The sequence below is a fragment of the Hibiscus syriacus genome, unplaced genomic scaffold (genome assembly GCF_006381635.1).
Source record: "Hibiscus syriacus cultivar Baekdansim isolate YM2019G1 unplaced genomic scaffold, ASM638163v2 tig00112215_pilon, whole genome shotgun sequence".
Taxonomy (NCBI): Eukaryota; Viridiplantae; Streptophyta; class Magnoliopsida; order Malvales; family Malvaceae; genus Hibiscus; species Hibiscus syriacus.
Window position 1 is genome coordinate 1,913,915 of NW_024063268.1, and position 72,089 is coordinate 1,986,003.

The 72,089-nt window shown below is 35.3% G+C and overlaps 2 protein-coding genes across 2 annotated transcripts; both read right to left on the bottom strand.

Annotated features, from left to right (window-relative positions):
• Window positions 1-5,206: 5,206 nt before the first annotated feature.
• LOC120175739 (vacuolar protein-sorting-associated protein 33 homolog) lies at window positions 5,207-32,833 on the bottom strand. The gene is made up of 22 exons (XM_039182304.1): window positions 32,744-32,833; window positions 32,618-32,657; window positions 32,358-32,438; window positions 25,262-25,456; window positions 25,066-25,176; window positions 24,906-24,971; window positions 24,619-24,726; window positions 24,472-24,516; window positions 24,133-24,189; window positions 21,868-21,962; window positions 21,411-21,462; window positions 21,252-21,308; window positions 20,866-20,928; window positions 20,661-20,767; window positions 20,284-20,406; window positions 20,057-20,138; window positions 19,884-19,954; window positions 8,916-8,996; window positions 7,436-7,493; window positions 7,170-7,231; window positions 6,661-6,754; window positions 5,207-5,606 (listed from the first exon to the last, which is right to left on the bottom strand). The coding sequence occupies exons 1-22, from the start codon at window positions 32,794-32,796 to the stop codon at window positions 5,517-5,519; spliced, it is 1,791 nt and encodes a 596-aa protein (XP_039038235.1). The 5' UTR covers window positions 32,797-32,833; the 3' UTR covers window positions 5,207-5,516.
• A 33,285-nt stretch (window positions 32,834-66,118) lies between these two features.
• LOC120175717 lies at window positions 66,119-67,834 on the bottom strand. Its single transcript, XM_039182286.1, has 3 exons — window positions 67,759-67,834; window positions 66,863-67,069; window positions 66,119-66,500 (listed from the first exon to the last, which is right to left on the bottom strand). The coding sequence occupies exons 1-3, from the start codon at window positions 67,832-67,834 to the stop codon at window positions 66,148-66,150; spliced, it is 636 nt and encodes a 211-aa protein (XP_039038217.1). The 3' UTR covers window positions 66,119-66,147.
• Window positions 67,835-72,089: the final 4,255 nt, after the last annotated feature.

A 72,089-nucleotide genomic window follows, 5' to 3' on the forward strand; every position in this document is an offset into this window, starting at 1 on the left:
TCGTGGTATGAATTAGCACAAAGGTTTTTTTATGAGAACTTATTTAAGCATTTTCACATGCATCATTGATGTAAACATGGAATTAATTCGTGGAATATTCCATGGAAGTGGTCGACCGAATCGTAACAAAATTGGTAAAGTTCAATCAAGAAAAAGCACTGACTTCTACAACCGTGGGAACCACTGATTGCAGGATGACAAATGTTGTTCCACAACTAATCATTTCACCAAATAAGCTTCCTAACGACCAATCAAGCTTCTCCGCCGCTAAGAGTCAAGCAGCCATGACAAATCCTTAAGGTAGCCCCACTGATTATAGTATTTTAATTATGATCAAATGAAGAGAGTTAATAATGAAATCTTTGAGAACTTAATAGACTAGTGCAAAAACTAATTCAAAACAATGAGAGGACAAAGCTCCCAATGTGAAATAGATATAAGTGAGTTAGTCTTGGTTGCTGACCTAGTACTCTCTCCCAAATTCAAGATGCCCGAATTTGAAAAATATAGAACCAGCTACCCTACTGCTCATCTCACGATGTTTATTCGAATGATGAATGGATACACTAACAATTATCAAATGTTGATTCATTTATTTTAAGACAACCTAATCTGACCCGCTTCTAAGTGGTATAATCAACTAATTCGCGCTCAAATCCGCTCATGGAAGGATTTGGCTCATGCCATTTTGGGTCAATACAAGCACATGATTTACATTACCCCTGATCGAACAACATTGCCAAATATGAAGGTGAAGCGTAATGACATGTTCCGACAATATGAACAATAATAGAAGGATGTTGAATACCAAGTGACCCACTAATGATTGAGAGGGAGTTCATCACAATGTTTATCAATACACTAAAGCCTCTATATATCAACCATATACTGGGAGTTACCACCAAGAATATCTCCGACATCGTCATGTGTGGAGAAATGGTTGAAAGGGTTGTTAAGAGCAATAAGATGAGGGCACCAATAGTAATGACTTTGAGAATGCAACTGAAATCAATATGGTGGGATTCTATTCAGTTGAACATGGGACTGAATCTCTAAAGGTGGCCCGATGAAAGACTCCTATTGATCTGATTCCAATGACCTATGATGAATTGCTCCCAACGCTTGTTGAGAAGAATCTTGTGACTCCAGTTCATTCCAAGTCAAAAGAGCCCCCATATCCTGAGGACTACGATGTTAACACCATATGCAACTACCATATAAAAAGCTCCAAGTATACTACTGAGAAACATGGGGTATTTAAGGGCAAGGTCTAGAATCTAATTGATTCAAGGTCATGGACATTTGACGATTAATGGGGGAATCCTTAGGAGAACCAAGAATAAGCCATTGCATCCACCATGAAGCTTTGTCGCACTTTCAAGAAAATTCATTTCATCTTGTTTGAACTTGTTTTTGTCTTTTCTTTCTCTATTTACTTAAATATCTTTTAAAAATGTTTGATGATTGAACTTAAGTCACCTTATAAGGTTATGAGCAATGAAAGAAGTTTTAATCTTGTTGTTCTTTGAGTATTAAATGAGTTAAAGATCCTTTTAATTATTCAATAATTATATATCTTTGGCATGTGACAAGATTAGACCTTTTGTATCCTGTCCAAAACCAAAATACAATCATTCAATTAATTATCCAAAATAATTCATGGTCACTACCAAAGGGCCAAACCATGACATTACCTCTCTTTAAGACACCAATATTCATACCCCTACCTCCCTCTAAGGCACCAAAGTAATACTCTTAGCTTCTCAAGGGGAGTCAATCTTATCATCGCATAACATTCCCTCAAAGATATAACTTCAAAGTCACACCATCATCTTCTTAGACATAAAACCCACATTTTTCTACCACAATGAAATCCAACGACATTAAGTACTAGATGTTCATCCGTGCGTGAATATTCTTGCAAGGAAATTAAGATGTGGCATCCTGGATCAAGTTTTTGAAGATAAGCCTAAATAATTAGGGCATGCTAGAAGTAAGAAGAAGTCAAAATAAGGGGAAATTATTTGAAATAATTCTATCATGAACTAATTACATTGTTTTCATGTAAATAAAAGTTAATCTAAAATATATATCCCCTTAGGGATACCTTTTTCGCAAGGACTTTCGTGTATGAAATGATGAATGACTTCTTCCATTATCCCTTCACAAAATGAGAAAATATATCCATTTTGTCCCCATTTGATCCTAAAGCATTTTTCTTCAGATTCAACCCTAACTAAGGATCACCCTCTACACTAGGGGAAAGGTGAATGAAATACAAAGTGCTCGAAGTTCAAATCAAGTTGAGAACAACATAAGATTTTTCAAATACAAGAAATAAATTATGTTCAAATAGAAATATTGAATTCTCCAAATAAAGAGAACAAATAATATGTTCAAAACGAAGATAAGTTCAAAATTCATTAATGAAGAAGACAAGAAGCACATGCAAAGAGTCTCTTAAAATAAAATGACTCATCACTCATAAACCACGAGGTTAATTAAGTACAACTGGTTCAAAGATCCAAATTCAACTAGAAGAATGAGAAATACAAGGTGCCCGAAGTTCAAATCAAGTTGAAAACAACATAAGATGTTTCAAATATAAAAAAATTATGTTCAAATATAAATGTCGATTTCTTCAAATAAAGTGAACAAATAATGTGATCAAGTCAAAGTAAAGTTAAAAATTCATCAATGAAGAGGATAAAAAGCACATGCAAATAGTCCCTTAAAATAAAATGACTAATCACTCCTAAAACAGAAGGTTGATCAAGTACAACTGGTTCAGATCCAGATTTAACCAGAAGATTGAGAAATACCAATGGTATAGAAAAATGGAGATGAACTCTAGGGTGAAACCCCATAAATGGGCAGTCTAGAGGGATTCAAAAAAAAAAAAAAAGGCATATTGTAAGAAGATTCAAATCAAGCAAGTCATGATAAGGGCATCGAAACAAATTGATCCTTGGTTCAATCACCCTTAAACATTTGCTTGAACCTATTTATCCCTTTCTTTCATAACCATGAGCTCTGGCATATATTACATGCTTGAAAAGTTTATTATGATCATACATGGATTTTTAAGTGGAATAGATAATCTTCATATTTCATTTCGCCTCTTAGAGTTGATCTTTTTATTTGCAAAAAAGGTTTTTAAAATCTTTAATGCATGATAAAGAAAATTTCAAAAGGCATATTGAAACCAAAGAATGATTCAAGTTGAAAACCTGAAATGGCGACTCGAATATGAAGATCGTATAATTGTTCTATAGTAAACGGTCTTATACATCTCTCGATAAAGCACTGTACCACCTAAAAATACTCACAAAAGTTAGGAACCGATGAACATCGCTAGAAGATGAAATACAGTGACTACTTCATCAAATCAATGAACACCAGAAAATCGAAAGTGCTAAATCTTGACCAAACAAGCCAACTTGAAACATTCTACCTTCCCAAATCAGCCTAAGCATAAAAAATTTCATTACTCTTGAAACTTTTCAAAGGGATGTGATTTTTGAAGGATGTAAAGAGTAGTTGACTTATTTGATATTCAATGAAATTTTGTTTTATAATTTGTTTCAATTGTGAGCCCAAAGTAATGGGCATTGTTTTTGAAAACTTTCTCATCAAACTTTCACATTTTAAAAAAATGAGGAAGAAAAATATTTTCAAATAAGATAATCTCTCTGAGGAATAAATATTGAAAATTGGCAAATGTCACTAAGATTCAAAGGCTCAAAATCAAAACTAGGGAAAGAAATGACAAAGGTTTAGGGAACGAAGAACAAGTTGACACAAGTCAATAATTACAAGAGTACACACATGTGTAGGCAAGAATGAAGACTGCCCGTGCACTCATTTTAGACCATTGATCATGAAAATATGCATCAACGTTGACATATATACTGCATAAGTTTGCATCTTTGCATCAAACATTCACCATCACATGCAATATTAGAAACTTAAAATAACCTCTCATAAGGATGATTTTAAAAAATCTTGAAAATGTCTTATGCAAGATTATTTTTTCATCTCATGATGATAACTCCAAAAACTCATTTTTTTTCCCCTTAAAAGCATCTAAAAATTGAAGAAATCATATAAACTTTACCTTGCCATTTATTCAAGATAATTGCATTCATGGATACACAATTTTTACAGATTTTTCCAAAAGAAAGAAAAGATCGATAACAACTAAACCTCCTCAACAAGAAAAAGAAATGTCATCTTCAATAGTAAATCCTTTAATGACCACTTGACCTCCTCAACATGAAGGAGCAATGTTGTCTTCAAAAGTGAATCGTCTAAAGATAACCAAATCTCCTCAGCGCGAAGGAGTAGTGTTATCTTTAAATTTGACTTCCACAAGAGAAAAAAATCATCCAAATATGAGACATCCTCAACACGAAGGAACAATGTCGTCCACAAACTAGACCTCTTCAATGCAAAAGAGCAATGCCATCATTAGATTTGACTCTAAGCAAATCACCCATAAGCAACCAAATCTCCTCAACCCGAAGGAGCAATGTCTTTTTCAAAATTAAATTATCTACATGCGATAAGACTTCTTCAATGCAAAGGAACGATTTTTTCTTAAGATGTACAATCATTTTAATACGACTAGACGTCCACAACATGAAGGTGCAATGTCTTCCACAAACTAGACCTCTTCGACACTAAGGAGTAATGTCATTATCATTATCATATTTTAAAGTTAAAAATAAAATAAAAAAACTAAAAATCTTATTATAGTCTATTTTAAACTACCGTTTTCAAAAAAAAAAATACCCATTAACATTAATTTTATATTCAAAATAAACTTTTTAACTATGAATGCTTAGACAACATCATCAAATGCACCCTTAATATTTTTAAAATAATATAATTTTATACTTTCATACTTTTATATAACATTCATATAAAATAACATAAAAAGAAACACTTTAAAATTTGATCATATGAATAATAAATTTACTTATAAATTTAAAATATTTTTCAGTGTGACAATTTAATAATATACTAAACTCATCAAAATTAAATAAACCTATATTTCACTACCGGTGTATTGAAAGGGATCTGCTTAGGTAACAAATATAAAGTTAATTCAATGTGATTTAGTTTTATTATGGACAAGAAGTCCCAAGGCTCAACACTCGGGAACCTTTTCTCCACGGAATCATCCTTCATACATGAAGCATAGTTTAAGTTTATTCAAAGTGCATACTTACCTTGCTGACAAATCCGAAAACCGCCTGAATGTTCATCTTCATCATATTACAGCCGTAATATCCCGGTGTCGCTAACATGAAAGGAAGAAGGAAAAGAAGAAGCGGCCACAAAATAAAAAAAAATACAATATAAGTAACCCGGCTCTGCACAACAAGATTCACCAGCTTTCGTCCCTACCAAGCACTTCACATTTACAGCCTCAAAGCCCGGTAAGCCATACTTGTGTTCGAGAGAAACATTGGAAAAGCAAAGCCTCGTAAATGAACAAACATTCGCACAAGTTAACCAAAAGTCTCGAAGAATGTTTCAACCAATGAATGACCATTGACGATTTTTGTCGTCCCAATAATCAGATCAGATGCCATTCCTTCCTGCACGAGAGAGGAAGATATCAAGGGAACTAACTTACAATAAGGTCACGAAATTGCTCGGATCAATAAACCTACTACTTTTAACAAGATTGAACACTGAAAGATGAATAGTTTGAAATGATTAATCTCAGGAAACAAGATTAAACCCTCTAGCTGAGGAGTTCAAGTGTACTGTCAACCTAAAATCACCATTATTGCATGAAATTGAGATTGCTATTTTTTTTTAAAATGTATACTACTTGACATTAGGAACTTGGAAGTTGACATTCAATAATGAACTTTAAGTCGATAGAAATGATGTATAATGATAAAATAAAGATAATTTAAATTACATAATACGCTACACAGCTTCAGTCCAAGCTCAAATAAGATGTAAAAATGGAAAATGGTTTACCAAACGGTGAAAGTTGACTTTTCTGGATCACGCACTCACTCAAAGAAACTACATTTTTTCATCACCTTATAAATTAAGATTACCTTAGGAGACCTATTAAGAGAGAGCATGGAACCATTGACTATTTCTATGATCACATACAGAAATTAAGGTTCATAAGAACCCATTGAAGTACAAGCAATGCAATTAAGCCGACAAATCCAAGCATAGAAAAAACCTGAGACTATAACTGCCTTCAGAAACATTTTACAGTAGTCGTTTCCTAAGAGAAAATGAGAACAATCAATCAATATTCTTTTTAATAATTTCCTTAAAAATGCTATCTCAAAATCCTATGCAACAGGAGAGAAAAGAATAACATTCCATGTCACAAATCCAAAAATTACACTCAACTGCTTCCCGATGTACGGAAATATTATGCATTTCAATGAAGAAAGGACCTATGTTTCTCCGACTCTTCAGTTTTTTTTTAACACTCGTGTTTAACAAAATTCAGGGCATGAGTATGGCGATATGACCAAAAGATGTCAAATCCATGAAAAAGAATATGCATACCAGTGGCCGACACACACTAGACCCAGTAATGACTGTTTAATGGCAAGATATACTAACAAAACCTGTACAAGAGTGAACATACCATATACACAATAATCAACATACCTGAGCACTCAGAAATCTAAGAGCCGCAATTTCTGCAAATGTTATCCCTCCAATGAAGACAACAAGTACCAGGGAGCGCCTACCATCTGCTATTCTGCAATAACTCAAGCAGCCAACTAAAAAAACATTAGCTATTCTGCAAATGAATGAAATAACAGAGATTGCATTCCCAAATTATAGAGGTCAACAAAGAAATACAGAACAAAACTTAAAACTGAGAAGTCCATATAGTGGAGTTCTCGTTAACTACAGGAAATACCATCACTGGCTATAATTATAGCGACTCACTGAAATAAAAAGGAAAGATAATTTTACTGCCCTATATCCATTGTTATGGCCATCTAGCATCAATCATTTTTACCTGGTTATTCTGGTTATTTGGGCAATTAAATGAGGAAGAAGTTTCATTACCAGAATAAATTCCAACAACTACATCTGAATGAAATTATTTAATGGGCCCTACAGCAATGGAATTATGAGACATACGAAAAGGGGGAAATATTACTTACTTGTCTAAGCCATTTGAAGCACCCTGCAATATGCCAAATGAAGGACTGCTAGTGAAGCCAGCCTATAAAAATAAGCATGCTATCAAAGTAACATATAACCGAAGAACAAACATTCTTGGGGAGTGAAGTTTTGGTGCATAAGCCAATGGTGATCATTAAAAGAATTCCAGAGAAATGCCGTTCCATATTTGAAACAGAAAAACATCAGACAAAAATAGAACAAAAAATTAGAAAGTAAAATAAACTAATCGAAGAGGTCTACTGACCCTTTTTGTTTCAGTATGCGGCCCAGGCAACAGCTTCAAAATTTCTTCCATAGGACGCCTGTAAGGAAATTTTATACGTATATTCAGAAATTTAAGGCATGGAAGGGCTTGGATTAACATTCCTGACTAGTTAAAGCACTTAGCTGGTAAACAGAAACAACAAAAAAAGTTCAGGCAATAAACAACAAAAACCTTCTTTCCCTTGTTGACTCAACAGTCCACCCCAAACCCAACCCCCACTCCTGTTCGCCTTTCTTTCTCTATTTTCTTCTCTCTTATCATATTTTCTTGGTATCTCTCTCCATTTGGTAGTACTTGTGTTCTTCAATAAATTCGTCTTCTTCAACTCTTTCAAGATGCCATTTTCTAATTTCCTTTTCCATCTATGCTCATCCCTAAATATTCAACCTCATCTCTTTTTTTTCTGATGTCCACATTGCCAGCAACCTGATTTACTCTAAAGTTAGTCTGCTATCGCTTAGGAATCCTTTTCTATAAATTTGGGGCATATTTAGTCTGCTATTGATTTATGGCCTACTTTATATGAAATTTTCATCTTATCTTATATTAATTTAAGGCCTAATATCTATGAACTTGCTTTGCATTACAACTTCCTAATGATTACAAAGTGCAGTGCAGGATATTGTAAAATATACATAATTCATTGCTTACTAAAAAAATGGTAGACAAAAGTGATCTATTCAAATGTGAGAAAATACTTGAGAATGTTAAAAAATTAACCAGACCTTTAACATAGAAGAAAGATAAGGAGCCCGAGCCATCTTCAAATAGATTACCACATCCTTGCAGATGAAAGAGATGAGGATAAAATTCTTTTAAATCTAAAAACTGTTGTCATTGACTATTTGAAGCCAAGACCAATTGTTTTTCATCAACACAAAAATGTGGCATATGTAAGAGAAAAAGCATTGACACTGACCCCTACTCATGCCTCCTAGCCAATTCAAACTCCATTCATAAGGCTAACGGGTGAATCTCATTAATGTTCTCAGATCATGACCAAAACCCTGAAACTGCTTCTTCATATCTCCCGCTATAGCATTGCCTTGGATTGTGCTGGGAACTCAAGAAGGAAATGACCGAGATTCTACTAATTTAAATGATCAATTTAAGAGCAAAAGCATTGACACTGACCCCTACTCATGCCTCCTGGCCAATTCAAACTCCATTCCTAAGGCTAACGGGTGAATCTCATTAATGTTCTCAGATCATGACCTAAACCCTGAAACTGCGTCTTTGTATCTCCCGCTATAGCATTGCCTTGGCTTGTGCTGGGAACTCAGGAAGGAAATGACCGAGATCCTACTAATTTAAGTGATCATTTTCCATTTAGAACAGCTATAACCAACAGGAAAGAAGCAAAATAAAATTTACTCTAATTCAGGAAGAAAAAAGGTAAAGCATAACATATCTAGATAACATACTATAATTACAATGAAATTGAACAGATTTAACTCACCATCCGGATCGAACTGCATTGTGCACAAGACGAATGCTAAGAGGTGCATATCCAGAAAAGACATAGGCTATGTCGTCAGGACTGTTTAACCAAAAAACTTCTTACTCAGGAAGCGAAAGAGGAAAATTAACTGCTTCATATCATCAGATCATGCTATGGGTTCTATAATAAATTCTATCATCAGATCATGCTACAAGTAGCTCCAAGCATTGTAAAGTAAATTGGCCATAGTTAACATACATTTGATATGGTGACTCGTATTAATCAAGTCTCAGCTAGACATGAGCAGTATCTAACACTAAAATAGATATACAACAAACATTATGCTAATTTAAGGAAAAAACAATGCACCATGAAAACTAGAAAAATACTACAAACAATAACATAGAATCTCTAGAAAAAATGAAAGTCCATCCATCTTTTTTTCCTTTTTCTTTTGGGGGAAATGTTGGGGTTCTAAATCATATAGATTGATAGTGACTAATATCAAACAAGGCTCAGGTAGACACGAGCAGTAACTAACCTCTACCTAAGTTGCCTGGACTCAGGACACACGTGTCGAACACAATAAGAATCTAAGTGTCGGAGCCGTCTAATCTTGAAATTTCAAACACACAGACACCACACAAAATTTGGACATGGGTAATTTCAAGTAGCCTATAATACATCAATATTTTAAATACATAATATCACTTTTATTTTTATGAAAAACTTCTTTACAAAATTTGAAATTTCATTTATAAATCGTAAAAAATCTAAATATACTAAATATAATTTAAAATATATTATTTCATTATTTGAATTGAATTTAATTATCTTTTTTTGGGGTCTTAAAACCCAAATATGGTATCCTTTTTCCTATTTCATGTTTTTTTTTATAGGAATTGAAGGCCTCATTAAAAAACCCCTTCATGATTAAGGAACTCAGATTGAATTCCTTAATCAGAAGAAGGAAGAAAAGAGTGCCTTAAACTTTATTAATCAAGATACATAAGTTTTACAACATCAAGATAAAAACCCTTACAATCTGTGATGTTATTAGTTTATTCATTTTCTTCTCAGGTCAAGAAAAAGACGATTTTGCTAGAGAGAGAAGCTCCTGCTTTTCACTAGGTTAGGCGTTTTAAAAATATCCTTTCTTAGTAAATCTCATACACTATTACTTATGAAGAGTAAGGTGATTAGATCTGTTGGGAAAAGTTGTGTTACGGTGATCATCTTCAATATTCCAGAGTTTCTTCATCGTCAAGGTCTTTGGCAAATTTTCGATAGATATGGTGAGGTGGTTGATTCTTTCATCCCTAACAAAAGAAGCAAGGGAGGAAGTAGGTTTGGTTTTGTTCGCTTCACCAGATTGGAGGACGCGAGGAAGGCTATCAACTGTGCTGATAGATCTAGGATTCAAGGTATTATAGTTAGAGTTTTCATGGCAAGATTTCAACCTCGTGAAGCTTTTTGGAGAAAGAAGTTTGCTGGCCCAAAACTAGCTGAGGCCAATAGTAATGTGGAGTTTCATAAGCATTTAGAGGCTCCTATTGTCGGTGTTGTTGACGAGGACAAGCTCTTCACTCTCAGAAATGGCTTGGTAGGTCAGTGCAGAAAATTTTCAAAAATGAAAGAGTTGTCTGCTATCTTGCAAAAGAAAGGCATTTTAGGTCCGAAATTATGAGGTTAAGTGGTTTAACAATTTTAATCATTTTCGAAGATTAAGAGAGTAGGGATTATGCTCTTAATAATCAGATTGGGGAGTCAAAAAACTGCTTTGACAAAGTGGAAGTGTGGTCGGAAAACTTCCAGTGCAACAGCCATCGGGCATGGCTTTCGTGCAATGGGATCCCACCGTTGGTGTGGAGTCATTCCACCTTCAAAAACATTACAGACAAATGGGGAGATCTTATCTCCATTGAGGAAGGGACGTTAAATTCAGGCTCGTTTGATAGGGCAATGTTTCAGATAACTACGAACTGTCAAGCTCGAGTGGAAGAATACTTAGATTTGAAAGTCGGGGAACAGATATATACAGTTTATGTTTCTGAGTTTGAACCTTGTTTCAGCCCTGAATTTGTCTGGGTAGATTCGTCCTGATGGATAAGGGAGTTACCTACCCGTTATCCACGGTGGGGGAACTTGTTAGTGACTCGCCAATTTTGCCTTCCGCGATGGAGAAGTGTGCTAAGGAAGCAGGAAGAAGCGTGGACTCACTGGTGGAGAAGAATTCCGAGCGGTTTTCCGAGGAAGAAGGCAGTCTATTATGTTGTTTGGGGAATAGATTTAGAGGCAGCAACCTGTCGGGTGAAGATGAGGAGAATAGGAACATAAGGGAGGAATTAATTATGGGTCTGAGGCATGTGGTTGCTGGTCAGGGGATGGTACAAACGAATTTTGAGGAAGTGGAGGAATACGAGGAAGTGCTGGACCATGCGGAGAGAGGCAGAAAATGACATAATGAAAAGTGGTGAGACTGCACGTGCTTTTGAGGGTATTAAGGATTATTTTATAGATTTCCCCATGTTGGATGGTCGGGTAGAGTCAAAGGTGGTGGAGGATGTAACTAACGTGGGCCTCACAAATTATTGTGCATTCAAAAATTCAAAGGGTGAGCCAAGGCAGAATCGGAGAGCAAAGAAGGGGAAAAACAAAAATTTAAGCTCTCTCCAAGACTATCATAGCAAGAAATTCCAGAGTAAGGTACAACGCGATGAAGAATGGCCCGAACTTGAAGGTAGATCCTTATATGATTCTGATTTTCGAGCAAAGTGGCAAACTCAAAAGAAGGAAGCAGCAGATTCCTTAAAGATCGGGAATGATTTGGGTTTATAGTCTGATGGCTCATCAGTGGTTTTTATTACGGAGCATTATAGTAGTGGAAGTATTGACATAATCATTAAGTTCTGAATAGTTTTTAGGGGACTAGTTATGATTTTTGTTTATGGAGTTGGAGGTTCAGAGGGTCTTCGATGTGAAGTTGAGTAGTTAGTGGCAGAAGGGCGTTTACAGTTTTTCGAAGTTCGTTTTGTTCAATTGTTATAGCGTGGAAGCTCATGGCTTTGGTGTGTGATTTTGGCTACTATGGATTGTGTCAGTTGGTTTATTTGGCCTTTATTATTGTTGTATTGTGTTGCAGCATGATAGAGTTGGTGCTGCATTAGTGGACTGCTAGTGCAAAAACAGCAGGGTATGGGCTGGAAAAACAGAGTATGGGCAGCGTGGGATACTGTGCAGCAGCATGGACAAATTGGTTACTACAGTCTCTGTTGTCAAGACAAGTTTAAAGTGACAGACAGGTGGTTATGTACTTGCTGTTTTGTATTCTTTTCATGTGGAAGCTTTTGGCTTTTGTGTTAGAACTTGGCTTCTATCTTCTATTATCGTTGTTTCTTTTTTGGCGTCTTTCGGGCCACGTTTAGGCTTTTAGTATAGTCAGTCTGCTTTTTAGGTTATGTTGTTGCTAAGTTGGATTAGGTTGAGTCTGTGTTGTTGTTTAGGGTTGTTTGTTGTTGCTTTTGGTGTTATGTTTATGTTGGGGGTGGCTCTCAGGTTGTATCTTGTATCTTCTAATAATTAATGAAATCTTAAGGCACTCTTTTCCTCCTCCTGTTGATTAAGGAGGTTTTTAACGAGACATTCAATTCCTATCAAAAAAAGATAAAAACCCTTACAAACAAACCTAAACTCCAAAAATAAAATACCCCAAACACAGTAGAATTAACCAATAACAAAAGTAGCCAAACCATCAGCCTCTAAATTGGTTGTCCTAGCCACCTATCTAATAACTCCCTCCAGTTCTTTAAGTTTAACTACTATATCCCTGACAATGGAGGCATATAAAACAGGACAAATAGCTTCGTTTTTAACCCAATCCACTACCATTTTACAATCTGATTCTAAGATCAACCAACCCTTAATACCTGCTCTCATTGAGTCAAAAAAATATAATCCCTCATTAACAGCCTTTAAATCCATCAAAATAGGTGAACCTGGACTAGAAGCCTTCTTAAAAGAACCTAACAGTAGACCTTCTTCATATCTTAGAATACCCGCAATTCCACTACTCTTCCAATCAGAACTGGTAGTTGCATCTACATTTAGGTTGACAAAGCCCTTAACAGGGGGGACCAAGGGATGGTAGAGACAATCGATTTGTTGAGAGGGAAATATGAATCCCCAAGGGAAGGGTCACTGAGAAGAGCATCCAAAGAAATAACAGAATCTGCAAACTTAGCTAAAAACCAAGATGCAAGCCTAACTCTTGCTAAGAAAAATAAGTTAGTCTGATCTAACTTGTCTCTTTCAAAGACGATATCATTTCTAACTTTCCAAATAGTCCAAATAACAACAGCTGGAATAAAGTTCCAAATAGCAGAACTGGAATTTAGTTCTTCCCAAGCTAGAAGAAAGTTATGCGCATTTCCATGAAAGACCGAACAAATACTCCAATACTGCAAAAATTTATTCCACAAAAACCACACGACAGAACAAGAGAAAAATAAATGAGAAGAGGATTCATCAACCAAATTACATAGAGGACAAGAGAGATCTACAATATCCGTAACCCCTCTTTTAACCAGTTCTGTCCTAACTGGCAGTTTTTGAAGAACCACATGCCACATAAATACCTTAATTCTTGGTGGCACCAATCCTTTCCACAAAATTTTCTTCCAAAAAGAATTCGCCTGAGAAGCCTGGGAACAAATCTTCACACATGAATTAACAGAATAAACACCAGCCCCATTCCCTTTCCAGATTAGTGCATCACTGGCCTCTCTAGATAAACAAAAATTAGAAATAATTGTCATCAAATTAGTCCACTGTTCAAATTTCCAATCTACCAAACTCCTCAATTGAATATTCCAAATCTATCCTAAAGAACTAAACTCGCCGAAATCAATCAATTTACCACTCTAATTCGAAGAGATGGCAAACAGCCTTGGGAAAAAGACCTTAAGAGGGAAGTCCATTGCCCATTTGTCCTGCCAAAAATGAATAAACTGACCACTACCAACTTGAATTCTGCACAAACTTCGAAACTTTGAGCCAAATGAGTCTTCCTTAAAATGAGTATTAACCACTGACCTCCAAATCCAAGAAGATTGAGCTGGTATCTTTGCTATTGAACAGTAATGAGAAAGGATCCATATTGTATTTAGAACATATCAACCTTCTTCAAACAACATTCCTTTCATTAACAAACCTCCAAGACCATTTCCCCAGTAGAGCTCTGTTCATATTTATAATATTCAACACTCCCAAACCTCCCTCCTCCTTAGATTTACACACATTAGACCAACTAACCCAATGAATCTTGTTTCTATCCATCCCTCCTCCCCATAGGAATTTAGACATTATGGAATTAAGTTTGGAATTAACCGAGGGAATTTTAAAAAGAGATAAATAGTAAGTTGGAAGTGAACAAAGAACCGATTTAATCAAGACTAACCTCCCTGCCAATGAAAGAGTGGTTGATTTCCAACTTGCAAGCTTCTTGTTAAATTGTAAAACCATCGGATCCCAAAGAGAGGTTGAATCCCTAGTTGCACCGAGAGGCAAGCCTAGATAATCAGAAGGAAAATTTCCAACTGTACAACCAATAGACGAGACCCACTCCTCAACCTCCTCTGTAACCGTATTAACATCAAATAACCTGCTTTTCTTCAAATTCAATTGAAGACCAGATATGAGTTCAAACACTCTTAGGACCCTCTTAACATTTACAATCTGTTTCTTCGAAGCCCCACAGAAAATAATTAAGTCATCTGCAAATTGCAAAAGAGATAAATTAATAGCCGTCTCATTCCTTTCAATCTGCAGTCCAGAAAACAATCCCTCAAATACTACCTTTAAAAGCAGTAAATTTAGACCCAACTAAGTTGAAAAGCATAGGAGATAAAGAACAACCCTGACGAAGACCCCTTGCCATAGGGAATTCCTGAGAAGGGACCACATTGACCAAAACTGAAATTGAGGATGTTGTTAGACATTGTCTGATCCAACTCCTCCATGTAATGCCAAATCCCATTTTCTCCATAACCGTAAAGAGAATAGACCAATCCACAATATCATAGGCCTTCCTAAAGTTCACTTTAAACACACAGCCTTTAAGACCTTTTTTCCTCCAAAAGTCAACTCCCTCATTAGCAATAAGAGAACAATCCAGTATCTGTCGACCTGGAATGAATGCAAATTGCGTGGGGCTTATCAAACCAGTAATACAATTCCTTAATCTCCTCGAAAGACATTTTGAAAGGATCTTGTACAACCCTCCTACAAGGCTTATAGGTCTAAAATCATCTAATCCACCAATATTATACACCTTGGGAATAAGAGTAATGAAAGTATGATTTACTCCATGTTCCCAATCCTTTCCCATATAAAAATTATGAAAGAATTTCAGAATATCGACCTTTAGAACAAACCAAAATCTCTTAAAAAAGCCCATATTTAATCCATCCGGTCCGGGAGCTTTATTGCTATCACACGATTGTAAAGTTTCCCAAATTTCTCCCTCCGTAAATTCTTTTTCCAAAGACACTTTGCTCCACTGAAATTCTGGAAAAATTTAGCTTCAAATCTTCAACTTCCAAGGTAGACCTAGTGTTATCAATTCCAAAAAAATGGTCCTTGACAGTAGCTTTGATGATAGCCGGATCTTGAGTAATCTCACCATTAACATTTAGAGCACTCATGAAATTCCTCTTACTCCTGACTGAAGCACATGCGTGAAAAAATCTTGTATTACGATCCCCTGCTTCCACCCATTTTGATCTCGATTTTTGAAACCATATCTGTTCTTCAATTTTATAAAGCTTCCATAATTCTGTTCTCATAGCCCTCAATTCTGCTGCTTTTTCACTACCATTAGAGTAATGCATTTGTTGAAAATTTTCCTCTGCCAATTGAATATTTTCTTTCTAATTCTGCAATTTTTACAACTGGAAATTGGTTTATATTCCCCGCCCATTCCTTGATCGCCAATTTCGTTGATTTCAGGATAGTTAAAATTCCAGCTCTGTTGTGTTTACTCTTACAGTTTTGAACAGTCGAACCGACTACGTTTTGAAAGCCTTCTTCATCCATCAAATAACTAAATAACCTGAATGGTTTTTTGCCCCAAAATACTCCACCATTCTCAAGAAAAATGGCATTGTGATCTGATACAGACTTAGGTAACAAATACTGTGTAGTTTCAGGAAAAGCCTCCACAAAATGGACATCAACTAGGAACCTGTCCAGTCTAATAAAGGTGAGTATATCTTGGTTGCTACACCATGTGAACCTACCCCCATGTAAAGGTAGATCAATTAAACCTGTATATTGGATGAAATGACTAAAAATTCTTATTGAATTTCTGTTTTGGGCTCTACCAACCTTCTCTTCTTCTGAAAGGTACACATTAAAATCATCTCCCACATAAAGGGGATACTTTGTCCACAAATAAAAGCAACTAACTCTTCAAAAAAGAAAGTTTTTTCTTCTTCAACGGTTGGTCCATAAACATTAATAAAACCACACCTAAATTGTGAAGAATGAAATTTCCCAAAAGTAGCAATGAACTTTCTGTTTATAATATGATTTTCCACTTCAAACATGCACTCATCCCAACAACTCAATAAACCACCAGAAGCACTCACTGTTGGAGATTCTGTAAACCCTTGAAGGGTATTCAAACCACTCCACCTTAAAACATGTCTCTGAATCTTCTCCATTTTTGTTTCTTGGAGCAAAAGTATAATAGGTCTTTTCTTTAGAACTAAATTTTGAACAGAACTTAAAAAAAAATTCCAAAAAGGTTGACTTCCCATCCTTGAAAGACACCCCCAATAGCTTACTGATTTCCCAAGTAGCTAAAGCTTCTTCCAAGAGAACCGAAAAAGCTGAAGAAGAAACTGTTGTAGTGCTAACCTGATCAAAAGCCTCCCTTATCAACAATCTTTTGGATCTTCTAATAAATGTCATGGAATTGAGAACATAATCATCACCTTCTGAAAACCACCCTTCACACATGTCAACCAAACTACTATCAGCAATTTGCCTCTCCAAAGTAGACTCTACACAACCATCCATATTAACTTCTGCAACTACACTGACTGGCAGAACTGAATTTAGCTCCAAATCCTTACCCTTTATCTTTTCTAGAGCTTCCTCTTCTCCAAGAAATGGCCAATGTCTTCTCTCCCTTGATCTTTTATACACACTTTTATAACTAGCAGTTCTCCTTTCCAACGGCACACTCTTTGTAGTTAACGATGAATTAAATCAATAAAGCGATCTTCTCCTAGAATTCATTTTTCCAGAATGTGCATTAGAACCAAGCATCTTAAAAGTTGTTGTTAACTCCACTCCCCTACTGCACTGCATCAAACTGGAATGAGACATACCACCATTATTAACTTCCTCTATGTTGGCTGATTGGACTGTAAATTGGTTCTGGTCCATTTTCCCAAACTATCCAACTTTATAACTGGCCCAACTGGAATTATTTTTAAATCTGTAGAACCAGACTGCCCATTTTCTGTTGACTGGGCTACATACCCATCAGCCGAAAAATTTGAAAATCTGCATCCCAAACCTGCATATTCACCTAAATTGTTTCTCCCAAGATCTTGACAGTCTGACATCTTGCAATTAGTGCCTTCCCAATCTCTTTTAGGCATTGGGGTTTGAATTTCCCCACTCACTCCAACCAAATCCTCGTAAGTTGTTCCCTGTTCAAACCATGCGTCCACTTTTTGTCTGATGTTTTCTTCTGATTGATCTGCACTTACCATGATTTCTAACAAACAACTATCATCTTCCTGTCCAGTAATTTTCTCACCAATTTGCCTTTCATCGGAACCTCCCACCGGCGACTTGGTAGGAAAAATTGAGTAATCAAGCACCGAACCCAGCTTAATTTTTATTGTATAAGATCTTCCATAAGATCCAATTGTTATCATCTTAGGAACATCATAAGGGCTCGCCACCCTGATCAGAATCTTCACCATCGAGAGGTCTGCTATATTCTTTGTATCTTCATGGATGTCTTCCACCATGCCCTACCTCCCTGCTAATCGTTCCAAGAAGGAATTTTGCCAGCATAATAATGGGACCCCAAGTAGCTCTATGAGGCAAAAGGCCATTGGAATACCATCATCATTCAATAAAGGTGCCAACCTATCGAACCAGGAAAATAATTCATCTTTTTTCATCGACCATGCATCCATCATTTCTTCATTCGACTTAAAAGTAACAACACATGAATTCCAAACATAACCCCATCTTGCAATCTGTACTTCAAAACCATCATTAACTAGAGACTTCTGGACTAATTCTAGCTCAAAAGAATGTTTAATGATCCCTGTTAATGACCTCTTCACCCAACTGGAGCTCTCTGAGGGAATGTGCATTTCCCAAATGTTTTCTATTTCTTTCCTCCTGTTGAAACCTTCATTTGCCATTTCCTTTTGGTCCAATACAATCTTCTTCAATCTATTAGACAATAAGACATCCTTGTAAGATCTTTCATCCCTTAAGTTTCTGTTAATACCAACTTTCTCTTTCGACCTTGCAGTATCAACTGAGATCTGCTTTGAAGCCATCGCCAGTGAACTATTCTGTCCTGCAGACCTAATCCGAGCTTCCTTGTACCTTGCAGTATAAATTGTAATTCTCCAACCATCAATAAGTGAACCATTCAACTTGTTAATAGCCCTTTTTAGACTTTCCTCATTACCAAAATGAACAAAGGCGAATGTGGAGAATCTGTATTTCGGATTCCTTGTTTCTCTAGGAATGAACACTCTTACTACCGGACCCTGAGTTGAGAACAAATCCTTTAACTCTCGTTGAGACACTCTTTTGCTTAGATTATCAATAAACACCGACCATACTTTCTCGAAAAAAAAAAACTTTCCTTTCAATTTTTCTCTCTCTACGACTCTCTCTCTCTCACTCATGGTTTTTGGTGTTAACAATAAAATCTCTGTCATTCCTATTTCATGTTTCACTTAACTTATTATCTTATCATTTCTTAATTAACTTTTTTGACTTAATTGAAAAATAAGTGTCCAAACTATCCTTATTTTTTAATTTAGGTGACAAGAGTTTTTTGGTTCAAGTAAATGCCTATTGTTTCATTCCGTTCCCATTTCCAGGTCGCCCGTTAAAAAAAATTACCTAATGAATGCATAGCATGTGACATCCATTCACTTTCTTCCTTTCTCCCCTTTCATTTTATAGAAAGCAAACAGAAAAACAAAAGAAAAAATTGAAAAATTGGTACCATTTTTTAGAAATCAAACAATCTCAAGTCCCAAACACATTGATTTCATGAATTCATATATTCCCTGTGCATCAATTTTGATCTATGCCTTTCATTCTTTTTTTTTTTTTTTTTTGAGAAATCAAAAACCTTGAGTCCCAAAAAGTTGTTCAAAAACACTTTGATTGCGAAAACTCATCTATGTGAAAGTGAAATCAGGACTCCAACTCTCAAAAGTTAGCCCCAAAACACTTCAATTTCTCTTGTAATGGAAAGATGAGTAAAAATAAGTTGCAAGGCTTGAAGAACTCATCAATGGAGGATAATGTTTTTTTAACGGACGACCTGAAAATGATTACGGAATGAATCATTAGACACCAACTTTAACAAAAAAAAATAGTCACCTAAAGCAAAAAATTGATATAGTTTGGACACATTTTTCAAATAAGCCTACTTTTTTATATTTTATATGTTTTTCCTCGATAAATGTGATTTCAATCGTATCTTTTTCATTCCTTTCTTTTTCTTTTTTCTTCCTTCTTGTCGTGTATGCCACTCTTCATCAGATCTGACTTGTATCCTATGTCAGAATCCACGTCAGATCATGTCGGCATGGGTACAACAACCCAAACAGCCGAGTCCGGGTAACATAGCCTCTAATGCTGAAATAAGTTCATAGAAAACATACAATTCATTTATCAGAAAAGATTACATCAGTGAGAAGAAAATACTTTGCAGTGTCGGTATCCTCAACTACAAGTTGCAAAGCACGTTTAACTGTCAGCCAATTGCTTTTTGATTCCTGCAAGAGTCAAATGCAAAACAATTTGCTAAAATAATAGTTTAGACAAGTACACAAACAGAAGGAAATGAGTATGACCGTCTATGCACTCTTATTACATACCTGCTTCTTGAACAATCCAGCCTTTTCTAAATTATTTAGTGTAGCCATGTGCTCAAATCCATAACTGTGGAGAAGCTCTCTCCTAAGCCATGAATAAGTAAATAAACCAGAGAAGAAAAATAGCTGTTAATTTGTAAAAGTCAACGGTAAAAAATTAGCATACACAGTCAACATCAAAAAAGAAAAACAAAACTAAAAGTGACTACCACAGAGTAAATAATGCTTGCCTCAAATAGTCAAATTGTTTTTTAGGCAACCCTGAATTTGTTACAGAAAATAGGATGAGAAGACGCAATAAGTTGACAAGAGGTTCCTGCTTATGGATCATCTCTTCAATGTATTCAAAACAACTGCATTTATAGGCCAGAAACAAGTGTTTAGAAACTAGAAAAAGAAAAAAGCCAAATACTGAAAGTTCTATACCGTTTCTTTTTAAAGAAAATTAAACCATAGGAAGCTGCAATATGCCCAGAATAATGGAGAATAAGTTTATTCACCACAAAATGCTATGAGCAAGCAGTAATAGTTGCATTACAGAACAGAGAACTGCAAGGACTCGCATTTTGAGTTCGTGAAATTAGCAGGAGAAGCATGTTAGACTTACATGTCATAGCTCGAGGCCTCAATAATTGTATGTTCCATGTCAAGTTTTGCAAGAAAAGATGGCTTTGATGTGAATGTTGAGAGATGCTGTGCAAGATTTATGTGTCTCTGAAGCAATAATCAGCAGCTAATTACAACCTCATGCAGATCACTTTCCAGAAGCCGATGTAACTCCCAATAAGCAAAAATCAAAGAACCCTACTCACAGTCATTTCAGGTAATGAGTTTAGCTTCTTGACAAAGTCCTTGAGTTCAGAAACTGTTTGGCTCTGTACGCATTTAACAAATTAAAAAGGGATTGTACAAACTTACGAATCTTCAACTGTTCCAGAAGGAAACCATTTGAACCACTCAGTCATCCAAAAAAATGACACATTAGAAGTGAACACAATGGAGAAGAGTTTCGTACAATTAACAATTCAAATATTCTTTCCACTTGCATATGACTACTTTCTAAATGTGACAGGAAAACTTAAATAGTGAGTCACAAAAAACTTCTTTCACTAAGATTTTGATTATGAAGCATAGGGAGGTTATGACATTGAGCATGACATATGAGGCATGAGAATAGTTCAGGTCCTTATTCACTTACAGCTGTGGTAATTTCAGTGTAGTCCTCTTTCATAGATGTTGCTTTCTGCTTAAGAACCTGCAATCATATGACAACTAAGAAGAGATACTTGGAAGAGATTAACTTTTAGGGAATCAAGAATTGGAAAAATAAACATGAAATTGATTAAAACAGGTCAACCTGGACAACAACTTCAAAATTGAGATCTCGTATCTCCTTGAAAAGCTTGTCACTAAAAGTTAAAATAAGCATTAGACACAGAAAAGAGGAGAGAAAAGGAAATAAACAAAAATTATTTGGCTAAAAGGCTTTTATTTGTGAAGAGAAATTAGAGTTCTGACTGAAGCCAGTATAAGTCAATTTATTCATTATCCATCAAGACAAATACAAAGGAGGGTAGGAATATTGGTCAAATAGCAACAAGTTAAAACATTCTTGTTTGGTTCTATTGACTCAAAGACAGCATTACTTGACAAATGCAACAAAGGCACAGATTTAAGATCCTTATAATAAAAGCCATATCCAACTATAACCAATTGACCATATATCAAAATACAGGCAAAACCACAATGTTTAAAAGAATCAGAGTGCTACTATTACTAATCAGTTAAATAGATCAAGCAGGGGCTAACTTCACCTTGAATTAAGAGGGACCTTCATCTTTTTTCCTTCTTGCTGAACACCCATGATAGTAGAATCCAGCTCCACAGAACCATTGTTAATGCGCAAGAACTGCAGAGAAATAATTGAGAGAAAGCATTACCAAATACAACTAAGAGAGAAAATATCTAAAAATAGAAACACTGATTGCCTCAAAAGAGTTCAGTATTACAATTTTGATTAGGAAACCTCTTTCGTTAGATTTCTATCTAACCAACATATTTCAGATAAAATGACCCAAACTATTAAACAGAGAGGTTCAACAGTCTCACCAATACAGGTTCTTTACTACTAAACAGAGTCAAAAACATCCACCAGAATGGGAAGGAGAAGAGGTTTTAGAAAAGACCATGAGAGCTTGAATTTCTTAGTTACATTCTAGGACCAACTTCTGCCATATTGGCATGTAATATCTTGCAGACACTAGACAGGTTGGTTTTTAAAGGCGCAAAAGGTCTTTGGAGCCTAGGTGCAAGGCGCAGGCGCGCGCCTTTTGTATGCGAGGTGCACTTTTTGTGTTAAATTTTTTTTATAAATTAATTTAGAACATATCCACATCTATTAACTCCTGGTTCACTCCCAAAACATTTAATTTCCTTCCCAGATTATGTTCCTTTACTATTGTTTATTCCCTCCTCAAGAGTCAACCATTTACAAAACCTTACCTTCCAAAACATTTAAAAACAATTAGGGTTACACACTTACACTATATCAAACTAATGGTTGCATGTTTCAACTAGGTGAAACAATAATTTGTCCACACAAATTAACATTGCTTATTTCAGATCCTTCCTTAGGGGATTCTTGTTCTCCTAACTCCAAACTGATTGCAAATGTGATTAATTGGTCCCCTCCCCCAAAGGGCTTCATCAAATTAAATGTCGATGCTGCTACTACTACTGACTGGAAGAGAAGTGGGATAGGTGGTGTTTTGAGAGATGATAACGGGACAATCATTGACTCTTACAAGGAATCCGCAGGTCCTGGTCCTCCTACTTTGATGGAATTGAAATCTATCCTAAAGGGATTATCTTTCTTTCACACTATACGACACAGATTAAAGGATCGGTTGATAATTGAGAGTGACTGCAGGGTGGCAGTTGACTAGGTTAGGGATTTCGTTTCATGTCCTGCTGTTTATGCTTACATTGTTAAAGATATTATTGAAAAACTTGGACTGTGTGAAGGTGTTATTAGATGGGTTAATAGGGCAGCTAATCTAGAGGTAGACGCTCTAGCTAAGGCCGGAATTGGTTAATATTTATGTTGTTTTTAAGGTTGTAACTATTTAGGTTGTTGATTTCCTTCAAGTAGTTTTAGGTTTTTGTAATATATTGTATTAAGTTTATTATTAATAAAATCCAAGGCACTCTTTTCCTCCTTCCGCTGATTAAGGAACTTTTTCAGAGTTCCATTAATCATGAAGGGGGTTTTTAATGAGGCCTAATATTCCTATCAAAAAAAATAATTATATACTAATTATTTATTTATATATTAGACAATTTTTTATATAAAGAAGGGTGATGGGCGTAGGTGGTAGCATAATATTTATTACATTAGTTTATTATAATAGATCTTATTTTTATTAGTATAAAGAAAGAATAGAAAAGGTGAGAGGGCATAGACGGCAGTAGAGTACTTTTGATTAAAAGCAGGCAAAATGTGAAAAAGTTATAATGGGCTTGGGCTGATTGATTAATAGGTTAAGTAACTTTATGTATTAGGGTTAAGATGGTGAAAAAAATGAGTCTGCCCTAGCCGTTCATCACCACTGTTCTGCTGCCGCTATTCTCCTATCTTCTTCTTTGATCTATTGTATGTTTTCTTCCAAAAGCGCACAGACACTGCCGACTCCGAGGCACGCGCCTCATGGTGCCTCTAGTATGCCGCTTTGCCCAGACACAGGCGGGCAATTTTTTCGGCACAGCACCTTTTAAAACCAAGAGTAGACAGTACGCTGCAAAAGTGGCATTCCTGCTTTCGTAGCAATTTATGCCACCAACAAGCCACCTCATGAGAACATTTTATTAGAAAAAACTAATTGAACTAGTTAGCAGTTAGCAAAAGATATTATAGAAAAGACAGCACTGGTCCTTTGAATTGTTATTCATAAAGCAACATAATTTCAAATTTTATTTCTCCAGATAGATTGATCTTCCAAATAGACATGAACATGATGATTTGCAAAGGAAATATCAAACAATATTCAATTGTAATACTGTCGCTGCTTGCATCAGCTTACCTCATCGAGTAGCCCTTCATATGTTAGCTGTGAACACATAGGAGTAACCATATCCACCTGCAAATAAGCAGTACAAAGTTTCAGGTTATAATAACTATTGTTTATTTGTTCCGTCCACTTCACTATCGAGAGAGAGAGAGAGAAAGAGAGGCAACAAAACATGTAACCTTAGAGCTCACATGAATTTACCAATTTGATGTAGTAAATTATTAGGGTGTATGCTGAGCATTTAGGTGTGAATCGGATGATAAATTTGTAGCTCTCCTAAACATTCGTAATAACTTTCTCACTTAATTATAGAACAGAAAATTACTTATTGCACTGGAAATGGAGACTCACCTCCCTATCTATGAGGATGAGAGTGTTAATCTCTGATAAAGCCATCTGAAGAACAAAAAACGAATTGAGGCAACAAGTCATTTATAAATACTTGAAAGTAAAAGCATCAACTTAAAAGTAAAAGGTTTTAAATGGGGCCATAATTACATCAGGTGAATTCATCGGCTCTTCAGTATGCATGCGATCCAGAATATCAGAGACAATACCAGATGCTTTGCCTTTTGTACGCACGTTTGGTATAACTCCAAAAGTAGACTGCAATGTGTATATATTTAAGATTAATTCAGAAAAATATTGAATTTAGAATGATAGAGCTTTATGAAATTAGGGCATCCTTAATCATATGATAAACTAATTAATTTATTTTATAAACTCTTGATATTTGATCATCCTTATCTAGCCCAAAAAAATAACATAAGTAGTGTAATGCTAACCTCAAGCTTGTGAATGGCTTTTGCAATATGCCAAAGTGAGCCAGTATCACCATCAACCTGACATTGCTACAATGAAGAAACGCACATACAAAATTGGTTCTTATTCTTCAGAACCACAAGATGAATATAGTGTGTGGGAAAGAAGGCATATTTTGCGTACATTGTACGCAAGATCCAGTTCAAATGACAAAATGTCTTCATCCAATGGAACTAAATACAATGGATACTCCCCTATGGTTATCAAGTGATGCACCTTTTCCTCCTCAAGGATCTGCACAGTGATGACGATTTTTTCTGGTGCTTGAGTAAAAAATATACATAGGTATAAATATAAACAGCTTAGTCTAGATGCTTACCCTCTCACATTGAACTTCACGGCGTGGAACAAAATATATAAAGTACTCTCTTTGAAGCCCTTTCGAGATATCATCATGCACATGAGAAGATATGGACTTCATCAAGTCACGCTGAGAAGGAACAAGATAAACCACTTTGGAGCAATCAGTCTGAACTGACTCAGCTGAAAGATGCCGCAATTCAATCCCATATTCCTGAACATAGTCAACAACACATTCATAATCATAAACTTTATGTACATTGTTTCTTCATCAATATTTTTTAACTAATTAAATATATATAGAAGCATGAATTATCCGGTCATCTCCTCTTCTTTTTGAATTTAAGTATGTACTTTTTTTTGATAGGAATAGGATGACTCATTAGGAACCTCCCTCATAGTTTACATTTGATGTAAACTAATTGAGGGAGGAAAAGAGCACCTCATTTTATTGATAAACCAGAATTACATAAGATACACAATACATCTTGATCCTGAGAAACACAGGATAACCTTAACACTCTAACCCTCGAAAATACAACATGACCATAATACAAATAGCGCTGGGACAAAATCACCCATCAGCCTAACCCCACACCAACACTATCGTATAGTACACCACTAAGCCTTCAACACTCAACCGATTCCCTGTTTAGCTAACCTATCTGCCTCCATATTGCAACTCCTAGAAACCCATCTCAGAACAACTCCCTTTGTAGAAACAAGAACTCCAATTTCCTCCACCAACTCACTGAAAATAGTAGGGGTAGGATGCCGTTTTAAAATCCAATCTACCGCATATTTGTTATCACTTTCCAAAATAAGTCTTCCCTTGTTGGCCCAATCGGATGAAAAGAAGAAGAGCAATCCTTTCTTAATAGCTTTCAGTTCAGATAGTATAGGGGGACCAGGGCCCACTGCGGAAGAAAAATTAGCTAAAGTGCAGCTGTAGGAGTCTCTCAAAACACCCCCAATACCACCCTGCATCCCATCTCCAGTCACTGCCCCGTCAACATTGAGTTTGAACATATCTGATGGAGGAGGAGTCCAGCAAATAACCTTCTTAGAACTCGAATTAGAGAGTAAATTATCCGCCCGCGTAGGATCCCCTACTAGAAGGTCTGTCAGAATCCGAACCCCAGGGTATTTAGCCAAGAACCATTTAGCCAATCTAAATCTAGTAATGAAGAACAGAACAGTAGAGACACATTTGCCGTTTTCAAATACAACCTGATTTCTGGCCTTCCAAATAGACCAAAAGATGACAGCCGGAATAAACTTCCAAATAAGGGAGTTATTCCTTAGGTTCGACCACGAGCACAAGATTGAAGAAGGGTATTGGGGCAACACCGTAGAGATATTCCATAACCTTAGAAATTTACTCCACAAATCCGAGGCAATAGGGCACGATAGGAACAGGTGTGCAATAGTTTCATCCTGAGCATGACACAGTGGACAAAGAACATCCGAAATCTGAAGTCCTCTTCTCTTCAATTCCACTCTCACTGCCACTTTCTGATGACAGATCTGCCATAATAAAGTTTGTACTCTTGGAGGCGCCAATCCATCCCAAACCCACTTCTTCCATACAAAACTCCCTTCAGACCTATCTTGTAACGATAATCGACAAGATTTGACCGAGAAAATGCCATCCCCCTTTCCTGACCAACCCAAAAAATCATCCACACATCGTGACAGTGACGACTTGTCAATCAAAGACATAAAAGCAATCCACTGGTCCAATTCCCAATCACACAAAATTCTTCTAAGTTGTATATTCCAAACCCAAACATCATCTTCATACTCACCAAACTCAGAGACCATCCCCCATTTATTTGTCGACAAAGCATAAATTCTTGGGAATTGTCTTTTTAAAGGCAAATTAGTAATCCAAACATCATTCCAAAAAGCAATCGACCGCCCATTTCCTACAATGACCTTTGAATTATTTCTCAAACAACCACCAATCTGATCATTCTTATTATAGTTACTGAGGATACCTCTCCATATCCAGGAATCAAAAGGAGTAGTCGCTTCTGAAATTGAGAGAGACAAAATGCTAACGTTGGATTTGCTGCAAATCAGATTCTTCCACAGACTATATTTTTCATTGGCAAATTTCCAAACCCATTTCCCTAGAAGGACCCTATTAATCAACCTTAAATCCAGTATTCCCAGACCACCCTCTTCGATTGGTTGACAAACCGATTTCCAATTCACCCAGTGGATTCGTTTTTTCTCAAGATCATCACCCCAAAGGAAGTTGGCCATCAGCGAGTTCAACTTCTGAGACACTTTGTGTGGAATCTTGAAAATAGATAGGTAAAAAATTGGCAAGGATGAAAGCACGGATTTAACCAAAACAAGTCTGCCCGCCAGCGACAGTGAATTTACTTTCCACCCAGCTAACTTCTTATTAAAATTCTGGACAACCGGATCCCACATACCCACTGAATTTTTCCTAGATCCAATCGGTAAACCAAGATAAGACATTGGAAAAGACCCCACTCCACAGCTTGCTTTCCTAGCACAATCCTGAACCCTGTCAGCATCCATATTAACCCCAAATACAGTACACTTTGACAGATTTAAATGCACCCCAGACATCACACCGAAGACCCTCAAAACTCTTCTCAAATTAAGAAATTGCATTGTTGAATCGCTGCAGAAGAGTATTAAATCATCAACAAACTGCAGGTGAGTCAACTGGAAGGAATTACCAATCCTACCAATGCTAAACCCTTGAAACAGACCTTTATCAACTGCCTTAATCAACATAAGATTTAATAATTCCCCCACTAAATTGAATAGGAGAGGGGATAGGCTGCACCCTTGTCTCAACCCTTTACTAATATTGAATTCCTCGGTAGGGGAACCATTAACTAACACCGAAATAGATGCAGTTGAAACACAACATTTAATCCATGAGATCCATTTATCCCCAAAACCCATGTCCTTCAAAATCCTGAATAAGATAGGCCACTCAACCGAATCATAGGCCCTACGGAAGTCAGCTTTAAAGACAATTCCTTTCCTCCCTTGTTTTCTCCAATATTCGATTCCTTCATTTGCCAAAAGTGCACAATCTAGCAACTGCCTACCCGGAATAAATGAGAACTGTGAAGGGCTAACCAAACCTTGAATAACAGAGACTAGCCTTTTCGATAGTATTTTAGAAATAATCTTGTAGAGACTGCCAACGAGACTAATAGGTCTGAAGTCCTCAATTCCCTGTGGATTAACCTTCTTTGGAATTAACGTAATAAAGGAATGATTCACTCCCTTTTCCCATAATTTCCCTCTTTGAAAATCTTGAACAAACTGCATGACCAGGTCTTTCAGTATAGTCCAGTATTTTTTAAAGAAACCCATAGTAAATCCATCCGGACCAGGTGCCTTAGCACTGTCCGCCTTAAAGACAGCATCCCACACTTCCTGTTCAGTGATACTAACCTCTAATCCAGCCTTTTGTACCACGGTCAATTTGGCAAAATTCAGATTACATTCATCCACCTCCAGAGATGTTATCTCATTGTAATTAACTTTAAAGTAATCAAAGATAGCCGATTTAATCATGCTGGGATCAGAAATATCAATCCCAGCCACTTTCAAAGACGAAATAGCATTCATTCTGCTCCTATTCAGAGCGCAAATGTGGTAAAATCTGGTATTTCTATCCCCATCCTTAATCCATTTATTTCGTGATTTTTGGAACCAGATACTCTCCTCCTTCCTATGCATACCCCACAATTCATTCCTCCAAGCTACTAGTTGACCCCATTCTTGTGTTGAAATTCCCCTACCCTGAGCCTTTAATTCCAAGTCGTTTATCCTATTTTCGAGCTCTGAAATCTTTTCTGAAATCCCCATATTATTGTCGTATGGCCACTTCTTAATAGCTTTCTTCGTTCCTTGAAGAATACTCAACATACCCCTTCGTGCATTCTCCCTCTTTAAATCATACACCGCATTATGAACCAACCCATCAAACCCTTCATCCTCTAGTAAATAGTTAAAAAACCGGAAAGGTTTAGGTCCCCAATTGTTGTGATCATCTTCCAGTATTATAGGGTTATGATCAGATAAGGATTTCGGCAACAATTTCTGGATAACTTTAGGAAATACCTGAAAAAATGCACCACTTAATAGAAACCGATCTAATCTAATCCACGTTGAAGCTTCTCTATTGTTGCACCAAGTAAATCTCCCTCCAACTAAAGGAAGATCCATAAGGTTAAGATTAAGGACAAAGTTGGAAAATAACTCCATTGAATGCCAATTCTGTTCAACTCCAATCTTTTCCTCGGGATCTAGATAAGCATTGAAATCCCCCCCTAAGCATACAGGCAAATCAAGCTGTTGTGTAAAACACATTAGCTCACTTAAAAACTCCTCTTTATCAGTCTCAACCGACGGCCCATACACATTAATAAGAACACAATCAAAGTTAACACTCTTAACCTTTCCTGATAAAGCAATGAACCTATTATGCTTAAACTCCCTGCTAACTTCAAACAGATTTTCGTTCCACAGACAGATTAAACCCCCTGCAGAACCAGTAGATGGCTGAAAGCTAGACCCTTTTAGGAAATTACCCCCTAGTTTCCTCAACAATCCCTTTCGACATTTATTCAACTTAGTTTCCTGAAGAAACAGAATCATCGGTTTGATTTTTGAAACTAATCTAGCAACAGCTCTTGATTTTTCCTTTTTTCCAAGCCCTCTCACATTCCATGAAATCAATTTGATTTGTGACATAATTAATAAAAGCAAGAAACCTTTACTATCCTGAAAAAATCATTCAAGAGCTTCTATTATTCTCACTAAGCTCCATCTTCAAGATCTCCTTTTCCAGAATTTGATTACCCCCTTTGAAAGAGATCCCCAACATATAACAAACATCTCTAGAAGCAGCAGCCTCCAATCTTGCTTCGATAGATTTGTTTGGGGGCGTTGAATTAACACTGGTTCGATCCATACTTTCCCTATCCAGGCCTCTATCAAGTCTTTCATAAACTCGATCATGAAAACTAAATGACACTTCGCCCTCCAAACCAGAACTATCAGACCACGTTGGAACAATCCTTAACTTCTTTTTCTTTATAATCTGCCCCTGGAAACCAGCTAGTATAACTGGATTTTCAACCCTTACCACCTCTGTTCCGTCCGCATTACCCCCTCCTTTATCCCGAATTACTCTTTCCTCCATCAAGACCTCATTAGTAACAATAGTCTGTAAACTGACGTTCGTACCATCATTAAGCAAATATGATACGCATCCAGGCGTAGCTCTATCCCGACCCTGCCTATTTGAGTAATTCATCTCCTTTTGCTGAAAGTCTCCCAGTTCCACCACCCCAGATTCTTTTAGATTACTACAGCCCAGCTGATTTAAAATAACAACTGGCCCAGCCGTAGAAAGTCTAATGGGCTCACTCAAGTCCTCTGATTGGGCCTTATCATTTTCATTAGAAAAATTACTCCTAATCCCAATACCCTGATAATTCCCTCTCAAATTCAAATCCTCTGCTGGAAAGTCTGACACCTTTACTCCACTAGATTGACCTTCTCCCTCCTTCCACATTAAATTCTGGCCGGCTTCAGCGCCTACTAAAGCTGAACTTACATCCCCTACTAACCATCTGTCTACTCTGACCCTAGTATCCTCAACTGGCAAGTCTGGTCTACCACCCCCAACAGAGCATTGTTCTTCTTCCTCCTCTGAAAATTCATCATCTCTGGACCTATCCTCTCCGGCAACCATTGAATTTCCTACCGAAAAACTTTCCTGTTTAATAAAGACCGACCCCACGTTAATTTTAACTTTGAAAGATCTCCCATACGAGCCCAGCGTAACAGACTCCTGAACATCATAGGGACTGGCCACCCTCAGCAAGGCCCTGGCCACCGCCATGTCCTCTCTTTTCACCGTCGAATCGTGGATACAGACTAGCTTCCCCCACTTTGAGGCAAGTTTCTCCATAAAGAGGACATTCCAGCATAATAACGGGATACCAATTAACTCAACTGAACAGAAAGCCATCGGTACCCCATCATCATTCAGAAGGATATCAATCCAATCAAACCAGAAGGACAATTCCACTAATCTGCTCGACCACGCCTCTTTAAAATCTTCTTCCGAATCAAAGGTTAATATGCAAGAGTTCCACGCATAACCCCATCTAGCTCCCTTAACCTTGAACCCATCACTTGCCAATCCCTTCAACACTAGCTCCAGATCAAAGTGAGGTTTGATAATCCCAGTCAATGCTCTCTTCACCCAATCCCTTTCATCAGAGGGAATTTGCATCTCCCAAAGATTTCTTATTCCATTATCTTTACAAGGGTGACCCTCCCTACCCTTTTCATCAACCGGAACTTTCCTCATCCCATCAGACGAGGTTAAAGCAACCATATATGACCTCTCATCCCTAAACCGACTAAAAGACTCAGATCCCGCTCTACTCCTCTGTTTCGCTCCCTTAGTCGACTTATCTTCATCTTTTTTGGACTTACTTCCACCAACTTGCAAGGACCTCTGCCTCCGATATTTAGCTACACATACCGAAACTCTCTTCCTGTCAATCCAAGTACCATTGACCTTCTCTATCGCCTTCAACATTCCTTTCTCCTTCGCAAACTGAACGAACGCAAATGAATGATCTCTATAATTTGGTTTGTTAGAACTATTCGGGATATAAACTCTCAAAACACTCCCATGGTAACTAAAAATTTCCTTTAATGATCTCCAAGTGACTCTCTTGCTAAGATAATCTACAAACACCGTCCACTCCTCGCCGGAGTGCGGACCTCCTAAGACTCTCTCTCTCACCATACTCACCGTCCACACTTAAAGGAGGATTCAGATTCAAACAGATATGAAGGGGTTTTTTAATGAGGCCTATTTTTTTATCAAAAAAAAGAGGGGTAATTTAAGTATGTACTGAAACAAGTTGAAAATAGAAAATATATCGAAATATAGAATTTTTCAACAGAGGAGCCGTTAGTGCGTCAATAGTCAAAAGAAAAGTAATGCTTTATGATTGAATTTAAGTATTTAATTAAAACAGTGCCATCTTTCAGCATTTAGAGTTGAAAAAAAAAAAGTGAACTACCTTAAGAAGAGATGTTTGGATAATCAAAGAGAGGGTGCCACCAAGTTTCGGTTCAACAACCAAACACTTCTTTCCGCGAATCTAATATCATCGAAATAACCAAATAAGATCGATAAAATCAAAAGATATGTGCACTAAACGATGCTTCATGCAACAACAACATTTTAATTTTCCTTTTGCACGAGCTTTATCGGGAACCAAGCAGTAGTTAAGTTGAAAAATAAAATAAAATGCCAGTAAATTTAAAAAGGAACAATTACATCTTTGAGGATTTTAACAAGATCTCGCAGTGACTGTTCCCTGTACAGTAATAATAAATCGAAATTAGTTAATGCAAAATCGAAATAAATTGAAGGAAATAAGGAGATTATGAAATTAAATTGCACCTGAGAGACTTGAGATTCAGAGGAGAGTTGTCTAAATTTGGAATTTGAGCCATTGAATTCCAGATGAAAACAAGAGTAGCAAAAAAAAATTTGATGTTCTGAAATCACAAAGTAAGATCGTGAAAGATCGCTAAATTGAAGGCCGAGTTGCAAATGCTTGGGCTCCATTATTAGAATCGTAATCCATTAGGTGATTAGGCAAGAGAGAGCCCAGTTAGTACAAAGAATCCGCCTGCAAACCGAAAGAAAATTCAAGGACACCCCAAAAAGTCGAACAAGACCCAAATGTTTCAAAATAAATAAAGGCCGAAACGACATTCTCGATAAATATTAAGGGCTAATTTTTTGTATCATGCCAAGGTAATAATATAAATATAAAAATAATATTTTTAATATTTTTGATCACTTTTAGATAAATTTAGTTAAGAAATCAAAAAATTATTATAGAATTTGTCTTTCAATCATTCTATTTCATAAAAAAAAAGTTAAATAATTTTTAAAAAGAATTTCAAAATGGACAAGAGATAAAGGTAGAAGATTTTGAATCCTTTGAGAGCAAGTTTAACCCTTGATTTTTTGGTGTTGGTTCTCTATTTTGTAGGTTTAATTAATAAATAACTATTTAAATTATATGTTCTTTTTCATTTTAAGTATTTAAAAAGAATTTTATATCAAACATATGTCATAAAATAAGTCACGTTTAACATTCTATAAAAAAAACCTAAGTGTTTAATTGAATTGCTATTTAAATACTAAAAACACGTTTTACTTAAATATAACTATGATAATACGTTAGTATTTAGACATTAATATAAAAATATTATTTTTAATATGATATTTGAAAAGCTATTTGTTTATTTTAGAAAAAATTTCATGTGATTTCAAAATATTATTTATTCTAAATATTCTCAATCATTTGATAATAAACCTTCAATCACTCTAATTTATTTCGGTGATTTTTGACTTATTTTCATTTGGATCTTCTTTTTAGTTTCTTTCTGCCCTCGTCTTTTTCTTTAGTTATCTTTTGTTTGTTAGTTTTTAACGTGCATGTATGAAAGAATTCCCTCTTCTACATAGGTAATTGTTGTACTTGTTTTGAGACGCTATTCTCGCTACGGTTTCATTTGTATCTGATTATGAGGACTTGAATTCTTATTTTTGAATGCAACTTAATTCTTAATAGTTGATTGATAAAATGATCAACAATTGTAACGGTCGATAAAATTATAGTTTCGATAGTGATTCTGGTGTTCCTGATGGTATGGGTATGGTGTTTTGTGGTCCAGAAATTGCATGACTCTCTATAATGTCAAGGACCGCAATATACCAAATCAACATCATTAGAATCACCGAAATCACCTCCAAAATTATCATTCTACCACCCATTATGATTGTTGATTATTTAACAATCAACATTAACTCATCATTATTGTTCTTGTTTATTGTGGATCTTTTTATATAAATAAAAATATCTTTTAATTAGTTTCATTGAATAAAATTATTGTCGTTTTCAGTCCATATTTAAAGTTTATATTTTAATTGATATTGTTTCATTTTAAAACTTTGACTATGCACCATAGTTTGTAACGAGGGCTAAAACCCCCAAGTCAATTAGGGTATAGTTATATAAAATATTGATGAGTTTTTATGTCATTTTCTTCCTTTAATGTTTTACATCCTCTTCTCTAAACCTTCTTGATATATACTCTTTTACTTATATTAGTTTTTTGTTTCAGTTCACAACAAAGGTATCAAAACCTAAAATTCTGACATGATAAATGGACGAAAAATACAAAGTCGATTCGATCTCGAAGCCTTGAACAAAAAAAATGGACGATTGTTTCAAGAAACTGTATAGGAAGTAATATTGAGCTGACAATAAAAATCCATTTTGGGTTGTTTCATTCAGAAATAGATGAAAAATGTGTCGTTTTCGTATTTTGTTGGGCTCATGTTCATGGCTATTGATGATAATGTTGGGCTTATGGTATTAATGAGAGTTTGTCGTGAGGTCTAAGGGTTTTGGTATTTGTGGTTTTTTGTCTTGGGTTTGTTATGTTAGTGTTGGTATAAAGCTTCCAAAGTGGAGGAGCAATATGTGTGGTAATTCCAGAAGTGTTAATCTTTGTTGGGGAGTGACTATTTTTTTTTTTTTAATGGCGTTGGGGAGTGTTTGTTTGATGAGTTTTGTGTGCTGGGAGAGAGATTGTTGAAGTCATGGTGCTATGTTAGTGTTTTAGCAGGTTTGGTGATCAGGGGTTCTGTTGTTTTGGATATGTTCCTTTGCCGTTGTGTTCGTTGTAGATCAGTATTATGGTTGTCCAGCTCGTTCTGTCTTCGTTTTGTTGCATGGTTTGTATTGGTGTTAGTTTGAGTTGGGTTGTGGCTTGGGGTATGCCTTGTGTGTTGTTAGTGTGATTTTTGTATTTGATCCTTTCCACCTCTTAGTTCACTCTTTTTCCTCCACTTAGGATTAGGGAGGTTTTTTAATGAGGTCCTCAAGGTGGTGTACTTTGCAATTATTTGTAATACAAAGTATCCTCTTTCAAAAAAAAAGATGTTATTCTATCCAAAAATTTAGATATTCTAAAACTCGAATTATTAAAATTGTAATTCAAATTCGATTTGAAAATATCAAATATATGAATTTTTAGATCATATACTTGGATATTCGAATCCAAATATAAATTTTAATTTAATAAAATCTTCAAATTTAATTTATTACTCTCAAAGTTTGGGGATTATCTAAGACTAATGGGGATTCTGACGTTAAAAGAATCAATTAAGGGTCTACTGCAACGATCAAAGATAAATTGACGCTATCAGATCTGAGCAAAAACATATGGTTAAACATATATATATATATATATATATATATATGCATTTTTATGAATTATTTTCAATTTTTCTAACATTTCAATGTTTTAAATTATTCTAACAAGTGGTAACATTATTAGACATTATTTTCTTTAGTAACACCCTAAATTTTAAACTAGTACTTTTGGGTTTATCTAAGATGTATGTGGGTCCCGAATATTTTTTTATTTAAGTTGTTGGACCAATTTGGGCTTAATTGGGTTGGAATTGGGCCTAATTAGATATAAAAATGAGATTTTTTGGATATAAGGCAAAATGTGAAGGACCAAAAGTATGATTCTCCCATTTGAGAAAATATGTGGGTTTTATATCCTTATTCATCTCCTTATTTCATTCTTCTCCATCTTTTTTTCTCTCCCATTTTCCTCTACAATTGCCTAGCTCAAAGGTAAGTTCTTGAGAACCATTTTCACTTCTTTTAAGCTTCAATTTCTTCCTTAATCCCTCCAACAAACTTGTTTTAATGATTCAAAGTCTTGGGTTTTTTGTTTGCAAGAAAAGTGGGGGTTTGTCATCCAAGTCTTGGAAAAGAGTGATAGCTAGCTAAATGAGCTTCATTTCAGGATTCTTTAACTAAGTTAGTATACTTATAATCCTTTGTGGTGTTATGACTTCCATAATCAAGATGCTAGTTGAAGAAGTGAGAATTTGGGTATATTAGGGTTTATGTGTTTGATTCTTACCTTTGATGATGTTTTTTTTTATTAAAAAGCTAGTGTTTATATAGTGTTAGGTGACCCTAAATAACTTCTATAAACTTTGAATAAATGTTTGGGAACCTTAGGAAGATTTTGAGAGTGATTTGGGGAGTTCACTCATGAAAATAGGGAAATCTACAACAGTGGTTTTGAAACCCCCTAGCTAGTTTCTAAGCCTCTTGTCCAATATGTAAAAATTTCACAATGGTCTGAAACCCTCTAAAATGGCCATTTAGGTCAAAACATTACCCTGAAGGTCATGGACCCATATTATGATCATAAATGGGATCAAATATGTGTACAACACTAGACTAATTGTTAAGAAAGGTGTTTAGAGGTGGGTTACGACCAAACTAATCATATTAGGTGTTATACTTCCAAGTATCTTCAATCGAACACGTATTAAGTAATCGTGAACGAATGATCATTGTGAAGGATGTGCCAATGAGTGAAACGATGAATGACCTGACGAACGAGATAGAGGGAATCGATTACCACCTGAACATCTACAATCAAATACTCGAATGAAAAATAATGTAGAAAAACAAAGTCGGAGTACTAAATATTGATAAATCCATGTTATACCTTGACATTAAGGTAATCGCATATGCATTAAGTATAAATTGAATTTCGTCCTCGTGTGGTTCTAGAAGTGGGGTGATGGAAGTTCTAGAATCTATAGTACCAGCTATAGTTCTCCCCAACCATGGAAGCATGAAGAAAACTCGTCCATCCTTAGTTTTAGGAACAATCAAGCCCATTCCTTCAGGAGAATTATAATCTGGGAGAACAACATGCACACCACTGCTAGGATATATCATAAGCAGTGCATCTTTATTAGCCATTTTCCTTAAAGTGTCACAAAATGGTCCATCCGCATTCACAACAACTTTTGCATAGGTGTTGAACTCCAAAGGATTACATATATGTCCCGAAGGACCACGTAGAACCCTCGACTCTTGGCATGCCAACTATACCCCTAGCTCTCATAACAAATAACATGGGCATTAACTTTTATGTTTGTCACATATACACATTCATATGACATATTCATATAAGTTCATAATTTCATATCACATATATCATGTAACATTCTCGTAAAGTCTCATATCCCATTATCATATATATGTCATGTAACATTTTCTTGTATTCATATAGACATGTAATCATATATATCACTTTCAGATATCTTTTATCATATATCTTATCTCTTATGATCAAATAACTTATTATCACACATAGCTCATGGTCACATGATTTATCACGCATACATGCATTCACATAGTTCACATATAAATATGCACTCAACATCTAGACATATGCATTTACTCATATACATCTAGCATCATATCACTACATGTTTATGTTCTGGTACTCATATAAGCTAATATCGGAATTAGACTTATCGCAAGTCTTAATTCCCTAACACAACTTATGCTTAATATCATATACTCACCATGGTCTCACTTAATAATACCAAACTCTTGTTTCTCTCTCGAATCTTACTCTGACGGCCTATCTGAACTTTGATTTCGATCGATATCTACATGAATATACAAGCCAATGATTATCGGAATTTGTAATACTCAAAAAGATTCATACCAATGCAACTAAATAAAAAACTAATTTCCAATTTCCCAACTCAAGTAGTATCAGTACTACAAGCACATTATCGATACTTATATGCCTGTAGTATAGATACCCTTACACGGTATCGATACCCGATTTCTATTCTATAATTTCCTTATAATAATGGTATCGATACCTCCCTATTGGTATCGATACCCCTGGTATCGATACTCTTACATCAGTATCAATACCTCATGAAGATTATCACTCTTCTTCCTTATGGTATCGATACTGCTCATGCAGTATCTATACCCTACACATAATTTTCCTATAAATTGCCTTGTAGTATTGATACTAACTCAACCAGTACCAATACTACTACCCAGAATATATTTCCTTAAACTCAAAAATTCCAACACTTTACCCCAAACTCTATTTATTTGACTCTCTTCATGCCTTTAAACTCAACTATACATACTTAAACCATCTTTTAGCACTATAACACTTCATTATCTTTAATATCTCTGTTGAGTTAATCGATCGATGGAATAGGCCAAGAGGGGGGTGAATTGGTAATAAAAATTTTGGTGGAAGCTTTTGCAGAAAATTGAAAATATTTGCACAGCCATTTAGAGTGTTTCGACTTTCTCAACCAAAGTCTACATCCACTACCTTAGCTATCCACACTAAGGATTTTCCACAAATTTACAAATTTCTCTTTCTTTTGAGGACAAAGAGTAACCTTACAAATCCCTCAAGAATTATACCCCAAATTCTTGAGAACACTCTCTCCCAAAGAGAACAATACAAATTTTGCAAACTTACAAGAAAATCCTCATAAGGAAAGATGTTTCCATAATTCTAGAACAAAGAAAAAACACTCAAGAATAATACAATTGAGCACAATAAGTGTTCTTGAAAGCAAAAATGAATATTGAATGAAATAGGCTTGAAAATTCTCAAACTTGAGGTTTGATGCTTTCTCTTTGATTCTCTCTTGATTCTTGATAATTGTTGTTGATCAATGGCTCCTAAGCTTGTTTAAATACTCCTTGGATTACTTCTAAATGTTGGGGATCATTAGTGAAGTCAATAGAGTCGTTATTGTGTGAAAATAATTAATAAAATAGCTTGGAGCGTTGGAGGTATCGGTACCCCTATATAGGGCATCGGTACCAACAGTGTAAAATTCAAATATTTCGATCGTTATGAGACAGGGGGTATCGGTACCTCCTAGGGGGTATCGGTACCCTCTGAGCAATCTGTTATTTCTTGGAGCCAAATCTTACATAGGGGTATCAGTACCCTCTAGGCAATCTGGTTTTTCGGTTTAAGATATATTAAGAAAATATTTTTGGCTCGATTAAGGCTCGAAATACTTTGTAAAATTGTTTAAAAGATTAAAATACACTTTTACACTTGAGTTAGGATTGAAATTGACATTTGAAAAACTTGGAGTAATATTTTGATACTCGAATAGTTTAATCGAATATATGTTTGAAAATGATTAAAAAATATTGAAATCTAATAACATTTAATTTGTTATATCGAAACATCAAAATATTTTCAATAATCTCCCCCTTTTTGATATAACAAAACATTTTAGTAATTTTAGGATTTTCTAATTGAAAATCATTTTTTTGAAATCAAGTTTTGAAATTACTCCCCCTTACTCTAATACTTTGATACCTTACTCTAATACTTTGAAATTTGAAAATAAATTACTCCCCCTTACTCTAATATTTCTCCCCCTTTTTGTTAAATCAAAAAGATTCTAAAAAAAATTTAAACAAGGTTTTTGAAAAACATAGCCAATTGATACCTATAGATATAGCTTAAGCTGCTAAGATCACAATCAAGAGAAAGGTTAGCCATTAGTTTCATAATTCAATATTCATAATGTGAAATGGAAAAAATTGGTCATAATGCAACTAATATGTAAATTATGCAAAAAAAACATTAAGTTCAAAAAGAAAATTTAAACAGACCAAATATATATATATATATATATATATATATATATATATATATATATATATATATATATATATATATATATATATATATATATTAAGTTCAAACATCTAATCATCCAACAAATTCAAACATCCAAAAATAAAAGCAATCCATGAACATCAAAATGTTTCACAATTCAAAGTTTTGAGTTTGAGATTCAATTCAAGCAGACTAAAGCAAGGTGGGTCTAGTCGTCCATAAGAGGATCGGGAGGAGAAGGATAATGTGCCCGCACTTCAAGTGTGAGAGCATCCATACATTCACGCATCTCCCGTTGAAACTCAGTCAGTTGAGACTCCATGGAAGTAAACCTTAGATCAAATGACTCCATAAATGTTCAAAAATATGGAGGCATTTGTTCCTCTTACTGTGCTTGTTCCTCGTGCTGCTCCGGTTCATTATCGGGAACTTCGTCAATGTCTTGCATCAGCTGTTAAAGTTCAAGATCATCGTTCGCTCCCGCTGCAGTGGAGCTCTTGAAGAACTAGCTCCCGGTGTTTGCTCAGCAGATCGAACCCATCGCCCGGTTTTCTTATCCTTTAACCATCCCGATTTTGTTAAGGAAATGAGATTAATTTTATTTTTGAAAGGGAAGGCTACATCAAGTTGTACCCTAAGCTCAGTTTTGACAAACAGATTACTTAGAAGACAACCGTAAACTAGAGATGCACAAAGTTTCTTATTAGGAACAAGGTTTACGGTTTCAACAATTTCAGCAAAGATAATCTGAGGCAGGTTTATTTTATTATTGTTTTGGATACAATGTATCCACCAAAGATCTAGGGCTCTAAGAGTGGAGTATTTTCCTCCGGATGGTCGAAACCACCAAGAGATCATCAGATGAAGAAAATGATCATGGAGATCTAATACACTCGCACTCTCCTTTCTTTTATAAGGACTACCTATCATTTGTTTTTCATTGTCTAAGCCGGCATTATCTAATCCAAATGCACGAGCTATGTATTACGGGTCAATATAGATGAATTTTCCTAGAAGGTAGGATATAATTCCTAAGGTTTCGGTTTTATCCCAGTTTTGAACACAAATGACATTAGAATAGAAGATTCAAACAAGTTGATGATAAACTATTGGTTTGAGTTCAAAAAGTTTATCAAATTTCTACTCTCGTAGGGTAGGAAGATATCTAAAATTTATTTCTAACATAACTTGAGGAGAAGGAATTCAATCTTCTCGAATTTTATATGACTCAAATTATTGAGAATATCTGAAGAATAGATTTTTTCTACGACCAGGTTCATTGAAGCATGAATTACGAATAGTCATATTAGGATCATCGGGATTAGGAATTTGTTGGATAGGAGGTGGATTTAGAGGTGGGTTTGGTCGACTAGTGGACGTCCTAGGGCGTTTGTGAGACATGACTTAGGAAATCGGAATAAAAAAGATTAACCTACAATTTCAAAACGCATGTATGCAATAATATCAATCCCAAAACTCAAATGAGTACTCATTATTTCAAGGTTCTCTAAAATAATCCTAATGGGTAATTTTGAAAGACTATTTTTGAAAACAATGTTTGAAAAATCAATATGCGTATAGTTTTCATGAAAACAACATAATTAAATCAAAAACAATAATTAAAATCATTTTTTTAATTTCGAAAATTTCAAAACCTTTTGAAAAATCTTGTGTTTTTTTGAAATTAGTTGTAGATATTATAGTTCTAAACCAAAATATAAACAATGCCCAATAAACATTTCAACCTAGAACTAATTAAAACTAGTTCTATGTTCAAAAACAATGAAATAATGGGTTTAGAAACATTACCTTGAAAAATTCAGATTTTGGTAGGTTTTGTTGTTGATTGCACGTTTTTAATGGTTCCAGCAGGATTATAAGTTGAAAATTGAAGTAATTTCGACTTGTATTTGATGATTTTGGAAAAAGTGGAGATTTAGAGAGAAAGAGAGGAGGGACAGCGTGTAAGAGAGAAGAGAGGGTTTTGAGAGAAAAGGGTTCTTCTGGGCATTTAATAACCAGAACCTGTGGAGGGTATCGGTACCCTAGGGGAGTGTATCGGTACCCATGCAAATGGGGCATCGATACCCATGCAAATGGGGCATCGGTACCCATTCAAAGGGGGTATCGATACCTCATGCGCCAAAATGTCCAAAAATTTGATTTTAACACTTATAAAGCTAAATTAATCAGCTCTAGTGGTATTGGCAACTCATATTACGAAAATTAACAATGTTCAATCAATGTAAATATATCCTTAAACATTATTTGAACATATAATTAATTCTCACGAACAATCATAAACTCCCCCTAACTAATAACAAAGGATGCAATCAAAAGTGTTATTTTTATAAGCATTTTCCAAAACTAATTAAAAGTGCTAAACTTATTTTAAACACTAAGTAAAGGTAGGTTGGTCAAACCTAATTCTCTCCTAAGTGTCCAAAATCTTTCTTTATCTAAAGGTTTTCTAAAGATATCCGCTAATTGGTGCAAAGTATTAACATATTCTATAACTATATCTTCTTTAGCGACATGATCTCTAATGAAATGATGTCTAATTTCAATGTGCTTAGTTCTAGAGTGTTTGATGGGATTTGTAGTGAGAAAAATAGCACTAATATTGTCACACTTGATAGGTATGGTACCTACTTCAATTCCATAATCAAAAAGTTGTTGTTTCATCCATAAAACTTGTGCACAACAACTACCCACTGAAATGTTTTCCGCTTTAGTGGTATATAATGCAACACAATTTTGTTTCTTTGAAAACCAAGAAATCAATGTATTTCCTAGGAATTGGAAAGTACCGGAGGTACTTTTCCTATCTATTTTGCATCCTCCATAATCCACATCAGAGAATGCATGCAAGCTAAGGCTAGAGTCTCTAGGATACCAAAGTCCTAAACTAGGAGTGTCCTTAAGGTATCTAAAGATCCTCTTAACAACTAGTAAATTTGATTCCTTAGGGCATGATTGAAATCTAGCACATAAGCAAACACTAAACATAAGGTTTGGTCTACTTGCGGTTAGATAGAGGAAAAAGCCAATCATTGACCTATACAATTTAACATCCACACATTTACCTCATTCATCTTTGTCAAGCTTTGTTGATGAGCTCATTGGAGTGGCATGAGGTTTCCCATTTTCCAGTTCAAACTTCTTGAGCATATCCTTGACGTACTTAGCTTGATTAATGAAGATGCCATCTTTTCTTTGCTTGATTTGAAGTCCCAAGAAAAATGAGAGCTCCCCCATCATGCTCATCTCGAATTTACTTTGCATTAGCTTAGAAAATTCTTGGCAAAGAGCATCATTAGTATAACCAAATATTATATCATCAACATAAATTTGAACTACTAATAAATCTTTACCTTTATGCTTTAAAAATAATGTAGTGTCAACCTTCCCTTTTGAAAATCCTTTTTCAATTAAAAAGTTTGACAATCTTTCATACCAAGATCTAGGAGCTTATTTTAAACCATAAAGCACTTTTGTCAATTTGAAAACATGATCTGGAAATTTTGAATCTTCAAAACCAGGAGGTTGTTCTACATACACTTCTTCTTTTAAAAAACCATTTAAAAGCACTTTTAACATCCATTTGATATAATTTAAATTCATTGAAACATGCAAATGCTAATAGCATTCTAATTGCTTCCATCCTAGCTACGGGAGCGTATGTTTCATCATAATCTATGCCTTCTTCTTGAGTATACCCTTGAGTAACAAGTCTAGCCTTGTTTCTCACTATATTTCCACTTTCATCAAGATTATTCCTAAATACCCATCTAGTACCTATAGTAGATTTATTACTAGGCCTTTCAACTAATGTCCATACTCTACTTATCTCAAATTGATTTAACTCTTCTTGCATAGTCATAATCCAATGTTCATCATTTAATGCTTCTTTAATATTCTTAGGCTCTATGCATGAAATAAATGCAACATAATTACATATATTTCGAAGAGAAGATCGAGTTGTTACCCCTTTGGATGGATCACCTATTATTTTACCATCCTTGACATAGTTGTATTCCCTTGGGTAAGAGACTTCCCTTTCTTCAATAGTTGGATTCTCGAGAGGATCTTGAGTTTCCTCATCTTTCGTTTCTTCCTTTGATGATGGTTCTCCAACGTCATGTCTAACATCATTTGTATTTATAATACCTACAACATCATTTATATAAGAATCCTTCCTCGTAAGGGGATTATTGTCGAAAACAACATATATAGACTCTTCTACAACTAAAGTTCTTTTATTAAATACTCGATAAGCTTTAGAATTTAAGGAATAACCTAGAAAAATCATTCATCACTTTTAGCATCAAATTTGCCAAGATTTTCTTTACCGTTGTTTAAAACAAAACATTTACATCCGAAAGGATGAAAATAACTAATGTTAGGCTTTTTATTTTTAAAGAGTTCATATGGAGTTTTCTTCAAAATAGGCCTAATCATTACTCGATTAATAACATAACAAGCGGTATTTATGGCTTCCGCCCAAAAATATTTTGGCAAATTGTTTTCACAAAGCATGGTTCTAGCCATTTCTTCTAAAGTTCGATTTTTCCTCTTAGCAACTCTATTTGTTTGAGGGGTTCTAGGTGCTAAAAAATTATGACTAATACCATTAGAATTATAAAACTCAGTAAATCCAAGATTTTCAAATTCAGTTCCATGATCACTCCTAACACTAGTTATAGAGTATCCTTTTTCATTTTGGATTACTTTTGAAAACGTGATGAATTTTTCTAATGCTTCATCTTTAGTACTTAAAAATAGAACCCAAGTACATCTAGAATGGTCATCTACCAAGACAAATGCATATTGTTTTCCACTCAATCTAGTTGTTCTAGATGGCCTAAAAAGATCTAAATAGACCAATTGTAATACTTTACTAGTGGATACGTCATTAATGGATTTAAAAGAAATTCACTTTTGTTTTCTTTTAACACATGCATCATAGATTTTATCATTATCAAATTTTAGTTTAGGCAACCCTCTTACTAAATCTCCTTGAATCAATCGTTGTAAAACACTCATACTAGCATGTCATAGTCTCTTATTCCATAACCAACTATCATGCTCATCCTTAGCAACTAGACATAAATTAGTCATATTTATAGAATCTAAATGCACCATGTATATGTTCCCTATTCTATGGCCAACAAACATAATTCGATTAGATGCAATGTCAATGACTTTACAACCATTAGTTTCAAACATGACATTGAATCTCTTTTCGCAGAATTGACTAATACTCAATAGATTATGCTTTAATCCATTCACATATAAAACATTCTTAATTTGTATGGATGAGGTATTACCTATAGTGCCTATACCTTCAATATGACCTTTTGAATTATCACTAAAAGTCACATCTCCTTCATTTTTAGCGTTAAACTCTATAAATCGGTTTTTGTCTCCGATCATGTGTCTTGACCATGAGTTTGGATTTGTTTCTCGTTCCTTGTAGCAATGCTTCTTTCCATACAAACATAGATAGATTTTTTATTTTTGGTACCCAAATTCTTTTGGGTCCATATTCATTAGTTTCCAAAATCCTAGTCCCCTTGGGTATCCATTTGTGTAGGATATCCTTATTTTTAGTAGTAATGAGTTCTTTGGGAAACCATATACTTCTAATGATTTTTCTATTTGAGGTTCTTTGGGGACCTCTATGATTGTAATTTTTAAAGCTTTTTTTAACATAGTTGGATTTTGAATTTTCACCTATTTCAAAACTTTTTGTTCTAACTTTATTAAAAGAGGCTTTAAGAACATCAATTTCCTTTTGATGATCATCATGAACTTTTGAAAGTAAGTTATGCAAATTTATATTTTTCTTTTCAAAATCATTAATTTTGATTTGCAATTCTTTAATCTTACTTTCAAGCTCATTGTTGGTCTTGGACATAAGACTATTTTCATTTTTCAATTTTGAAACATTATTTTTGTATTTTGAAAATAGAGTCTTATAATCCGAAGCCAACACATTGTAATCCTCTAATGACTCATCATAAGATAATTCATCTGAATCAAATGAGTTAGAGGTTACCTGAGAGTTTTCCCTGATGGCCATAAAGCACAAGTTTGCCACTTCTTGTTCCTCTTTATCGGAACCTTCTTCATCACTCCATATAGCCACCTGAGCCTTGTGCTTCTTCTTTGATTGAACCTTTTTCTTCAATAGAGGAAAATCATATTTGACATGCCCCGACTTTTAGAACTCATAGCAAATGATAGAGTCTTTCTCATTCGGCTCATTTTTGAAGCCTTCATTGCTTTTGAATTTTCTTTCTCGGTTGGGCCTCATCAATTTTCTGAACCGTTTGGCAAATAATTTCATCTCCTCGTCATTGTTATCTTCATCCGAATCACTCTTATCTTTTATGGATTTGAGAGCAACTCCCATGTTCTTCTTCTTCTCCGTCTCTTTCTTTATCTCGTCCGTCTTTTCGAGATCTACCTCATCTTGAAGTATCATTTCAAGAGTGAGGAGAGAACCAATTAGCTCATCGAGAGTTAAGGATTTTAAGTTCTTAGCCTCGATGATCGCCATTTTCTTTGATTGCCAAGATTTTGGAAGAGAGTAAATTAACTTCCTCACAAGCTTCTCATTTGGAATGATCTCTCCAAATGATTTGAGACCATTGACAATCGTGGAAAATCTATCCGTCATAGCTTTGATATCTTCATCTGGTTTCATCCTGAAATTTTCATAGCTATGAGTTAGAAGACTAATTTTAGATTCTTTTACCTCGTTTGTGCCTTCATGAATGACTTGTAGTTTATCCCATATCTCGCTGGTGGTTGTACAAGATGAAACTCTCCTATATTCATCCGGTCCAAGAGCACAAAAATAATATGGATAGCTTTGGAGTTGAGCTAGAACATTCTTGTCTCTCATTCACTCCACCATCTTGGATGAGTAGAAGGTTTGATATATCCGTCTTCTATGATATCCCATGCTCCCATGTCACTTGCTTGAATGAAATACATCATTCTATTCTTCCAATAAGCATAATTAGCTCTATTGAAGAAATGAGGCTTGTTGACGGGCAATGAATCAAGATCGAAGTCGGAGTTTAAAGTGGAGGCCATTGATGACTTGATTATCGATATAACTATTCCTGGATCTACTCAAGAGGCGATTAAATCTTCAAATGAGTCAAGCTCTGATACCAATTATTGAGTTAATCGATCGACAGAATAGGGCAAGAGGGGGTGAATTGGCAATAAAATTTCGGTGGAAGCTTTTGCAGAAAATTGAAAATATTTGCACAGCCATTTAGAGTGGTTCGACTTTCTCAACCAAAGTCTACGTCCACTACCTTAGCTATCCACACTAAGGATTTTCCACAAATTTACTAATTTGTCTTTCTTTTGAGGACAAAGAGTAACCTTACAAATCCCTCAAGAATTATACCCCAAATTCTTGAGAACACTTCTCCCAAAGAGAACAATACAAATTTTGCAAACTTACAACAAAAACCTCACAAAGAAAGATGTTTGCACAATTCTAGAACAAAGAAATAACACTCAAGAATAATACAATAGAGCACAATAAGTGTTCTTGAAAGCAAAAATGAATATTGAATGAAATAGGCTTGAAAATACTCAAACTTGAGGTTTGATGCTTTCTCTTTGATTCTCTATTGATTCTAATTATTGTTGATCAATGGCACCTAAGCTTGTTTAAATACTCCTTGGATCACTTCTAAACGTTGGGGATCATTAGCGGAGTCAATAGAGCCGTTATTGTGTGAAAACAATTAATAAAATAGATTGGAACGTTGGGGGGTATCGGTACCCCTGCATAGGGTATCAGTACCTGCAGTGTAAAATTCAAATATTTTGACCGTTATGAGACAGTCGGTATCGGTACCCTCCGAGCAATTTGTTATTTCTCGGAGCCAAATCTTACATAGGGGTATCGGTACCCTCTTGGGGGGTATCGGTACCCTCTGGGCAATCTGGTTTTTCGGTTTAAGATATATTAAGAAAATATTTTTAGCTTGATTAAGGCTCGAAATACTTTGTAAAATTGTTTAAAAGATTAAAACACACTTTTACACTTGAGTAAGGATTGAAATTGACATTTGAAAAACTTGGAGTAATATTTTGATATTCTAATAGTTTAATCGACTATATATTTGAAAATGATTAGAAAATCTTAAAATCTAATAACATTTAATTTGTTATATCGAAACATCAAAATGTTTTCAACAATCTCACTATAACTCTTGAATTAAATAATTTCACTAAACTTTCAATGTGTTCCAAACTCATTTCTAATGCTTTAAACTTCTTAATCCTTCTTATGAAAAGTCAAATTTATCACTAAAACTTCAAAAACCTCATCATACCAACAATTCATTTCTACACCCTTATAACAATCTCCTTTCTAATTCTCTCTTCTTGTTGTTTTTTTATCTTATATAAGCTTTCCTCAAGCTTATATAACACCCAAATAATAAAACCCAACTAAAAAATCCAAGAATTAAATAGCTAATATTAAACTCACCTTTGAGCTGGAGATAACATAAAGAAAAAGAAGAAGGCAAGAAAAAAGGTTATGGATTTTCCCCAATTTTCATGTGTTTATCTCCTATTAAAGGAGATAAAATATCTTTTAGGCTGAAAAGACTATAATACCCTTCACTACTTTCATATTTACTATTTAATTCAATACTAAAATATTCATATTTAAGTCCCGAAACTTTTCAATTTTTTCTAAATTGATAATAAAATTTCAAAAACTTTCTTTTTAGTCACTAGCCCTATTTTTGGGATATTACAGATAGCTTTTTTCGCCTAGAGCTATGATGTGAACGGTTCCTCTAAGTGAAAGATGACTCCCCTTCGTGGGTCTAAGCCAGTCATAATTCTTTAAATAACTCTCCTTCACGGTTTAAGTCGATCTTGATTCTTTGGATGACTCCACTTTGGGGGAAAACCAAGTGGTATATTCTTCAGGTGGTTCCCCTTCACGATCTGAACCAGGTGAGATGATCTTTGGATGACTCCCCTTCATTAGAAAGCCATGTGAGATGTTCTTCGAGTGGCTCCTCTTGGCTCTCGAGCCCGAGTTGAAGTTGATTCTAATATCTGTCGATCTTTCTATAGGTCAAGTTGGTTGAGGTGTAGCTCATCGCTGCTGAGTTAAGCAACCACCATCGATTTTTTTGAAGACACTTTTGAATCAAGTATCCTTCGTCGTGAAGTTGAAACTTGACTCTAAAGATGAAAAATATGTATGCGGAAAATGATAAATGTGATGCACTTAAGTATGTTTAAGATATATGCAAAATGAATTAGTTCTTGTTTTATTTCTTGGACGAAGTCTCATTCTTTGTTTGCTGGTCTTGTCCTTGGAATCAATCATGCCCCAACACTGACGGCTTCATGGAAAATAGTTGACATTTGCTCATTTGTTGGCTCAATCCAGTGATCTTCCACTCTTGATTGTATGGATCAATTTTAATCCAGAGATTCTTAAGTGTTCTTTTAGCCGTTGTTTACTCGAGGGAGTAAGGTTCTTTTGTATTTTGGTTGATAATCAACTACTGGAATTAGTTGAATCAACATCGAGGTTAACACATCAATATTTAGTGAAAGTCTTCCTTACATGGCTTGGAAGCTCAAACGACAACCTCTACAACCAAGGTTGCCTCCTCTAGTGTTTGTAAAATTATTCTGGTTGTCATGGAAAAAGATTGGCGAACAAGAAGGCATGTTGCCTTGAAATTATATCAAGACCCTCATTGCTTCTTGTGAGTTCTTAGCTTTTTGTACTCGTAGAGTACTTTGAATTTATGGAAATCTTGGCAACAAAGCTTATCTTTACTCTAAACGTTGTTGAGTTATAAGTGTTTCACTCTCTTCCTTTCACACTCATTTGGGTTGTCATTATCATCAGGGCTTGTATTCCTGTTGTTTCTCTTTGATATGGCATTCTCAAGTACAATAGTAAACTCATGCTTCAGAAGGGACCTGATAGTGAACGAATTTCTCGTCATCACAAGCTAAACTCTTTTCATCCAACTCATTATTGTAGGTCTCTTGCACCTTACTGGACGACCATTTTCATAGCAATGAGAGACACTGTGATAGATGAAGCAACCATTTGTATTACTCATACTCACTTTGAAATGATTGATTAGAATGGTTATTTTTTTGTCCCTTTGATCTAGTATCACGTCTGGCCCACTATATTTTTCTTCACAACGTCAAGTTCTATTTTTATAGGAACCACGTCAGGAGGCACGGGTGGTGGAAGGAGAAGATATTGGAAACCTGGAGATGCCCCGCATCATTTTAGGTCCTTCAACCGATTTTTTTGAGAAAATATGTCTTGTCTGACATATATATCCCTTTTTTAAAAGATTTAGTATAAAAATGATGTCAAAGTAATTGAAGCAAAGTATCAGTTCACTGAATATCAAATAAACGAATCACACAAGTTGTTTTAAAAAATTATAGCCCTTTGACAAGTGTCAAGATCCATGAGTGATATGGGAAGATAATGCAATTTGGTTTTTTGATTTTCATGATTTTCAAATAGGATATGAACAAAATAGATGCATTCCACTGTAAGACCCTTTAAAGAGAATTTCTTCTTTAGTTATCAGGAATATTCTATTTGTTCAAGTTTTTTAGACTACTTAAGCAAAGATAGCGCAGAAATATCGATCTAAAAACAAAACCCCTGAGTGATTTTATGTAATCAACTATAACAGATGTTTACTGACTCCCTTAGTCCACTTTTCATCAAAATTTAATTTTGAATCCACGTTTATTTTAGACCTTACCGCCTTTCTTTAAATTATACTTTATTAAACGTGATGTCCTCACTTTAGATTTTGTTGGGGGATTCATCTCGGCACATAGAGACTAGTGTCATGATCTTAATGTACTCGTATTCATAAAGTTAGGGAAATTAACATTGCCCATTACTTTAGCAAAATACCCTTAATTAAAGGATTCAAGTGTCATAAAGTCTTCGACTTGACAAACTCAAATGAAACTCACTTCATAAAGTTCTTACATTACAACCATCACTGCTTCAGACATTACCTCCGAAGATTATCAGCCTACTACTCTCAGCGGAGTGCCCCCAGCATTGTTAAAATTATCATTCATTAATATCACATTAATTCTTCAATTTTGAGATTTTATAAGTTTGTCAGGAATAATCTGTTATAGTCTGAGTGTCAGTGAAAATCAGAAAATTTCATCTTTAGATCTCAATTTCTAAGCAACTGATCTAAGCCAAATTTGTCTATTCCACCATTCCATTTATGAAAACTGTATATCATCACGAAACGTCCTTAACAGACATACAAGCTAACTGATCTTGCAATGTCATGCATCGGTGATGCCCAATCTTGTCTACTTCCATACTTGTACGCGTGAGAAAACATTTTTTATTTTTCGGGTAAAAGATGGATTTTGTTTTTTTTAAAAGGAATTTGATCTCAGCATATGTCAAAGGGCTATAACCTCATTTCTCAAAATATGCATTTCATTATACTTGATATTCACTGAATTTCAAACAATTCTCTATTACTCAAAGAAATTTCATTCTTTTTTAAAAAGGTTCAGGCATGTAAAAGACAAATTCAAACAAGACATTATTTCACATGCAACACAACTCTATGGTAATAGTGATGATCTCCTCTTGTCTCGCCAAAGATACCCCATTCCTCGATTGTGGTATTCACTTTTCAGATGCATCTCCAGTTGCACAAACATCCACTTCTGGAGTGTCCTTGCTTTCTTCGTAAAATTTCAGCTCTTTTCTGTCCATCATTAGCTAGATCAAGGCTCTAAATTCGACACATTCTTGTACAACATGTCCGTCCTCATTGTGATAACAACAATGACTGCCACCTTTGCAATCTAATGTGCAAATCAGTTAAATGGTAAGTTAAGGTATCCGATCAACCTAATTTTAAATGATCGGTGGCGGCTCCAACACATTAAATTTAAGTTGAAACTCGATTCTGGGCCCATCTGAAGGACGGTTACGACAGTTTGACGACTTTGTTTTAGAATATTTGGGCTTCAGATTTGAGTTTGGGGTGTTGAGGGGAGCATTTCCATGTAGTTTGGGGTTTTTGGTTACCGGAGGCGATGACTGGAGCGCTGGTCAGTGACAGTCGAGGCAAATATTTTTTTTTATTTTAGATATATGACATTCGGAAGGTTATGTTAATTTTAGAAAACAATATTTATTATTAAGATTACACTAGTTTTTTAGGAAAGTTATGTTAATTTCAGAAAAATAATATTTATTATTAAGATTACACTAATTTAGATAAAACTATTTTTTAAGGTGATAGATTTTATCACAATAAAATAATTATATCAACTTTCTATTATTATTAATCTCATTATTATTTATGATAATTGATACTAATTTTTTATAGCAGTTTTTTTTTTACTAATACCCGTAAATTATATAACATTTTTTTTCATGTTTTTTAGGTTGTTTAAAAGATTTAAATTCAATATATTAGGTTTTAAAACTGAGTGAAACATTAAGACGGACTTATGTTTTTTATCTCTAAATAAAATCTAAGGTGTGATTTGGTTTTAGAAAATATATATTTTTATTTTTAAAAAATGGTTTTAATTTTTAGTGTTTTTAAAAATTAAAAAACATTTTTGATTAATATAAATGAAAACTTAAATTCAAACGTAAAAGTAGTGAAGATATACTTGATATCCAATTTTTTAAATAGAGATGAATAAATGATTATTAAATAATTAAATTAAAATATAATTATTAAAAAAATTCATTACATAATTACATAAATTCAACATGTGAATTATGCAAATATAAAACAATAATATTAATAAAAAAATTCATAACAAAAAAAATAATTAGTTTATAATTAAAAATAAAATGTTAATGCAAATTGAACACCAATTAAATTAAAAAAATACATAAAAGTTATTATGTATGCAAGAGCACATAAAAGTATCATTAAAATAAAAAAAATGTTTAGTTATATTTAAGGCCCTCAAACTTTTGAAAAAATTAATGTAGTGTTTGATTTTTTTTCACACAACATGATCTTGAACTTAGAAAAAAAAAAATCAATCTTGTCCTTTAACAAACAGAATCAAATGTTGACCATTACAACACTTACATGACAAACTTACATGGCAATCTACGATGTTTTTGTGACATTACACGATGAACGATGATGTGATAGATGAACTTAATTAATTTTTTGATTAACTTCAAGAACCTAATTGATTTTTTAGAAAGTTTGAGGCCTTATTTATTTTTAGAAAATTAAGGAATTACTTAAATTTAAAATTTTAAAATATAAATAATTATTAAGATAAAAATATATTAAATATAAAAATCATAAAAAATAAATTATTAAAAAATTAAGTTTAATGATCACATTGAGTGTATAAAAAGTTTTAGGGACAATATTGATTTGTTTTTCAAAAATTTGACGGTTTCATATATCATTAAGTAAAAAATTTGTTGTTAGAAATATTTGAACTCGTGTAAGTTAAGTTAAAAATCTAGATCTCTTAACGTCCAAAGTATGGGAATAACATAATACCTAAAGAATCAAAGGGAATGATATTCTAATTATCCTTAAAAAAATCATCAATTGAGTTTTTTTTCCTCAATGAAATAACCTTCGAGATTATCGGAAACCCTACTAAGAACATTGCTCCGACGGGGCAGTCGTCGACTGGTGATGCAGGGGGATCCGAGACAGATGATGCTGAGCTGTCAGATTGCACGTTGATGGCGCTGAGATACCATGAGTTGGCAGATCAGCGCAAAGGCGGGAATTGATTGTGACATGTTCCTCATTGGGGTCGTTTTGAGTATGTTTCAGTCTTTTGGCCATAACTTTGGCTACAGGTGTCAGAATCGCGCATAAGACCCCAATCCGGAAAGCTCTTTTCGACGCGCACGCTTTCCACATCGAGCTATGCTCCATGTGGCCTTTTTTTCAACCTCAAATTCTGCCGTTTTCCCCTCCGAATCACTAGATTTAGTTATTTTTTACTATTTATGGTAATATTTCGAATGTTAATTAGGAAGTCAATTTAAATTCGATTTAGGCCGGATTTTTGGGATATTGCTTATTTTATTTCGAATTTCAATTTAGAGTGATTTTCGGGATTTTGCTATTTTTGGCAAAATTCGAATAAAGACGATTTTTTTGCTATAACCTTGTTCCTGGGTCAAGTTTGCCAAATCGACCAGCATATCGCCTCAGTCCCAAGGAGGCCGAAGAGTTGCAGCGACAGGTGGAAGAGTTGTTGGAGAGGGGCTATATCCGAGAGAGTATGAGCCCATGTGCAGTCCCTGCTCTGTTATTGCCAAAGAAAGATGGTTCTTGGCGTATGTGTGTTGACAGCCGAGCGATCAACAGAATTATAGTGAAGTACCGGTTTCCAATTCCCCGTCTAGATGATATGTTGGATCAGCTATCTGGTTCTAAGATCTTCTCAAAAATTGACCTTAAGAGCGGTTACCACCAAATCAGAATAAGGCCTGGAGATGAGTGGAAGACGGCATTTAAAACGCCACAAGGGTTGTATGAGTGGATGGTCATGCCTTTTGGGTTATCCAATGCGCCCAGTACATTCATGAGATTTATGCATCAGGTCTTGCGGCCTTTTATGGGGAAATTTGTTGTAGTTTACTTCGATGATATCCTCGTTTATAGTCCGACATGGACTTCGCACTTCGATCACCTCCGTGCTGTTTTTGAGGTGCTGAAAACGGAGTGCTTGTTTGTCAATCAAAAGAAGTGTTCTTTCTTCACTACTTCTGTGACTTTTCTTGGTTTTGTTGTGTCTACTGATGGTGTTCATGCAGATCAGTCAAAGATAGATGCAGTCTTGGAGTGGCCCAGACCAAGAACCTTACATGACATCCGAAGTTTCCATGGCTTGGCGTCTTTTTACCGTCGATTCATTAGAAATTTCAGTACTCTGATCGCCCCTATCACAGAGTGCCTCAAGGGGCGTGATTTCCAGTGGTCTGAGGAGGCAGAGGCCAGTTTTCAACTGGTCAAGCAGAAGATGACCGAGGCTCCAGTTTTGGCACTTCCAGATTTTGACAAAGTGTTCGAGGTAAATTGTGATGCATCTGGCGTTGGCATTGGTGGTGTTCTGAGTCAGGCAGGTCGTCCGGTTGCTTTTTTCAGTGAGAAGCTATCGGGATCAAAGAAAAATTATTCCACTTATGATCTGGAGTTCTATGCCATAGTTCAGTCCCTGAAGCATTGGCGTCACTACCTAGTACAGAAGGAGTTTATTCTGTTTACCGATCATGAGGCCTTGAAGTACATCAATGGCCAACACAAGCTGAGTAGACGTCATGCCAAGTGGGTAGCATACTTGCAAGAATTCACTTTTACGCTGAGGCACCAAGCAGGGAGTTTTAACCGCGTCGCAGATGCCCTGAGCCGTCGTACCTTACTTCTCACCACCATGAGTACTAAAGTTGCAGGATTTGAGACGTTCACAGATATGTATGCAGCTGATCCTTCCTTTGGAAGGATATTTCAGGAGGTAACTGAGGGTCACCGTCATGATTTTGTTTTGCATAATGGGTATATGTTTCGTGGATTACAATTGTGCATTCCAGATTGTTCATTGAGGCAGCAAATTATAAGTGAACTCCATAATGAGGGACACTTTGGCCGAGATAAGACATTGGCCCTTATCTCTTCTGAATTTTATTGGCCCAAGTTGACTAGTGATGTGGCCCATTATGTGGACCGTTGTTATGTGTGCCAGCGGTCTAAGGGAGTTCTCACAAATGCGGGACTGTACACTCCCTTACCTGTTCCTGAAGCTCCTTGGTACGATGTCAGCATGGATTTTGTACTAGGCTTACCCCGCACCCAAAGGGCCTCTGATTCTATCTTTGTTGTGGTTGACAGGTTTTCCAAGATGGCTCATTTTGTAGCTTGCAGAAAGACTATGGATGCTGACCGGATTGCCCATCTCTATTTCAAGGAGATTGTGCGTTTACATGGTGTTCCTCGATCCATCACTTCAGATCGTGATACTAAGTTCATCAGTCATTTCTGGAAGAGCCTGTGGGGGAAACTGGGAACGCAGTTGAATTTCAGTAGCACCTACCACCCCTAGACGGATGGCCAGACTGAGGTGGTGAACCGAAGTTTGGGAAACCTTTTAAGGTGTTTGGCAGGAACGAAGCCGAAGCAGTGGGATTTGGCATTGCCTCAGGCAGAATTGCCTACAACAGATCAAAAACAGAACCACAGGTTTAAGCCCATTTGAGATTGTCTATGGTCAGAACCCATCCGGGGTGTTGGACTTAGCCCCTATTCCACGTATAGGACGTTTCAGTCCTAAAGTATCTTCGGGGTATCCATGAGCAGGTGAAACAGACCATTCATGAGAGCAATACCAAGTACAAGACTCGGGTCGACAATCATCGTCGTCAGGTACTTTTTGATGTTGGTGATTTTGTTTGGGCTGTATTAACTCGTGATCGTTTTCCTGTTGGTGAGTATAATAAGCTTAAGGATCGGAAGATTGGACCTTGTGAGGTCGTGCAGAAGATCAATGATAATGCTTACAGGTTACGACTTCCCAGTCACTTGAAGACTTCTGATGTCTTTAATGTGAAGCACCTGAGTCATTGTTTTGTGGATCCTGATGACACTACTCTAAACTCGAGGACGAGTTCTTTCCAACCCGGGGTGACTGATGCAGGGGGATCCGAGACAGATGATGCTGAGCTATCAGATTGCACGTTGATGGCGCTGAGATACCATGAGTTGGCAGATCAGCGCAAAGGCGGGAATTGATTGTGACATGTTCCTCATTGGGGTCGTTTTGAGTATGTTTCAGTCTTTGGCCATAACTTGGCTACAAGTGTCAGAATCGCGCATAAGACCCTAATCGGAAAGCTCTTTTCGACGCGCACGCTCTCCACATCGAGCTACGCTCCAGTGGCCTTTTTTTCAACCAAATTCTGCCGTTTTCCCCTCCGAATCACTAGATTTAGTTATTTTTTACTATTTATGGTAATATTTCGATTGTTAATTAGGAAGTCAATTTAAATTCGATTTAGGCCGGATTTTTGGGATATTGCTTATTTTATTTCGAATTTCAATTTAGAGTTATTTTCGGGATTTTTCTATTTTTGGCAAAATTCGAATAAAGACGATTTTTTTGCTATAACAGTCCGGCTTGTGGACTGCTTTTTGGTTGGTTTTTGATTTTATAATATTTTATTAAACCCTAGAGATTTTTTTTTCTCTGGTTTTTTGGGCGAATTTTCTCTTGTGAATCGTCTGTCGAAACTAGCCTACAGGATAATCACTATTCTGTCTGGCGTCAACTGGACTAGCTTGTTTTGATTCCTTGATGATACTAAAACGTCCTGGGCAAGAAATCTCGACGATTAACTTCCAGTCGAGTAAAAAACATATGAATCAAGAGAATGAAGCGCCTTGTTTGGACTCGAATGACGTTGATACGGCGATGAAGGATGTGGCAGGTGAGAATTCCATTCAGGGTGCGACATCGCCAAGTTCTCCGAATTTTATTATGGTTGATGGTTTGACGGTAACAACTGTTACTGCAAAATCATCCTTTAGGGATATGGTGACCGAAAGGGTTGGTGAATACCAAAGTGAGAAATTGATCTAGGATTTTGATGTGGAGTTAGTAGAAGGGGATGTTCAGATTGACATGGAGAATTCTTTACCTGATATAAGATTTTCAGAAAGAGTCCACCAGTCTATTTATGCAAAGCTATCGAAGTCTGTGATAGTGCGTCTGCTAGGTAAAAAAAAATTGGGTACAAGACATTGCTTAATATAATTCAAATATTGTGGAAAGCTGCGGGAGAGATGCAACTTATGGATCTCGATAACGAATACATTCTTTCTAGGTTGTCTTAGAAGATGACTATTATAACGTTCTGATCGAAGGTCTATGAACGTTCTGATCGAAGGTCTATGGATGGTCTATGGTAGGTCTATGCTGGTTTGTGTTACCGTTATTATACAAAGAGTTTGTTCAGGGCAATTGCATGAGCCTTTGAAAAATAATGAGACTACAACATAGCAGAAGGAAAAAGGGGACACTTTGCAAGGCATGCAATTGTCGTTAAACCTGGAGAAGCCTTTAGTCCCAGGTATCATGATTAATGGTCTTACCAAGGCGTGGAATACGAAGGTCTACCTACTATTTGTTATGTATGTGGGAAATATGGTCATGCTAAAGAATCTTGTGTAGTAGAAAATACTACTGATGAAAGTGAGAAGAAAACTATAAGAGAGGAGGTCATTGTCCCTGTGAAACCATATGGGCCGTAGATGCAAGTTACCCACAGGAAAAAAAAGATTTTAACAAATAAAAAGAATCAAAACCAAGAGGTGAAGATATCTATGAATGCAGGTAACCCTAGAGGCTCTAGATTTGCTACTTTAACTTCTTTGGAGATTGAAAAACAGCAACATAACCAAGATATCGCTCAGGCCAATAAGCGAAGGGAGGTTGATGAGTCTTCAAAGATGTTAAAGGTTGCTAAAAGAAATTAAATCAGGTAAAAAACTGCAGAGACGAGCAAGAATGGTGAACATAGCAATGAAGCGGAAAGTTGCAGTGACAAGCATGTGAACTCAGGTAGTCTAGAAAAGAATAATATTGTGTGTCTTGATATGAATATGAACATATCCGCTGTGAATGAAAGTATTACCAAAAAGGAAAGTAATGAGTTGGCTGTTATTGCTTCAAAAGATAGAACTGCAGATTCAAGCCAACTTGAATGGTGGAAAACAAATGACTATTTGAATAGGTGATGATGAGTGTAAGAGGGTTCTAAAAGATAATAATGAAAGAGGTCTGTTGGGATCGGTGCATGGCTCGAGCTCAAAAAACATCTCAAAAGGTAACAGAACAAAGAAATGGCTTACTAAAAAGAGGTTAAAAGTAAAGAAGAATGATAACAAAGGATCGATAAAGTTGATGTTATCCAAATGGATTAACTCTATGAACAAGGAATTCTCGAACGTTAACATTATTGTGGACTCGGGAGCCACTGCTTTACAGGAAAAAGAGCATGATAGCAATGAACAGGTGCAATTGAGGGGTAATTCGACATTTGAAGGATCTCTAAAGGGGTCTGGATAGTTTTTAGGTGTGTTTTTTGTTGTTTACTTTTGTCCTTTCTTTTATTTAATGGTTAAGATCATTTTTTGGACTTCTCAAGGCCTTCTTGGCCGTTTCTTTAATCGCTACTTTAAGATGTTGTTGAGGACTCAGAAGCATGATATTATAGCCTTGATGGAACCTCGAGTCAGTGGGCAATGGGCTGAAGATTTCATTCAAAAGTCTAGTTTTAATTTTTCTTTTAGAACGGAAGCAATTGGTTTCTGTAGAGGTATTTAGGTCCTGTGGATGGACACGATAACTCTTAATTTTTTAGTAGTTTTTACTCAATTTTTAGACGGCTATGCGGTTGACATTACGAATAAGAAGTGTTTCTTTATCTCCTTTATTTATACTAGCCCAAATGGTACCTTATGAAGTCAGGTTTGGAACAATTACAAGCTCCGGAACCGGATACAAATATACCTTGGATTCTCGGAGGGGATTTTAACGTCATTTGCAGGGCGTATGAGAAAAAGGATGCCCCACTTCGTAGGACTGTAATTTGTTCTTAGTCAACAATTTTCTGTTCCGTTTCGGACTATTAAATATGGGGTATAATGCCACAGTTTACATGGTAACGAGGAGACCTTAGTCTATGACTAGATCGATGCCTGTGTAATAGACATTGGTTTGAAATCTTTGATATGTCAGAAGTGTTTCATTTGTAAAAAATGGGGTCTGATCATAGATTTATCCTTCTCATGAGCGATGGTTTATTCTCAACAAAAAGTAATAGTCTTTTTCGATTTATGGCTGCCTAGAATGACCACCCTAATTTTGAGAATTTATTGAATAATTCTTGGAGTAAGGAAGCTTCTATGTTTAAAAACCTACTGGCTTTACAAGATAAAAGCTACGAGTAAAATGTTGAGGTTTTTGGGCACATCGGGAGACGTAAAACTCTCCTACTTGAACGCATCAGGGGAGTCGAAGTTGCTTTGGAACAAGCTAACTCTTCGTTCTTCTTGAAGTTGAATGATGCTCCTAAAAATGAGCTAGATATGTCCCTTCAATAAGAGGAAAGCTTGTGGTACCAAAAATGGATGAGCAAGTGGATAATGAAGGTTGATTTGAACGCATAGTTTTTTCATGCAACAACAATGTGTAGAAGGAGGCGCAATCATATTTGCATGCTTAAATTAGAGGATGGTTCCTGGTGTGAGGAACCGAATGTTATAAAACAACATGCGAAGAGGTTTTTCCATAAGCTTTTCAGCTTTGAGAATCGATGACCAACAAACATTGATTTCATGGGGGTTTCCAAAGTGTGGATGTAAACTATCTGGATAGTTTAGTTCGTTCTGTTAGTCTTGAGGAGGTGCGCTAGACACTTTTTACGATGGATCCTTTGAAAGTTTCTGGTCTTGATGGGTACTAAGGGGGTTTCTTCTAGAAAATTTGGAGTGTTCTGGGGGTTTTATTTTTCGGTTTTTCAATCAATTCTTCAAAGACTGTGTGCTCTCTGAGTGGAAAACAAAACTCTATCAGTGGCGATTACGAAGATTGAGTTCCCTAAAACCATATCACAATTTTATCAAATCAATCTTTGCACTGTGCCCTATAAAATCATAACCAATATGTTAGTCAATCAACTAAAACTGTTTTTTTGCCGAGATTGCGCAAGAGGTGATCCACTCAATGGGTATAAATTTAGGAGTTAAGGTGTGGTTGACGATCAAAGTGGACCTTTAAAAAGTGTATGACAGGCTGGAGTGAGATTTTATTGAAGAAACACTTGTTCAAGCGAGTTTATCAGATGAATTATGATTTGTGTTGCATCAATTTTGACTCGAGTTTTATGAAATTGGGATGTTTCTTAAAGTCTCAGACCTTTGAGAGGTATCCTTCAAAGTGACTTTTTGTCCCCATATTTATTTATATTATGTGTCACACTCGATTTTTATCCGGTTTACTTTTTCCAAGGTTCAAAACAATTTAATGAAGTTGATTTTGAAGTTTGAGACATTATCCGACTTGCAGATTTTGAAGCAAGATCCAAGTGTTTTCAGGACATAATATTTCTTGAGATAGAACCAACTTTTATTTAGTTTTCCAACGCATAATGAAAAGCCTCAATCGAATATTGAGAACTCAAGATATGTTCATTTTAGCGAAGACAATGCGTGCAGAAAATTAGATATGGGTCTAATATGAGAATTTTAATTTATTTCGAATTTTCAATTATATATTAATTATTTGTTAATAAATTTAACTTTCTATTTTTCATTATTTAATTAGGACATTTTATGATCTTTTCAATATGTTGATATTTATTTTTCTTAATTAGTATCTAACATTAATGTAAAGATTTTAAGGTTTTTTTGCGTTTAGGACTTTTGAGAGCGTATAAATAGACATTCTTATTTTGTAACGAAACAAATACAAGTAATAAAAGAAAACATTTGACTAAAGGTAATCTTTTCTCTTTATTTTTAATCTTATCACTCTTTTCAATTTCGGTCTTGTTTTTATTCCTTCTTTTTTTTTTAATTTTTTTAATAAAAAAAACCAAGGAACAAGGGAAAAAGGACTTTTAAACTAATCTTCGTGAATTTAGTTTTTCATGATGTTTCTTAGTGAAAACCTATAATCTTTCTATTTTCTTTTTTTTTATCTAAAAAATCGGTGGGATTAGATAAGATTGAGGGTTTTAATTAGGGGATAATTATAAGATCTACATGTTTTTATATGGGTAGGGGATAATTATAATGTCGTCCATGCATTTTATTTTAATATTTCATTTTAGTCCCCTTTCATTTAATTTTACTTCGATTTCTTTCTAATTTATTTTTAAATTTCATTTTCTTTTTGATTTAATCTTTCTTTTAATTTGTTTAGGTTTTTCAAGTAATTTCCTTAACTTCAGTTACATCACAATTTAACCATTTTTTTTGTTTCAATTATGCGGCCATTGACTTCTTATTCCATTTTAATTTTATTCAATTTTTATTATAATTAGGATTCTTAATTTCCTTCAATTTGCTTCCTTATTGTTTTCACCTTTATTAATATTTCAATCTTGCGTTTCCCTTTTTAGTTTGTTATTTATTTATTTATTTACTATGTTTGCCTTATTTTTAAGTTTGATTTTTACTTTGAAATTAGTTTTATTTATTCATATTTCTTCAACTATTTGCATTGATGACATTTTTAATATTTTATTTCACATGTCTTTTATTATTTATTTAATTCTCGTGTTAATTTATTTCATATTTGTGCTTATATTTTGTATATTTTTTATTCATGGTACCGTGACTTTTTACTTTGTTCATGCATATTATACTCAAATTTTCTTATTTGTTAAATTTTCATTTATTTTATTTTACGGTAACCAATTCTCAAAAGTAAGTAATTTAGATCAAATTTTTAATTTTTTATTTAAATCTCAAATTTCTTAATTAAGACAATTGGGTAATCGTGTGATACCGAAAAGGTAATTCGAGGGTGCTCATCCTTCCTCGATTGTAATTGACTCCCGAATCCGACAATTCTCTGGTACGATGCAAATCCGATAAATGAGTAAACCTTTGATGTATGATCTACCTAATTCGAAAACGATCGATGGTGACTCTATCATTAATTCCAAGTAGATGCAAGAATCCAGGAACACTAGAAGGACTGTTGCGACATTATGCATGGAGAGGTTATCACATGCCATAAACAGAAGTGTTGGTCGCGAAAATTGGTATCAAATACACCTGTCACGGTATAACCCTGGGATCTCTCATTATTTTTGCAGATGACCTGATTCTTTTTGCTGAAGCATCTATGGATCAAGTTTGAGTTATAAAAGAGATCATGAAAGGTTTTTGTGCTTGCTCAGGCCATTGGGTAAGCAGTACTAAAACACAAATATTATTTTCGAAGAACTGTGATGTTGGTAGGAAAGATATGATAGCTCAAAGCTTCGATTTTGAAGTTGTGCCTAATCCTGAAAAATATTTAGGACTGTCACTTTTGCATAGTAGAGTAACGAGAGAAACTTACCACTGTCTAATTGAGAAAGTGGAACAAAGACTTGGATGGGCGACGAAAACTTTATCTTTAGCGGACCGTATTACCCTCACTAAATTAGTTTTACAAAAAATCTCAAGCTATGGCATGCAGTCCACTTGGTTGTCTAAAGGAATGATTTGGAAAAAACTAATTGGAAGGTTTGCTTGGAAATATAGCCCTTCGTTAGTTAAGTGGTAAATAGTTTAACAATAAATATTGAATGGAGGTTTAGGTATTAAAGACTTAGCCTAACAAAATAACGCGTTTCTCATGAAAATCGAAATGCAACTTGTGGAAGATACTAACAACCTATAGGTTAAAGTTATAAAGAACAAGTATCGTTGAAATAGTGTGGTTTCGATGAATGTTAAGCGTCTTAAATGCTCGAGACTTTGGTAAGGGTTGGATTGCATCTAGGAGGATATGCGAAGAGACATTGGTTGGAATGTGCGAAATGATATTCATACTGATTTTTGGTAAGATAACTGGCTGGACATTCTCGAACCGTTTCTACTCATTATTTATTTAGTGCTAATCCGCAATCAGCTCTGGTTTGCTCGATGGCCACAAAAAATAGGTAATTGGGATTGGAATAGGCTTTCTAATAGTATTCCACGAGATATGTGTAACCAGATCGCAGACATCTATCCACCTAATCCATCTCTTGGTAAAGATAAACCAGGATGGCGTTGGGAACAATCTAAAGGTTTCACCATGAAGTTTGCATATGATGCGTTATCCCAAACAATATTCCACAATGAAGCTACTGGATCGTGGAAAGTTGTGTGGTGATTACAAGTCCCGTAAAGAACCAAAATTTTTCTATGAATAACGTTGCATGGCAGGCTGATGACGAATGAAAAACGATACGTCAACATCTTGCCTCGACTGGCCAATGTCCCTTATGCCATACTAAGATAGAGGATATGGTTCACGTACTTCAGAGGTGCCTTGCTGCTTTAAATGTTTGGCAAAGATTAATAAAAGCTGAAAATTTCCATAATTTTATGACAATGCCTACTGAGGAATGGCTCATCGCAAACTTGAAGGGACAAGGGAACTTTGCGCTCAATGGTAGACACTGGGAGAAACTTTTTGTTGTTCTCTGCCGGAAGATATGTAAAAGACGATGCATAGCGGTGTTCCAATATTATTTTATCGAGCATGAAGACCTATTAACTCAAAGTCTTCAAATTAAGGATGAAATTATAGTAGCTGAGGTGGTGCATCAAAGAGATGGCAACCTTATAAGAGAAGCGCCTCGTTGGAGTCGTGCTGCAATTGATTGGGTTAATAAAAACACAGACGATGTCGTCGGGGGTCGGAGAAGATGACTACGACATGAGGGTTAATCCGAGATTCTCAGGGTGATTGGATTTTTTATTTTTCTCGAAGTATTGGTATTTGCTCTGCATTGGATGTTGAATTGTGGGCAATACACAATATACTTTTGCATGTCTGGAATCTTGGGCTCAGGAAAGTCGAGGTGGAGACGGATTGTGCAGTAGTAGTGGACCTCATCAATAAGTCTTCCCAAGCAAATGAGAGCAGGCCAATAATCTCTCTGATCCATGAGGGGTTATCAATAGAGAATGAGAGATTAAATTTTTTCACATTCATCGTGAGGCCAATCAGGTAGCGAATAAGCTTGTTGCTATGGCCAGAGGTAGCCCGATTGGAGTGGTTTTTCATCGAGATACTCCTAGGGAGGTGGCGTCCTCAGTGGATAATGACTCTGCTTATATCGTCCTCAGTGGTTTTATCTTTTAAATTACTTGAATTCTTAGTGTTGGTGGGTACATCGTTCATCCTTTTTCATATTTTTATTTTTATTTTATATTAGATTTTTCATTATCAAATTAAAATTATTTTACTCTAAAATTTTAAATGAATTAAATTATTTCATCTTGACATTTTGAAATTCATATTTTCTAAATTACTTCATCATAACATTTTAAATTATTTTCTGAATTATTTCCTTCAAACCTTAAAATATTCTAAATTTACATGTACTCTTTTTTATTAATACATATACTCAAATTTAATCGATTAAGATCTTAGCAGACATTTTAATATCTATTTTTTTTAAAATGTTTGTCATTTTAAATACCCAAAAATATAGATATCTAATTATAAACAACCCTATTTCTATTAGGGGTATGTAAAAAATCTGGTTCGATTGATTTAATTCATTACTTCGTTGATCTTATTAAAAAAATTGAATATTTGAATTATTTTTTAATTATTGAATAATTTGGATCGAATATCCAAAAAACCAAATAATCATACTGTATACAGATCGGAAAAATTTTAATTTTTGATTATCCAAAAATTCAAGGAAAAAACCGGGTTTTTAGATTTTAGATACCTTTAACCCAATAAATGGATAACTTACTAAACCATTAATGCTCTAGCCAAATAAAAATTAAGATATTTGATTATTTATTGTGTGAATAATTATATATATATATATATATATATATATAACATAGTAGAGATATTAAATAACTTACATAAAAAAGTCAACCTTTTTGAACCTTGAAGCTAGAAAATAACAATAATGAATTACCAATCAAGCCAATATATAAGTTGAATGCAGATATTATATTATTGAAGTTTTGATAGTGTGAATGGAGCGAGGCAGGTAATGGTAAGATCATCCTCTTTGATTGGTTGTATTTTGTGTTTGGTTGGTTTAGCAAAAATGTAAAATTACCGTGTTTAGTTAAAGGAATAAAAGATTATTGGAATGTATATTTGATCAAATTATCCAAATTATCCTTGAACCAAACACCCCGTAAGGGTACTCCCAGTATTCATGCCCTGCTCATAATCCAGTTTAACACGTAAATAACAAGGCAACAAATGGTGACAAAAGTAGAGAAAAATATAGCAAATCTTATACTATATGTTTCTACATTAATAGTCTCAGGATACCATGATTACAGACAGTACAAAGCTAGCAGATAACAAGGTTTAATCAATCAGTTTTTTAGACAGTAATTTTTAAAATATTCTTTCAGGGCCATTTAGATGCAATAAACAAGCTTCTTACATATTTATAAACAGCTACCTTTCATCAGTCTTGACAGGATCATTAGCCAAGTCAAGGATCTCCTTCTTGCTCTTTACCACACTCCATTTCCTGTTATGAAAATCAAGTTTGTCCAAGTCCTCTGAAATTGCCATATAACCATAAAGAAGCTGCTCCTCCAGATTGTCACCCATTTCCTCAATGCTATTTTCGCCATTATTTTTTGATGTAAATTCGATTCTCCCATGCTTGTTCTCCACAAAATATTTGTGAAGTCTCTCTGCCGTTGCCAGTCCGGTAAACGTGCCTAAGAACTTCACCACCATAATACTTTGGTCTGCAGATCTCCCTAGGCACACGGTGATTTTCCCCCCAACAAAGCCTTTATCTGTCATCATTCAAGAACCAAGAAGAGGAAGAAAAAGAACAAAAAAAAGCATAAGCCAGGAAAAGTAAAAAAAAAAGAAAAAGATCAGTCTCGTCTTCTGGTCAAAGAAAGTCTTTCATATTCACCAGCAAGTAAAAAGCTTTTAACATTATGATTAATTCCATTTACTCGTAGTGCACATCCACAGGCAATTCAACTCAAACAGTCATCCTTTCTTATTCTATTTTGTTCATCATTTTTGTTTGTTGATATATTAGCAGGCATCAAACATCCATCTTTTCTGCTGCACTCAACAATTCGAACTAAATACATTAAGCCGTTTACTAAACAAATTATCATGCAAATTTCAGTCAAGTACTTACCACTCAGAAAAGCCTGCACCCCTTCGATTGGAACAACTTTCTGTTCTTGAGGATTGTTATTTGCCATGGAAATATTGTGAATGACAACCATTGAAGGCCAGAGAACCAAATCCTCCTTCTGAGCCAAGGCCTCTGCTTCAGGCAAGACCTGGGGAACCCATGTTACAGTGTCAGGAGGTGCAATGCTGTTGTAGATGCTTAATTTGTCTGACCTTTACCATTTTCAAATGAAAGCAGTTATGGGGAGTTAAAAAACCAGAAATAAACGTGAGAAGGCAGTTAACAAAAGAGGAGCCATTATCGGTAGTGGAGGAGAACACTACTTGAACAACTAAGAAACTGTAAGGAGTAAGTTTTTTTGGAGGCATTAACCATCAGAAATCAGAGAGAGAAGGGGGAATTTAACTACTGAAAAAGGAGACCATCTTGGAATGAGGGAAAAAAAACGATTCCTTCTACATACATTTTTCAACAAATAGAAAAGAACAGAAAGAGAGGGCAAAAAAAAAAAATTAACCAAGGGGAGGTGAGCAGAGGATCATCAGCAGTAACCAGAGAGCAATTCCAACAGAGGATTCAAGCAACAATTAAAAACAAAAAGCGTTCATCAACCACAGTGGACAGAACTCTTCAAAAAAAAACATACATTGTAATAAGAGTTTCACTCACCATTGCATTGGAATCAAAGAAGCAATTGAAAGCAAGGAGAAGTTTTTTTGGTATTTTTCATCCTTATTTCGATTTCCAGTTTAATCTATGTCTTCATTTCGAAACAGTTAGAAAATCAAGCAGCATAATAATAAAACACATTTCAAGGGTAAAACCAAAACAAATAAGATTAGGTGAGAGTTTGAGAAATAATAAAACAAGAGAGAGGACGAGGGTTTAGAGTTTACCTGGCTTGTTCCGGCTCCTTAGCGGGGGTCGGTGAGCAGAGGGAGGCTTTGGGTTTAGGCTCTCGTCAGTGGCCATCGGAGAAGGAGGTCGAGAATGAGTAGAAAGGGAAGGTGCAGCGCTGTGCGTGGAAGAGAGGAGATGGAGAGGTTGAGCGGCTGTGTGTTTAGGTTTAAGTTTAGTCTAGATTTAGATTAAAGTTAGGATATATATTATATTTAGGGTTAATTAACTTTTAGCCACCGAATCCTTAGGGTGAAATGTCGTTTAATCCCTCTAGTTTTTGTGTTTATTTTTATTTTGGTCCCCAAACTGAATGTTTTCATGTTTCTAATTTTGTCTCTTTATTTTATCCGCATTTAATTTTAGTCTTAAGTGTTGTTGTATTTAATCTTTGCCGTTTCAGACATTGAACTGTTAATTTTCTTTGTTTCGTTTTTGTCCCTATGTTGTAGTTTTTATGTTTTTTTAATTCTGTTCCTATAGCTTTCGTGCATTTCATTTCGGTCCCCAGTCTTATGTTTTTTAAATTTTGCTATTTTTGACTTTTGACTTTCATTGTTTTGCATGTCATGTTTGAGTCACTAAATCATTTTCTAAGTTATAATTTTTTCTTCATGTTTGTAAGTGTTTCTTTCTTGGTCACCTGTTTATGTTTTTTTTTTAATTTTATTTTATTGTTTATGCATTTGGCACGTAATTTTGGTTAATTGGCATTTTCGTCTTTAAATCTAATCTGTTGTGTTTTATTTGATCTTTGCATTTCATGCGCATTTAATTTTGGTCATAAATGTTGGTTATTTCGTTTTTGTGGTCTAGACATTAGGGCTCCAAGTTTTTACATGTTACGTTTTAGTTCATGTTTAAGTTTCTTATGTGCATGCATATGTGATTAGTTAGGATCCGTTTATGATGTATGCTTATCCTTGGTTTGAACGATGATGATATGTGTGCATATGCTATTACGTGGTTTATAAGCATGGATTTAGATGTAACATATATTTTTTTAATTAATTTTGTTTTTGCATGACATTATTTTGTATAATATGCATGATAGCTTCATTTGCATAACTCGACCATATTCATAATTGGATTAAGGGTAATATATTTTTAATTTAAAATTATTGAAGTGGCAGTCATAACTGATTTGAGGTCCGCTTTTAATGATTTTAAAATAAAAGTGTATCCCGAAAGTGAAACAAAAAAATTGATTTGTCACCTAAAATTTGGGAATGAGAGAAAAAGAAATGTTCGTTTATTTAAATATATCGAGAAAAGGTTGTTATATCTTTAAGATCTGGTCTCGATATTTGTAAATAATCGAACATCCTTTATCTTTCTAAAATGACTTGGTAATTTTAATTTAATTTGTTTGAGTGTTTTTGAATGTTTTAAATTTACATTTTTACTTTATGGGATCAAGAATCAAAATAAACTCGAATTTGTAAAGTTCATTGCAAAGACGTTAATTAATCGACTAGGTACCGATTTAGGGCGTGGTGGGGGTGCTAATCCTTCCCTACACGTAACTGACTCCCGAACTCGGATTTTGGTAACGCAGACCTCAATTTGTTGTTTTAATTAAAATTAATTTTTATTTAAAATGACATCATTTTTGGGTGCCCAATCACACCCTAATCAAAGATTGGTGGCGACTCTTTGAATTGTATTTTTTCGATCGTAAAGGAAATCTAAAAATTTTCGAAACGAGAGGTCTTTTAAATCGCATTTGTTTTTAAATTAAAAAGAAATAATTAAGAATTGATGTGGTTTTTTAAAATCTCCTTTTTTTCACCTTTAAGAAAAAAATCGTTTCGACAGCTTGGCGACTCCACTGGGGACCTTTTTTAGAGAGTCAAGCCGATAGTCGATTAATTAATTATCTTTGCAATTGAAAAATTACAAATTCGTTTTAATTTGATTTTTGATCCCTTGTTTGGTTTTTAATAAGTTTTGTTTATATTTTGATTTTTTTAATTTAATTCGATTAACAATTAAATAGTTGTACTAATCTGTTTGCTAATGGTTTCAGAATAATTGTTTGTTTTAGGAATTGATTTTGAGTGTTTTTTTTCTCGCTTTTCCTCACACACTGCACAGCTGCATTATCATAACATGAGCTAAAACCCCGCTCCGTCCTATTTAAGTAGGAGTGAGAGACTATGCCCTCGTGTGGTTTTCACCTCCGCATGGGATAGTGGATCACTCCTGGAGCTCACGCCTTATGGTCATCGTGATGGTAATCACCTCCGCATGGACATAAGGAGGTGTGTTCCCTCGAAATTGAACTCGATCCCCTAAAGCCTGTGATGGGCCAGGATTGAGGGTTCGGCAGCCCAATGGGGCACCGGCAAGGACAATTCGAGAACCTATTACTTTAGAACCTAACCCAGCATATAGTGAACGTAGAGCCTGAACTTAGGTTGAACCAAACCCGAACCTTAAGAATCCCGTGAGGAGGGTACACAAGGAAAAGCTTTGTTGAGTCATTTATTTTCGTTTTTTCGAATAAATGCATGCGAACTAGATATCATGCGGTTAGGTGTATTTTTTGAACAAGCATGCGAATTAGATATCATGAGGTTAGGATTTCTTTTTGTGGATAACAAAGCATGGGGGTAGATATCATATTGGGTAGGATCTGATAAAGCATGATGGGGTAGTCAACATATGTGGGTAGGATTTTTGAACAATTTATTATCCTGAATTAATTGTTTCATGTTTACTAACCGATCTTTTGTTGTTTTTGCCTTGTTTCTTTTCTGTTTTGCATTGCATTGTCCATTACATGGTGTTGATTTGGGGTCGATGTCCATATAGAAGGCCAGTAATATGGAACGAACGGTTCGGAAAGAAGTTGAGGACAATGCAGATGTTCTGAGGTGGTCGGAACAGTCCCAGTTGACCAATGGAGACAGCGTAATGCCTGGATATGTGTCGGAGTTATTTGGTTATACTCACATCAACGTACGTCAGAATGATCTGAGTGAGCTAAGAGAGATATGGGGAAGATGGGAAGCAGTCGATAAAGAGATGTTTTATCAGTTGTACGGTGATATTCCCTATCTTCTGGATGTTCCTATTGACCGAAATCTGTTTAGAGCATTGGCGCAGTTCTGGAATCCAGCTTATAGTTGTTTCACATTTGGTAGAGTAGACCTGACACCAACAATAGAGGAGTATCAAGCTTTGGTTCGTTGTCCGAGGTCTCAAATGGATAGAATATATACCAAGCTGCCAGTCACTCCTTCATTTAAGAAGAAATTGCTATTGATGACCGGAATGAGTGAAGATTTGGTAGTCAGAAACATTAAGAATAAAGGAGACAGCGAGTGCATTTCTTGGGCTGCTCTGAAAGAAGTAATTGCTCATCATCCTGATAAGAGAAAGAAGCTGGACTTGTTTGCTTTAGGGATTTATGGGCTTGTTATTTTTCCAAAAGTGTTAGGATATGTAGACGTATCAGTCGTTGACTTGTTTGAAAGATTAGACAAGCGTGTGGATCCAATTCCAGCTATTCTAGCTGAGACGTTCCGGTCTTTGAGTTCTTGTAGGCGCGAGGGAGAAGGACGATTTATAGGATGTGCGCCTTTGCTGCTAGTATGGATTCTGAGTCATTTCAAACATGTTGAAAGAGCACCAGGACGAGTGTTTCTAGAGGGGTTTTCGCCTTTGAAAGATTTTCTTTCTAAAGAGTGGCCTGGGGGTTTTACTGAAGAAAAATGGATGGTCATCTTCAAGGATATCAGAGATGGAGATATTTTGTGGCGAGCTTCGTGGAATACTTCTTCGGATATACTTTACCGATGTGGAGAGCGAGATTGGGTTCCTTTGCCAGGTATATGGGGTTCTGTTGGGTATGCACCGCTACTAGTTTCCAGACAGTATGGGTCAAGGCAGTTCATTCCAGCCACATGGGACTTGGTAGGGTCGGATTTTGCATTCAAAGGAGATCAGTATAAGGGTAAAGTTAAAGGGGTTGCTGAGGCCTGGAAGCAAACTCGTCGTGTGAAATTGTTTACCTATGATCTCGAGTTGTCTCAAGAGTACGAGCAGTGGAGAAGCGGTCGAGTAAATGACAATATCCCGATGGTGAATCCTGAAAATATTCAGCCGGTGGAGGAACAGTTGAGAGTGGTGCCATCTCCATTAGAGTTAGCCAAGCGCGATTTCGAAGCAGAACGGAGACAATGGAGAATGACTTTGCAGAAGCTAGAAGATGAAGTGTATCAAAAAGGATTGGAGATTGACATTCAGAAGAGTAGAGCAGATAGAATTGAAAAAATGGAGAAGCAACTTCGGCTAGATTTTGACGATCTTCGGTCAACTTATC

What these genes read in the sequence shown, in the direction of transcription:
- LOC120175717 (XM_039182286.1), bottom strand. Translation starts at nt 67,834, where the DNA reads ATGGCCACTGACGAGAGCCTAAACCCAAAGCCTCCCTCTGCTCACCGA. An exon ending in AAGGAGCCGGAACAAGCCAG is followed by an intron (nt 67,070 to 67,758) that starts GTAAACTCTAAA and finishes GGTAAAGGTCAG; the next exon opens with ACAAATTAAGCATCTACAAC. An exon ending in GGTGCAGGCTTTTCTGAGTG is followed by an intron (nt 66,501 to 66,862) that starts GTAAGTACTTGA and finishes GAATGATGACAG; the next exon opens with ATAAAGGCTTTGTTGGGGGG.
- LOC120175739 (XM_039182304.1), bottom strand. Translation starts at nt 32,796, where the DNA reads ATGGCTCAAATTCCAAATTTAGACAACTCTCCTCTGAATCTCAAGTCT. An exon ending in TCATCCTCATAGATAGGGAG is followed by an intron (nt 24,190 to 24,471) that starts GTGAGTCTCCAT and finishes GCTTATTTGCAG; the next exon opens with GTGGATATGGTTACTCCTAT. An exon ending in AAACAATTTGACTATTTGAG is followed by an intron (nt 20,139 to 20,283) that starts GCAAGCATTATT and finishes TTCATGGCTTAG; the next exon opens with GAGAGAGCTTCTCCACAGTT.